The 72,089-nt window shown below is 38.1% G+C and overlaps 1 protein-coding gene across 1 annotated transcript; it reads right to left on the bottom strand.

Moving 5' to 3' along the window:
* Positions 1 to 25,102: 25,102 nt before the first annotated feature.
* MCHR2 (melanin concentrating hormone receptor 2) lies at positions 25,103 to 50,445 on the bottom strand. Its single transcript, XM_014964500.1, has 6 exons — positions 50,369 to 50,445; positions 46,389 to 46,595; positions 38,783 to 38,992; positions 31,706 to 31,900; positions 28,600 to 28,719; positions 25,103 to 27,520 (listed from the first exon to the last, which is right to left on the bottom strand). Exons 2-6 carry the CDS (start codon positions 46,568 to 46,570, stop codon positions 27,196 to 27,198), a joined length of 1,032 nt encoding a protein of 343 aa, XP_014819986.1. The 5' UTR covers positions 46,571 to 46,595; positions 50,369 to 50,445; the 3' UTR covers positions 25,103 to 27,195.
* Positions 50,446 to 72,089: the final 21,644 nt, after the last annotated feature.

Genomic DNA, 72,089 nt, shown 5'->3' with positions numbered 1-72,089 from the left:
AGTGGCCCACTGCTGTGAGTCACACTTATTGCCTTCTCACAATTCCCTGAAGTGCTATCAGCTATGATTAGTGCGTGCAGTCATGTATTCTGTAACCTTGAGCCTTGTCCCATTAACTTTCACTGGTATACGAGACACGAGACTTGCTGAACTGCTGTCCTGGATTTAGGCACCTAAATTCAACCTACTCTCCAAATGAGGCAGTTCAAATCCTGTCCTCCAGTCCCTGAAGTGAAATTTGGGTGAACTCTATGTACCAAAGTCCGAAACTGGGGAAGCATAAAAAAATCCACATCTCCTTTTCAGCTGCTGCCTGTCCCTAGAGCATTGAAACCTACAAAGCCTTCACTTTGTTACTGAAACTACGGTCGCACCTCTGGGTGTAGCCAAACGTCCCAGTGCCTTGTTTAAGTTTATGGCTAATCATAATCCAGGAATTATTAATAAAATTAAGAATTAAATCCGGATTCATCTTCACTTTGGTCCTCTGTTGGGCTTATTTCCAAAACAAACTTCTCACCTGCCACTAGGACAAGCCCCCTGCAAAATGTGATTCCAGCCAGTTCCTTGTAAAGGGCACGTGGAAGAAGAAATAATACCCTGTATTTATACAGGAATCAGACCCCTCTGGCCCAATGAATAGTGATTTTTTAATGTGTAATGACACAGCATCAGTAAGAAGGATGGAGAGTCTTTAACCCAGACATCATAGACTGGCAGTCAGGACACCCTCTTAGCAGATGTCTTGTGTCCCCACAGGCTGTGGGAAGAACTGATTCCAGGTCTCACTTCCTTGAGTGATTGATTGAGCTCTAGACTGGGAAGATGAAACAATTGTGGAAAGACTTTTAGAAAGGAAAAAGGCTGCTGCTCTTGCCTTTCCTTTTATATCTCTAATGGCACCTCCTACAATGGTGACATGTATTTAGAACACAGATGTTGGTTCACACAGAAACTGGAGGGAAAAGAGGTGAGAGAAAAGGAACTAGTGAACAAACTTGTATGTGCACCCAAACCAGCTTGCTCATATTTAACAGCGCTCCAATACCTCGCTTGAAATCCAAAGCAAAATGGGACAAATGTAAAACCAGAAACATACAAAGCACCTACCTCATTGTGACTGAGACTTGCCTTGTATAAATTGCATGTTCAGGCCCTTCAGAAAGCATACAAAGCTAACCACTGTCAGCCCTGCTTTTAACAACGGAATTTGGAGGAAAAGGGTCTGCAGATGTGCGGCAAATGGTATGGTTCTGAGTTCTTGCGTCAGAACTAAACAGACTAAATCTATGGAGAGTCATTGTAAGAGCTCTGAAAATGTTGCATAGTCAAGGAGCAATTAGAATACAAAACTAGAACAATTCCCTTTCAAGTGGGTGGATTTTAGAGGAAGGCAGGCTTATGCCTTTGGTATAAATGTTGCACTCCAGGCAGTAATGAGCCTCCCTGCCTCTAAGTGAAATCTGGGAGGCCTAAAAGGATCTGAGGAGAATCAGCAGATTTACACAGTCCCTCCCACTCACAGTTGATTTTAACTGATCTTCTCTTGCACATGCAAATCTAGATTGATACCACTGAAAACTCTGAACCACGTGCAATGGAGAACATTACCTTGAAACTCCTGTGGAAGCCACCACTCTGTAGGAAAGAGGACAGCTATGGCAATAAGACCATTCATAAAATGAGTTGAAGATAGCAATTTGACTATACATTCATGTACCACAAATAGAAGTAGGGGGAATAAACAGAAGATATTGTCATTTAGAAGTTATGATATACACAAAATTGTTAAGAATGTAACAGAAAGTAAAAATGGTTGTTCTGATACAGATGAAGGTTCACATAGTCCAGTGCTCTACTAATCAGCAGCAGATTTTTAATGACATAATGAAAGAAATAGAGCAACTATACAAATGCTTTTCACAGTATGCAGTTCTGGCTTTTGCTACAGGAAACTAAGGACTTCAGGAAAAATACCCACACTGCTTATAGGGCTGAAAAGAAATAAGAGAATGATTTGAAGTATTAAGAAAGCCCTAAAATAATACAGGAAAATCTAGTTGATTATAAGACTCAAAGGACAGAAGTGCCCAATCACTATTCTCATTCTTTATTTAGAGAGAAGAGGATGATGTACTTATATGATGAGAAGATGATTAAGTCCTTTCTAGTGCTGAACTGTGGAGGAAGTCATAGCAAAGTCAGTCACTATTTGAACAATCTACCAAGAGAAGAGATGAGGAGACCTTCTTCTGAAATGTTCAGATAATTTTTTTTTTCTCAGTAGATGTATGTAATTTTTGGGCTCATATCTTTGACTAGAACACTCTGCCATTGCTATTCCTTTTGGTGTCTCTTAAAATAAGCACAGTCTGATATCTTATGCTCTGGTATAATGACTACCATTTCCAGCTCCTCTGTCCCAATGCCATTACTTCTTGGAAGCAGATATTGGCCCGTATCACACAGTATTTAAATCCTTATCTCTAACAATCTGAAGATGTTTCTGATGTGCAGAAGCAGGTGATGGGAGGTGCATAAACATTTTTGATGATCAAGTCACAAGTGTAAGGAGTCATTGCACGTAGGAAAGAATATGAGAACATCAGTTGTAACTGATGGAAGAACTGAAACAGGGCTTGAAGGGGCAGATACTATAGAACATCTGTTCATCCTGGCTCTATATTCAGTTCAGCCAGCTGATCCCTTACAGCTTTGGTGGCAGCTCTTGAACCCTGTGCAGAACTAGTGACTAGGATGTTTTGGAGGCATCCTATAAAGACAGAAGAACCCATGAACCTAAAGAAATTATGTAACTCCAGCATAGGAATCTACTACCAGGAACTGTTTGTGTTTCGTGGGGAAATTCAGCTCAAGCAATTGCGACTACAAATGTTTCCTTTCTGTTAGACCTTTTATAGTTCCCAGATACATAGACAAAAAAAAACACTAGAAGTTCACCACTGCTGGTGACATTAGTTGTGGGTTTTCAGGGTTTCAGGTTTCAACTTTTTTGTTTGTGTTGAATTTTACTAATTGCACCTTGTCTAACCCCATTAAAAAGTCTTTTTCACCAGCAGTTGAATATTCTGATGGTATCATTTTTTCCTTATTTCCCAATGTAATTACTAAGTCAATAACGCTCAGTGTTTGCCATCCACAAAAGCTTCCTTCCAGTTCTACATTTCCAGTTCCTCAGTCCCAGTTCTACAAAACAGTTTACTGACGTGCTAGAGAGCAACAAGACATCTATATCAGTCAATTATATGGAACCCTATAGCCCCAAACTCAAACCTGCTGTGATTTACATTTAAATTAATACTTTATTTGACAGAGACCTTGCCAAAACAGTCCCTGAAATTAAGCAAGTATTTAATCCCCCAGAAAGATGAACAATCTTTCAATCCCAGGAGTTTGAAAAACCTGAATCTGTAAAACAAACCCAGTGGTAATGTGCAATCCATACGCATGTCAAATCAGTAAGACATTTGAGCCTCTGTGAATGTAAACACATATGCCATTCCCTTCCCCCTTGACCCTGGGACCCTGTACTGAAGAGGGAAGTAGTCTCTAGTTGAGCATGTTGGTTAAAGCATCCCAAAAGTCCAGGTTCATTTCATATAAGAGTGCTTCAGAAATGCACAGAAAGTCTCTTGATTCAGAGACATCATGTTAGGAGGAGGATGGTGTTTGTTTGCATCCAGTGACGTGGAGAAAGGTCTCTCTTGCCTTCAGCTTTTCCAGGCTGGCTTTCTGTTGCCACTGCAAGTATGTGCATTATCTGAATTGTCCCACGTTGTTTAGATTTAGTTACATGGGAAGAAAGGGGAGTTCCCCAAAATAAAGAAGGTTGCCTCTTCCCATCCCTTCCAATGTGACTGTGAGGGAAGAGGGTCTCTGTTTGCATGAGCATAGGAATTGTAATGTCATAAATCTGCCCAGCACTGTATCAAACAGCTTATGATTGTCCAGTGTAAGTGATATCTAAAGGCAGCCTCTGAACAGCAGACCACATGAAGACTATGAACACAATTATTTCAGCCAGAGATCTTCACTTGTTTGATATAATTTTGGAGAGTTAATGACAAGCTAGGTTAATTGTTCCTGTAGTGGCATTTACTCAGTTACATTCTTTGGTTCCTTGCTTCTCATTATCCCTCTCCCATCATATTACTATTAGACACATGTAGAAGACATTTTGCAAAGGCATAGTAGATTTTCAAGCATCAGATTTACCATATGCACGTAGGCTGCCTGCGATGCATAAGTACTAATACTTCTTTGCTGTGTGTGTGTAATTAATCCATTATGACTGGGAAATGCAGCATGTGCTGTATATGTACAGAATTGTTGTGTCATACTTCTGCACTGATCTATTGTTTATGGAAACCACTGGGTCCACTGAGCAGTCACAGTGCATTTTTTTCTCAGCATGCACAATAAATATGGTGGCCTGAGGAATAAGTAGACCCACCACTAGCAATGCCATTTTCTGAAAGACTGTTATCATTTGAGGTATATTTTTTGTTCTCAAAACCCTTGAGGGAACAACTTTGATAATGGCACAGGCAGCCTGCAGCTTGCCAGTTGACTGGTCAAGTTGATGTAATTGTCAGAGACCCACAATTCACCAGTATGGTCCTACCAGAGAAGAAGAGCAAAAAGCTTTTATTTTGGTCTTGGACCTCAGATCTGTACTGTGGGACCATGGGGTTAGGAGAGGCTCTTTATACAGCTCAGTATAAAGTTAATCTCCAGTCCCTCATACCATACTAAAGAAAAAAAGGTGTACGTTAGACAAGATTAGAAGCGGTATGAGAACTCTGGCTTGGAAGACTTGGGAGCCTGTCTCCTTCCAAATTCTGCTATTGATCTGATGCACCCACTATATATGTATATGTACACTGCTTGGGAAGATCAGTGTGCCACTTTCTGTCTCTCACACACAGAGACATATACACGTGTCCCCTATTATCTGTAATGAGGCAGCAATCTTTTCCAGTTTTGCCCGAGCACTCAGGGTGTTTCTCTAACACCAATGTAATGCAATTAGAGCTATTCAAAGAAAGATTCTCATAAAGGATTTAGGTGTTTTGATGTTTTGTTTCATTGTGGTTCTGAGAGCTCTCAACACCCCAGAAGAGCAAGCTGATGAAGGCTGAAATAGGTACATGCCTCTTCCTCTCAACACATGGAGAAGCACAGCACAACTTGTTTTCCTTTGCACTTCCTAGTCTGCAAGACTTACGAAAAAATAATAAATTAATGTCCTTCATAATATATAATATATATAATAATAGCATATTTACAAAATTTATTACTATTATAATGGTGAATATGAATGTTCTTACTCCTCGTGCATCTGTCTGCAGAAGAACATAGATACCTTCACTGCTGTTCCCATAATGGCAAAAGAGTGATTATGTGAAGTTATTAACAGGATGATTCACATCAAGCTTGTGGGCAAAATTACCACCTTCGGCTAAACTCTACCACCTCAGCATGGACATCTGCTAGTAAAACAGTCTCTGATCTGTTTGGCTTATCATGCCAGGCTGTGAGGTCCAGCAGGTCGGGAGGTGCTTCAAAAGTGGATAAGTGTTAGACAGTTGAAGGGAGATGCACAACAGAACGGATTAAATTTGCCAGCTATCCCCCACCTAGAAGTGCATGGAAGCCAAAACAAATTTGATCCCTTCCTTACTGCTTAAATGATACAGAGCATTTATCTCCATTTAAATAGATCAGATTTAAATACCTCATTTAAATAAATCAGATAAAGTCCATTTATTTGATTTTTACAGAAGTTTCAGGTATCTCCATTATGAAAACAGGCTTTAAATGGTAATAATTCAGTTAAAATGACAGATTTATGCTGAAGTACAATTACTGGTCTTTCGTGGAGCAAGCTGTTTCGTAAGGTTTCAGCAGTCAATAGGCACATGATGAGACTGAGAGTCTATTTAAGCAACAGCGCTAAGGGCATAATGAGAGTTGTCTAGCTAATATCAGTGGGATTACTTGTGTTTTTTAAGTGAACAACTAGTGAGGAGTCTGACCCAGAGCCCATTAAAATTCAGAGCAAGTATTTATTGATTTTTTTAATAAGTTCTTTAGTGCTTTGCTAAACAGGAGGGCTCTGTACCTATAACCTTATTTGCAAGTCAGGGATGACTACTCACTGCTGTTAAATTCTTACTTGTCATCATGCTCCACCACTGATAACTCATTGGGAGATCATTATTGACATTCCATATCTATTTTTGATGCACCTTGCTCATGCTTTGCAAAATGTTAATCTAACTCGTGATTTTCCTATTGCATCTGCAGTCCAACTCACTTTATTGAGAAGTGAGCCTTGCCAGAAGCTTGTCTGTACATGAAAAATTGCTTCCATAAAGTCTGAAATAATTGCCAGCTGTGTCTTCTGAAATTCACACAGGCTACTATTCATCATTATTCAAACTGGACTTTGGATTCTTGTGCTTCATGTTTATATACCAAACTTATCTATTTTTCTAAGTCTTTAGAAGTTCAGCTTCTTTTGCAAGCCATTGGATTTTGTGAAAATGATGAAAATCAAATGATCTTTTTGAAGTGAGTTTAATTTCTTTGAGTTTCCCGATCAAAAACTACTGGTCTGGATACATACTTGTGGCATCCAAATTCGTTTAAACTTTTCGTATCCTCAAGTTACAGAACACAGTAGGGAACATTCTTCAATTTTCAACAGAAAACTTCTAATATAAAGTTCTTATTTTTACATATGTATTAAAAGCAATGCAGATTGCATATGAAATGAAGCAAAAATTTTTCAGCCATTCATTTTAGGATAGCTCCTTGCAATTTCTGAATCATGAGTTGATACTCCCTCCCCAGATAGCATGCACTTTCAATCTTTAAAGAACACATTTGATCTAAGTCATTGCACAGTGATTTATTGCCGTAAGTACACGCATATATATATAAAAAAATATATATAACCTCCTCTAGATAACAAGCAGAAAAAAATGTGGAAATAATCAAAAGTTATGAATTGTATAAACATATATTAAAAGTGTATATGTTATACAGAAAATTGATAAGGGAAGTTGCGGAGCTCAGGAAATATGCGTGGTCGGCAGGGTTCTTGAGGGTGCAAGGGTGAGGGATATGAGCTGAAAGGGCCATGGAAGGTGGAACAAAGTTCCACAGTTAATTAGAGGGGATAAGAGACTCTGACTATAGGGTGAAAAACCGTTGCTGAGAGTGCATAAGAGTGGAGATTTCAATTACAGCACATTCATATTTAACTTTGTAGAAAACAAGTCTGTCTAGATTCGCCATTGCCTTTGCAATACAGTTATTCCTGTTTGTTCTTAATGTTAAGCTTAAAATATCTTTAATTTGATCTAGCCCCATGATCCACTGCTCCCAGGGGAGTGAGTCACCAGTCTCTGACACAACTCAGACAAGCAGATACGAAAAGCAGTGCTGATCCACAAGTTCTGTGCAGGCTAGAAGGAGGCTGCCAGGGAAACTGAAGCTAGGTGAGGGCATACTACACGAAGCAGGCATTTGATGTGAAAAAGCTTAAACTATTAATTCGGGGAAGTGTAATTTTATGTCTTCCATGAATTTACAGGGATACTGATAAATGGCTTAAAATAGCTTGTCATCATCATCGCCATCATCTAATAAAAATGTCAAGTATAACAAAAGGGACCCATGGGTAACTCACAGTTTTAAGGGGATGACACAAATTCCATGTGCTTTACTTTTCTCCTCTTCGGATATTTTTGTAAAGATAGAAGGAAAGGAACCGCACGTATTGGGTTTTGATTTTTTTGAGCTATATAATTACACATATATAAAGTGCATTTCAGCCACTAACAACAACAGTATGAAAACCAGAGGGATTATCTTATCTCATAAATAACTTTGGAGTATGGTAAAACAAGAGAATATTCAGCTTTGCATCCTTTTGCTTTTGCTGTGCTCCTTTACCTTTTTCTCTTAACATCTGCTTTTTCCTTTAAAATCTTGACTAGAAACCAATTACCGAGTGACATGCGAAGATTTCCCTACCCCACAGCAGCATTATGGCTATAAGCGCATTAAAAGCGGGGAAGGTGTTCCAGTGCCCTTGGAGTATGGATGTAAGCAAAGATCTAACACGGAAAGCCTTTAGCATGGATCTGAATGTCTGAGATAAGTTTGTCTAGTTAAAAATAACTGAAGATGTAATTAAAGAGGGATGTTTGCAGCAGATGTCCGCATCTCAGATGCCACTGGGGATGCTATGAAAATAGATGGTCAAAACCTTTTTTTTTTGTTTCAAGGGAAACATTGTTAGTTTTTCAGTCAATCTTTTCCAGTTCTCCCCTGGCCCTTTTTTGTTTTCTGTGTATGAAACCAGCTGGGTATTTCTGTCTTTTCTTTTGAAAAGTGAAAATTATTTGAGATTATTTTCTTTAAACTTTAAAAATTACAATAATTTCCCATAGACATTTAGACAAAGATAATTTTAAACTGAAAGATGACTTAACAGAAATGTTTGATCCACTTCTGTATTATAAAAATAACAATAGGACTAGTTTGCAGGTATATGACTAAACCAAGGCAAGAGTAGTTCTCTAGGGGACAGATAACTCTAAAATCCTACCCTTGTTTCCTGCTGTCAGAGAAAACCCTTACTTTGATTTTACTCAGCAACATGCAGAACTGTAGGAAAGAATCACTACCATAAAATTGGCAAGCTTTTTCTCATCTGTATAACAAAGAATACAAGGAATGTTCCACACCTGTAATTTTCAGTCATAGATATTTTAATCATATGAGATTTAATTGTTTGGCTACCAGAAAAAAGAGTTTTCAAATCTACTTACTTAAGGCTGCTATGCAGACTTGTATAATAAATCCTTCGGATTTTCTGCACTGACCCAGGTCAGTGGTTTGTTCTTTGAAGCTGAAGATGTCTTCAATGCAAGTGTTCAAAGAGTTGTTCGTATAGAGATGTCTGTTTTAGAGAAAGCAGGATGCATTGTTACTAGATTTATGTTTTATTGCAATACAGATTTGTCCAAAGGTATGCCACCAATTTTCAACCACATTGGAGGAATTGTAGCAGATCCCAAAATTCCTTCAAGAGGTCTTTTTTTTTTTCTTCTCAGTTTTAACCTTGATTTGCATTTATTTTATTTAGATCACAAATTAATTGCATTTGAAAATTGAAAGGATGCTGTCATATCTCTGTATTGTGCACTGTTTTTACTGGGTGAATAAGGAGGCTTCCAGTAAAACTATCACAATTTGTGGCAGAGTGATTTAAGCAATTATGACTGTCCAGTTTACCTCCCTTTGCAGAGCGAGCAGAAGCAGATATTTACAAATGTTTAATGTTCCATGGGTCTCAACCTGATGATGTGAGTTTAATGAATACCGGGATGTGTGGCAATAGAGGAGTGAACACAGGTCTGGTTTTGTTGATTCTGAGAGGGCTGAGAACCTGTGGCAGAAGAGTAGTAGATATCACTTTGGAGTATCTTCTTTAGTTTGCCTGACTCATCAGTTGGTACTTAAAGTGTTTGATCAGTTTTAGCTGCCAAAGAAAATATCCAAACCCCAGAGTAAATAAAGCCTCAATTGTCGTATGCAGAATCTCTCATTTGCCTACAGAGGTTTGAGACATGGACTTCCCACAGTTTTCATTAAAGTAGTGTTGGTGTCTTCTGTGGGAGGAGAAAAGCTCCCAGAAGTTTATTTTTGGATTTATTTAGGGATTATGCTTTCTCCAGTCAGATCACAATTCTGGATGGATATTATTTTGATATCTTTTGACATTTAGACCTTTACTTTTTTGTTTTTTAATTCTTTAATTGTTTGATTGACTTATGAGAAAAGAAAACAGATATCAACTTGCTAACTTTCACTATTTGTTCTGCACGTGATTCTCATATGTTATCTATCATATTTATATTAATATGTATCAGTCATATAATAAAAGACTATCTCACAGGGTCTGGTAGTTATTCCATGGATTATGAGTTCAACTTCTGATCTCATATGGGTAAGAATCTTCAGACATAATGTTTTACTCTTGGAAAGTGCTGATTCAACGAAACTAAAAAGATCTTGCAGGAACTTAGTGATGGGATAAGCGATATCTCAGAGAAACTTTTTAGACACGCTGTTCCTGTTGGACAGAAATTTCAGCTTTCAGATATTCCCTTCCTGAGCAGAGGCCCTGCTTTTCCTAAGATTATCTATATTTTTTTTTGCAATTTACTTTGGTAAAGTAGCAACAACTTTGTCCTAATTTCAGACCATTAAATGAATTAGCTAAAGCTTAAAACTGAAGCATGTTGAGTCAAAAAAACAGAGACACCAAATTAAGTGGAACAATTTTGAAAATTAAATAATGAGTCTTTCTGTATATAAAAGTGGAGTATGGACTTGGACTTTTAGGAACTATGCAGTTTTGAACACTTACTGCTTTTTTTTGTTGATATTGTTAACCCATTATTTTTTAGATAGCTTAGGAGAAAAAGAAAGATAAACAATTTGGCTTATTTCTTAGATAGTGATGTTTGGTTTTTTAATTGTGCTTGTGTGTGGCTTGTATAAAACATTACATTAAACCTGTGTATCTTAAAGAAGCGAAAACTCTTAATGTTCAGAAGCTAGCTGAAGTCCTACAGGTTCTTAAGTCACTGTTAAAACACTTATTTTTAGATTTAGTATGTTTCTATGCTTTGCACAGGAATGAGTTGTACTGTTGGCAAGCAGGTTTGGAGTGGGTGGAAATTAATTTTGCATTTGGAATCATAATATCATCACGTGAAGAAACATGAGGTATATTAAAATGCAAGTGTAGTATTAATTTTCCCTGAACTTTGCATAGAGAAAATATTTTACCAATTTCTGTTCTCATATTCTTTCAAGAAGGGCAGAACAGTTCAGATAAAAGTATCTTTCTGTTAAAGTCATTGTCAAAACCTTTGTTCCTGTTATGGAGTTGGCTTAAATCCACTTCTGTCTTAAAAACTAATTGTTCTGCTATGCCTTCATCTACCCCCTGATGTTGCTTTTAATCTTTCAGAGACTTTTAGGTATTTAGCACTGGTTTTCATATATAATTTCACTAATCTTGACAAAGGAGCTAAACTGGGCTCTGAAAAAGAAGATTCCCACCCTTCTCTCTAATCATTGCTTTAGAAATAGTTCTTACAGAAGATAAAATACTTGAGGAAAAATGGAATGTATAGTTGTTATTTTGTCCTTTTATCTGCAGAAGATCAGTATGAGGTTTTTCTTTTATTTTAGTTGTTTTAAAACATAATCTATTAAAAACCTCTAGACATTAAAAAAACAATAATTGGGCTTTCAGTTTTGACATTTGGGATTTAAGTTAGGATATTTTCCTCATTCAAGTTTTCAAAATTAAATTGTTTTTCTTTTTGTTAGCTATATTTTTATTATAATACAGAACAGCTAGAATGTATTGTTAAGACAACAGGGTATTAAATGAGTCTGCAACGTAATATGTTTTGGAACGTTTATTGAATTCTAAGATGAACATATTAAGTAATAGGAAACATTTGAGACTAAATTTCTCTGTAAAGTTATTCACGAAGTTACAGTTTTTTTTTTTTTTCCTTATGCAAACAGGAGATAAAGTAAATGTAGCAAAGTCTTTTTGGAAAGGCATGAAGAGAAATGTAATAGCTAAGGTAGGTGAAGCAAAATCTGAAAGAAGTGTTTCATCAATGCCAAAAAGAAAACTGGAAGGACTATTGAAGTTGACCAGAATAAAGACAGTGTGAGTGTGTGAAGACATTGAGTGTAGAAAGTCAACTTCATGGAAAGTTGACATACAACATACTGACATTCCTGGTTGCCTGGGGCCATGTCTAGATGGTTTTTGAATATCTCCAAAGATATTAAAAATGACTCCATACACTATCTGGGCACCTTGTGCCAGTGCTTGCTCACTCTCAGAGTAAAAAAGTACTTCCTGATGTTCAGGTGGAGCCTGCCGTGTTTCAGTTTGTGCCCATCGCCTCTGGTTCTGTCACTGGGCCTCACTCAGTCTTCTTCATACCCTCTTTCAGGTATTTATATACATTGATCAGATACTCCCAATCTTCCCAAGCCTTCATTTCTCTAGGCTAAATGGCCCCAGCTCTCAGTCTTTCCTCATACAAACGATGCTCCAGTCCCTTGATCATCTTCATTGCCCTTCACTGGACTCTCCCCAGTACATCCATATCTCTCTTGTACTGGACAACGTACGCTAGATGTGGCCTCAACAGTGCTGAATAGAAGGGAAGGATCACCTCCCTCAACCTGCTGGCAACACTGATAAAAAAGAGTATAGCAAACATGGTTGATTAAGCCATTTGTGTATGTAGAAAGCACAATTTTATCTTAATAAGAAATCAAGAAAGAGTATTGCAAGACCCATGATAACTTTAACACAAGAGCCATCTGTCACTCTTGGTGGGAATGGTGGCTCTGACAAATTAGGATTGAAGAGTGATGATTTTAAAGATAAGTGCATAAACACCTTGCAGTGTTTCAGCGAACCATGGAATATATATTCATTTTCTGAAAGAAGGTGTTGCTGTCATGAAATCTCAGTCCTGCTCAGTGATCTGCATATTCCAAGAGTATAACCCAAATCCATACTGTATTAATATTACGCTTTAAAAAGCAAGCAGGGAGGTCTGTATCCCTATTCCTCTCCAAGAGGAGGATTCTGGAAAGGAGTTTCATGAAATCCTTTTTGGTTAGCACTTGTCCTGTGGGATCTTCCTTGTAAAGGTGGCATGTTTGTGTCTCTGAAGAGAAATCATATAACTCATCCATAAAGCTGGGTCCCTCTCAAATCCCCACTATGGTGAATGGTCTGTTCCAGAATACAGTATGATAGTGTGATTTACTAATATAAGCATTTCTTACTAATATGCTCACTAGACAGCAATTTTAGAGAAAAGTGATACGATCTAACCAATAAAGGGTATTACATTGATGTTGGCTATCCATATTCAAGTTGGGGAACAGCTGGCTAGGTAGTAGCTCTTCCACAGTGATTTTGATGTTGGCCAAACAGGCATCAGCAACATACGCTGAAAAGGGCTGACATAATTCTCTTGTGTATGAACAAGAGCACAATTTGCAAGGCATCAGAAATAATTCTTTTGTTGCTCTCAGCGCTGGAGACTGCACTCCAAGAAAAATAGGAGCCAAATGGAAAGAGTCCTGAGGAAATCAGAATCAACAGAAGCCTAGAAAATGTAATTTTATGGTGTGCAGCCAAAGAAGAAAAGCCCAAGGGAGAACTTGAGAGCAGTTTTCAATTATGCAACACTGTTGTAAAGATGCAAGGAATAATCTGTTTTCCATGTTCAAGAGGGAGGTGGCAAGAAGTAATGGTTTTAAATTGAAACAAATTAGGTATTAGGAGTATGAACAACAAGAATTACTTATTAGCAGTAAGAATAATGGAGTATAAGTGAGGTTGTTTAAAAAGTTATAGACTCTCTATAATTATCTGGCTTTCAAAAAATGTCTGTCAAGCATGGTATTACCTTATCCTGACAGAGGACGGTGGTTGTGGTCATATCTCAAGAACTATTTTGATATCTATGTGTCTACTATTCTACGAATCTATGAACTTTCTGGAGACACAAGTAAAACATTCTTAGAATTTTTCTCACTTCCATTTCTTTACTTTTGCAGCAATGTTGTATTAATCATCCTCATCTGTACGATGAGGCTAAATGTGTTATATGGGTCTTCCAGAATGCTAGTCAATATTATGCAAGAAACTCTGAGTAAAATACAGAGCAGCTGGCACACCTCAGAGACCTCTAGCTGGTTAGCGAGTAGCTGACTTTCAACGTTCATATTCATGCTGTGGAAGACTCCAAGCAGGACTTTACTCTTGGTTTGTCTTCAGACAAACTGTGTTGGCAGTCAACTTGATGGATCACTGAAGTACTACTCAGTCAAATGAAATGAAATGAAATGAAATGAAATGAAATGAAATGAAATCAGATCTTGGCTGATATAATGCTTGTGTTACTGTAATCACTGGGAAGAGAATCAAGGTTGCCGTGTGCAGTGCCAAGCATCTAAAACTATTATATATAAAGAAGTTTTGCTTGTAAGAAGTCCTGCCAAAATAGTAGATGAGGGCACAGTGTATGGTATGTGTTCCAGCACTGGTGAAGACCTTTGAAACAGAGACATGATTTAACAGATAACGATTTGCACTTTGAGAGTGGTGGCTGTCACCATGCAGAGGTGACTGAATCAGGTTGGGTAACAGCCTACCCAAACCAGATACACTGGTCCCAGCTACAAGACTGGTTATAGCTACTAAAGTCCAAGTGGACTGGGAGGAGTTTGGAAGAGTGCTGGAAAATCGTATCTGTACTCAGTGATGCTGCAAAAGTCCTGGTATGGTAAAGAAGATAAATACTGCACAGTTGCATTGTGTGTACAATGTGTATAACTCCAAGGTTTTATTTTTTTGGAAGCACCAAAACAAATGCAAGAAATTTAAAATTCCATACTGGATTCTAGTGGTGTCAGTCTAGAACATAAAGCTCATGTCATAATTTGCTTATAGATAAACATGGGACAAATACACATATGGCAAAAATAACAAGCTTAAGCTTATTAAAAGGATAGCCACATCACTGCCCTTTGCAGTAGTAGTATGCTCATCTAGCTGCTGTTGGCATGTGGTGGAGACAAAATGATGGTCCAGTTATAGCCATGGAGGAGTTCTGGCACATTTCTGACCATGCTAGTAATGTATAGAGAAATGGTTCTGGTTTTGCAGATTCTGTTCCTGCTTGACTATCAGAAGGTTGGTAGAATCAATCCATGTGCTTATCATAGTGAGCTAGTAAAACCAGAGTAGCATTTAACCACACGATCTGGGTTTAGAAATGTTTCTTGGTCACAGTGTTACAGACACAAATCACAGTTCTTTCTTCCAAGGGTTTTCTCCCCACGCTTGTTTTCATAACTTCTGGAAGCATGTAACTACTCTTATCAGTAGAAAAGAGGAATCTGCTACACTCTTCATCTTCCTATTAAGCTGTCATCAGGAGAAATTGTTCATTCTTTTATAAAATACATTTTCATTTTCAAAACATATTTCCATATCTAAAAAACTGTGAGACTCTTAGTGTTAACACTTTCAGCCCTGGGGGTAGCACTATGAAGTAAATATGTTGTTTTGCTGCAGTTGATTTCAGGGCGGTCATTCTAGGTTATGGCTACTCTGGCACGTAGCCTGATGGATCCTTTCCCTCAGGCTGTGAAAAAACTCCTCTGTAACTTTGTCAAACTAAGCTGGAAGCAAGTAAAAATTGCTTCTTTTGTTTTGCTTTGTTAACATTTTTCATTAAAAAAAAATAATTTCAAGTATTTTTTTAAAAATTGACAAATGCTATTCAGGCAGCTCTTCAGTGCAAAACTCACACTAGCTGAGGTCGTGACATCAAACCTCTTCTTTTAAATATATTTACCACATGTCACAATGTTTTTTTCTCGCACTTGTTCCTCTGAAATGCTGATCTGTTCTGCAGAATAATTTTTCAAAAAATGAGTTATTCCAGAGAAATAAGAAGGAGGAGAAAATGGAGCTTCAAAAGCAGTAAGATCAGAGATAAAGAGAAAAGAAACTCAGGCACTAAATCTGGTGGCTTCAAAACAGCTTAGAGCTGATGTATTTTTAAATCTGTTTAATACATAATACACTGACAGTCCCAGAAAAAGGTGCTGGAATCTAAGGTTCCCCTTCCAATACAGGTCCCTAAACACCTGGCCACACATTCCTCTTTGGCCAAGGGCAGCTTTAACTGTTACATGCAAGTGGAGAATCTCCCATAGGAGTGACGGAATCAGCTGCTTCCTCATCCCCCTTTTTTCACATGGAAGTTTCCAGATGTCTTTTCTGTGCATGTCCAGATATGCTTGATTACTAAGCAAGCTGAGCAGTGCAGAACTTGCCTGGTGCCATGTTACCCCAGGGATGTTTAAGGCACTGTCCTGGAGTGCTGGTGATGACCCATTTATTCCTGTCAATGGAATGTCCTTCAAGGGAAATTCAAAGAAAATTGATTCATCTGGGAACTAAGACACATGCTGAGAAGGGGAAGCAATAGATTGAGTTCCTTCAGAGAGAGAGAATTTGTTTTCCACTTCCTAGCAGGAGAGCACCTCTATGAGTGTGCTAATGAGTAATAGCATCACTATTTTAATGGCAGAGAACGGTCACTGTGCAAAACTCTTTGAATATTTCCAGAATTAGATCCTCACATATGATACACAGAAATAAATCTAAAGGGACTCATGTTGGTTAGACAAGAGCCAAGCTCCTTGCCCTTAAGAATAATCTGGCCCCATGAGTTTAGGGGTGTGGGAAATTAGTGTAAAAAACAGTGGTGTTTATTACAATAGGACATACCCTAGTTCTGATAGAAATGGAGTATGCATCTTCAAGCTGATGCTTTTGAGGGTAAAGGTCTAGATTCTGCCTAAATCCTTCATTAAGTCTCCCTTTACCTCAGTTTGTATTTCTGGTCTCGGCTCCATGTTTTCACAAGAATGTTGAAAAATGGATAAGGAAGACACAGGAAAAAAAGCTGTAAAATGATCAGAATAATGGAGGAAGCACTTGGCAGTGAGAGTGTTGAAAAGCTCTTTTTCTTCAGGTTATTCAAACAGTGTATGAAGAAGTGAGTTTATAAAGTTTGTAAATACCCTCATAGAGAGAAAATACAGTTAGAGAAGGACTCCTATTACTGGTATCAGGAATCAGATACATGCAAATAGTAGATTTGGTACACATTTTTGATGCTGAAGGTCACTATTGATTGCACAATCATTTGACAAAGTGTATTTTCCATCTCTTGATATCTGCATATGAATGTTATTTACCTTTTGGAAGGATATGCATACATTTTGTCAAACACAAGGTACAGAACTAACTGGAATTGATTAAAACAAGGTCTAATGGTTCATTCTAGTGCTAAATTTAGACACACATCTAACACATCTTCTCTGTGTTTTCCTCATTCTGTACTGAAAAACCTCTAAAGACATGCAAGGAAGAGAATTAACAATAGTATTAGCTGCAGGACAGGTGTCCCTTGAAGCTTAAGATACACAGGGAACTCTGAATGAAGTTTTTCTATATATTGCATATTCCACTGCCAAAAATTATTCTTTTCCTTTTAAATATCTTACAGGTTTGTCATAACAATCTGCTCAAATCTAAATGCTCATTTCAAACAGTCATTGAAATCATTACCAGTCTTTTCCAATATTTACTTTCCCATATTTTTTGAGAACTCTGAGGTAAGTCCTCTGATCCTTCACAGTGCAGATTAGCTCTTATTCTGACAACACTTGTTCCATCTGTCACTGAACACAGTTTGGTTTTCATGAGGTCTGAATTAGCATTAGGATTTCTGTTCACTTCACCCGCTTACACTTTTCAACTGGTTGCATATATTAGCACAAATTACGTCTTTAAAGTATCTTTGGGTAATTTGTTTTACCTCATAAATCTGAAATGCTGCACCTCGTTTGCCCCATGGTACAAACAGGTCAGATCTCTTCACGGAAGTCTAGATGCTGTGCCTGACCAGCACCACCTGCCAAAGGAGGGAACCCTGCAGGATCTGTGAGCTCTGGAGCACATTGAGCAGCTCTGCTGAAGTCATATGTGTAACAGTAAGCATATGATTAAAGTCTTTTTTGGAATTGTCCCAGAAAGCTCAGTACTTTGGAAGACCAAGTCCAGAGCACTTCAGTTTACACCACACAAGTGAAGGGGAGCAGCTGTGGGGGAGCAGAATGCACAAGCAGTGCCCGTCTTGGCTCCTGGAGGCACTTTGAGCTTTCTGTAGGGAGCCTGGGTGGAAGAGAAAGGGACGAAGGGAGGGAGGAAGGGCAAGCCCTCTCCTTAACTTGGCTGCCAGGAACACAGAATCAGGGATACTGCTGCCATTGCCACCCCTGCAGTCATGAGAAGAGACCCTAAACTGTGATCTGGCCCTTAAAAGTATACAGACCTTCTAGCCTATGTATAACTAAATTTTTCTTTTTGTTTTTTTTTTTTTTAATAGGTCCTGACCCACCGCAGAATCTCTTAGATGTCATCATAAATAATAACGAATACCAGCATAAATCATCAGCTCTTACAAAGTAATCTATTTGTACTTAGGTACCCACTTTAAAAGTGTCTGCCTATTTCTAGGTGAAAAGGACTGGCTTGCTTTTTCTCCTGTTACACTTCCATGCACCTAACTTCATCCAAGCCTGTAATAATATACTAAATAAAAATTTTTAATATGTTTCTTAAATTTGCATTTCATTCAACCCATTTGTCAACTAAAAACAATTATTTTATGCTAGACAGTACAGGAGTTCATCTGAACCATTGGATTTTGTACTGGGTAGACTCTTCCAAGCTATTTCTTGGTCTTTTTTTTTGTTCATGCTGAAATGCATTTCACAAAGTGGCATGCAATGTTATAAAACCTGTTTTCCCAAGCTTAATTCCAATCCCAGCCTTCAAGGATCAAACATTTCAAGAAGATAAGAAGTCAGTTTTCGTTTGGTTAACTAGATTTTTTCCGGACCCAAAAATTTGCTTAAAAAACAGTTGAATCACCAAAGCCATTGTGTGATGATAATTGCATATTTAGTATAAATTATCTTCTATTGTATTGCATTCTATTCCGCTTTCAGTGCCATCAAGTTAACATTTGAATGCTAGTAGTGCAGTAAATGACATGATATTTAGTACGTATGGGCAGTCTATACATGTTCTACTCATAAGTAGATAAATTAGGTGTGATTCATCTAATCAAATGCTGCATTTGTGATGTATGTATCTAATCTGAACAGGCCCTTAGACTCCTTTTATAATCAGTGGAAGAACAGTAAATTGGTATGATTCATCTCATTCTAATACAGATGTCTATAATAAATCATATGAATGACCCAAGTCATAGATTTTTCCCTCCTTAGCTCTAAAGGTTAGCAGAAGGATGACAAAACCTTATTGCCCATTTCACCACAAATCTTCTACTATAGTATGTTAAATTACATGCTGGTGAGCCATGAAATAACAAATGATGGCTTGGTTCAAAGTGCAGTGCTGCTTTTCTATACTAGTAATAGTGATAGGAGCAAACTTATTTCCCAGTGTTACTGATTTCGGGTAGTAGCTTGAATAGACCTTTTAATATAAATAGGATCATTCATGCAATACAGTATGAATTGACTTATGGCCAGCTATGATATCAGGTTACTCATAAAATATTGTTGAGCTGCAGCTGAGAACAAGCTACATACTTGCACTCATTATTGCTGATTTAGTCACCCTTTTATGGGGACAACAGCCTTGTTCAAGTCTGTTGTGTAATGGTGGTCACAAGCTAAGGATGGCTTTCCCACAAGCCCAGGGGAATCTTAGGCACTAAATTAGAAATTCAGGTCTCCCTGAGGGAAATTGTTTAAAAAGTGTTTAAACCTAGAGAAGCAGACTCCCTTGCTCAATCGCTTGAGCCCATCACAACAGATCTTCTACCTGCTTGAAGACTGGGATTGCACCAAGGTTTTTCGCAGACTGACTGAGTGCTCGTTGCCAGACTGTTCATTGTTGTTGCTTGCAGCTTGCACTCACAGCAAATTTCATTGCAACTTGTTTCTTTTCCAAGAAACAGATGGTATTTTTCAACAGAAAATAATTATAAAAATTTTTGGAACCTGTTCTAGTAAAACAGAAGAGTTCTTCAAGCTACAGGAACTTTCCACTTTATTGGAGTTTTGGTTTGACTCACTGAAAATACTCTAGTTTTTGAAATGTTTTAATTCATGTTGATTTTTGGAGAAAATGCCTGATAACTTGGATTCGGGGGTGCACCATGAACTTTGCCCACATGAAGGTTCCTCCACTGCAGAAGATGAATGCTCAGAAACTTGTGGTAAAGATCTCTCTGAACTCACAACATCTAGATCTGCAAAGAATTTCTACAAATGTATTGGGCAGCTTTTCTATTTATTTAGATGCAGCTCTGATAAGTGGCTAGTTATCTTACTAAAGGTGAATTAATTGTACTGCCACAGTGATTTATTTGAAAAAGCTCATATTTCAGAATTCATTAACTGAATTCACTATTGAAACTTAGAAAAAGTGTTACTAGGACATTTTCATTTGTGCTTCATGCTGGAGGTAGTGGGGTAAAGTCACAAAGTTATCCTATGCTCTAAAAATATAGTGAAGAGGAGGAGTTCCTGCTAGAACAGAAAAGTCATATGAATTTTGCCAATATGCTCTATCAGAGAGCTGGTTCTTAGAGTAGTGCAAAGGGCCAAAAGGCACAGTGAATATGTCTAATGAGCACAGTCTATGCTGCTACAGCTGGACTAGAGCTATAGTCACGTTAGTCTAGTTATCTCTGGTTCTAAGACAAGTCAAAGTATAGGCAAACTCTAGTGAATGTGGTGTTCACAAGGATGTATGAGGAAACGCCAAACAGTGTCTACATTTTTTCAAAAATTTGATTACAATTCAGCAATTAAGTTTTTCTCCTCTAAAATCTAATGGGAAAATCACAAGGCTAAATACTTCACTGATGCAACAGTAGATTCACAAGGGTGAGACATTAAAGTCCAAATCCTTACAGGTTTCTTGTACAGCAGAATCCTGAATGAGATATCATTGGAAAAAAGTAAATGTTTTTCTCTTTCCACTTGTACAGTTTTACTTCTACAGAAGGAATATAACAATTTCAGTAGTTAATTGCGTTTTACATCCACAGAAATCAGAAGGTGCAGAAAACAGTGCTGAAAAAGTTAGACCCTCCCCTCCTCTCATTTTTCTTTGTGCTACTAATGCTTACTGGATTTTTAGGCTATACATATAAACTTTAGAGAAAATAGCTTATATCTGAGGAATGCATTGTTAGCTCTCTCCAGCTAAAAGCAAGGATTTAATTTAAGTTTTTTGGTTGTGAGACTTTACTCCAATTTATTTAAATAGAGCAGATTATGAGACTATTCAAGTTACTTTTGTTTTCTTTTGCTGTTGGTCTAATGAATGGCAGCAGTTAAAAGCGCCACTAATGAAAGAAATGGAAAAAAATCCCCCTCAAGTTTAAATGAATACATTTGTTATTAATTATTTTCTCTCTGTATTTTCCCTCTTCCTTAGTGAAAATGCTTTCAAAAAGACGGTGTTCTGATTCTTCAAATACTGAAGAATTGCATTTTCCCCCTTACTTTGTCTTATCTGCTCTCTCCTGTCCTCAGCCATGGTTTCTGAATCACAGAAAGGGAGAGAGAAATGAATTTTGGGGACTAAAACTAGAAAGGAAAGGGCTGAACTGGATGAGAAGGCATTTCTCTGCTCCCTACCCAGAGCCCAGGGAATGGCTGCTGGGCTTCCTTCCCTGCCCAGCACTGCCAAATGACAGCCCAGCCCAGAAACTCTTCATCACCCTTCGGTGGCTGGAAGGTGTTCTGCCTGAAAGACCTAATATTGCTAATTCTCACTTGTGCTCTTCTCCCTACAACTCAGTGACATTGTTTTCAGCTGCTTGACAATGGGCCCTATTTAAAAATGAGCTTTCTCTGAGGTGTTTGTACACGAAGGAATGAGGAAATCCAGTCTCACAAGCAAGACTTCCGTTTTGATCCCACACCTGAAGTCACACAAACAGCTTGAAATCTGGCCAGGTGCGCCTTTGCTCAAATGGCAGCTCCAACCAACTAATTTGCTGAAGTGTCGGGTGCAGGTTTAAGTGTCCTAATTCTTCCCACTTATCTTGTGGCTCCAGAGCTGGTGAAAGCCCCTCCAAATCTCAAACCACGGTGGAGACAAAGCAGTATATAGTACCCCAAAGCAAAGATAAAATATCATTGTCCTCAAGGGGTGATTTACAAAAATGTAAGGCAATAGCTCTGATATTTTCATATCTCTACAGGAGACCAGAAGATAGGCCTATCGAAGTATTTAAACATATTCCTAAATCCAGATGAATTAAATAGTCAGAAGCAGGTGCATAAGTATTCTGCTCAATCAGAGCTGCAACTACAGTATATTTAGAACAGACAATATTTGCAATACACAAAGATCTATTTTTCTAAAATGGCTGTGTCCACAGAAAGGTAAAGGACATCTGTTCCCAGTCTGTAACATGATTTATTAACCACTGAGCATATCCCCCAGCAGCGTTTGTTGCACTGCTCAAGAAAACAAGGAAGTGCAGAGACATTGTTACACAAATCCCATGTGGAAAGAATTCTCTAAAAATGAAAACTCATTAAACCATAATGTCAGAAATACTTATGATAAAAGGAAGCAACCATTACTTTTGTCTCAAAGACCGTATTAAAAATACTTTTACTAAGGCTTTTAGTATTTTTTACTTTTCGCTACAAATGCCCTAAGCAAAACACTAGCTACCCTTTCTATCCCTCCTGTTACGTGGAGTATTGTATGAAAAAGACTTATAGATGAAGACTAAAGCTTGAGCTGAGACTGAAAATATTGGCCCAAATGGTTCATATAGCTATGGTGTACTTTCAGAGGTGCTTCTATTCAATTTGTATTCTAGGACACCCCATTGAGAAATATGTTTTATTTTCTCATGTCTAACCAAACAGAGAAAAAAGTTATTATGTTATTGGGCATCAGGAACAGGCCTGCGTCATTGTTAGCAATTTGATAAAGATTCAGCAGAATGAAGTCATTCTGCAAAAGGACAAAACTAGAGCTTCCTTCAGTATCAGAGGTCTTTCTGGTGTACATCCTACAGCTCTTGGTGATTAATTCCAATGAAATCCTTTGAAATGGGAAAGTAGAATGGTAACTAATGGGTCTCAACTTTATCACCCTCCCTAGAGCAAGGGAGAAAGTCGCCACCTATGACAGTATGGTATGGTCCATGTTAGAAGGCATCCTCTATCTATTTATCTATCTGGTGAGACAGTTCATACTTGGACACAGTCCATCCTCTTTCACAGAGTGTGTGCAAACAACTCATGGCACAGCAGTGTGTACAGTGGCACACAGCATGTGAACAAAATGAGGACTGGCCAATTCCTCCTGGGTGGGAAGGCAAGAAAGTACTGATAATTTGGAAAAAAAAGGAACAAAACTCACAAAATAATAGTTATTTTATGAAACTCATGGACTCTTTGGAATGAGCAAACAGTTTTAGAAACTCGTGCAGTGTGTTAGTTCCTTCAATTTTTCCAGTTTTTCCATTGATGCCATTGAAACTAATTTTCTGTTCCACACAGTGCTGCAAAACTGAGAGTGAAAGATTAAAAATCCAACAAGTTTTCATAACAGAAACGAGAAACAGAAGTATACATTAGCAGAAGTTGCTCTGAAGTAGTGTGGTCCCAAGCTCTGTCTGTCAAGCAGCTCCCAAGTCCAGTGTTTAAAATTATAATAATGTATGTGCAACACTGATTAAATGACTGTGGAGATTATAATTCCTATTGGATTACTGAGATTACTGTTGATTTAGGTGGTGCGATTTCCCAGAGCCACACAGGTGATGCTGATTTTCTTTCAAGGCAGGAGGGAGCTGACAGACAGCACAAAGGACAGAACACACTACTGCTCTACAGCAGCATGGCTGCGATAGGAGATCCTGGCCCAAATACATACATGGGTATAAACTCAGCCCTTTGAAGTCCAGATCCAGGAAATGTTTCTGAAGACAAGACTAGTCTTCCTTTTGGAATCCTCAGCCGGATCACCTATGGAATGTTAATGATGTCTGCAATTATTTCCAAACACTTACCTGCTAGGAACTGTACACTGACATCTCCTTTCTCTCTTCTCCCTCTGCTCTTTAGGTTGACTATGCCCTGTAAATTCATCTCCAGATGGTAGTGGCATTTAGACAGAAGGTTTGGGCCCCAGTATGGCAAATCACATGCCTACACTGACTTCTGTGAGACTATCTACATGCTTAAAATGCAATAAGTCTGTTAAGTGTTTTTACTGGATAGGGAATGCTGCATATATCATACCATTGCCAACTCCTAAACTATCCAATTTCACTTAGGCATCCAGTTTGCTCATGCAGGCAGTGTCGTAGGCTGGATGATGGGATTACAGTAGTCATCACAATCTATGTAACAGGTGATACATTACTAAATCCCAAAGGATTGACATTTAATTTTCTGGAAGCAGTTTCAGCTCCGCAGTGCCCTGGACTACAGTCAGGGTTGGCTTCCTGATGGTTTGGAAACTCTCAGCTGGAACGGTCTAATTTAATGACTGAATATTTTTCCCCTCAAGCTATTACTGTAAGTTCAAATACAATAAAAGCTTGAAATGATGAACTGGATGGTGGTTGCAGCACGATGTTAATAGTCCTGATCAAAAATCCTGCATTTTAAGCAAGTGTTACTTGCAAAATAAATAATTAAAAAAATTACCTGAAGGTATGAGTGTACCCCTTTTCTGTACACAGATACTACTCACCAGATTTCAAATAAGTAAAGAAGCTTTTTGAAATTATAGTTTTTGTGTAGCTTAGAGTTACGTGTGATGATGCAGTGGCAAAATGACACAGAAAATACATATCACCAGAAGGAAATGGACTCAATGTTCCAGTTTGATTCCAGCTGTACTTTACCTTTACATGGCCTTCTATGGTTTTTCCTTAGACCCATAATAGCATTCTTCCTTTATATCCTGATTTTTTTCATCAGTATTATTTTGACTGGTAGACATAGTAACTCACTCACTTCAAAGCTTTTAGGGCTATTTAAAATTCAATAGGATTGCAATATATTCCTTTCCCCCCCTAGATCTATAAGCTCATTTTATTTTCCAAGGAACTGCTTATTCTCACTGTGTGGGAAACAACTAGATCAGATGCTCCAAATGGTTAAAGAAAATGAGTTATTTCTATTATATTCCTTTATGAACTTTTATTAACATAGAGAATTTAGTAACTAGTAAATAAAATTTTTGAATACTTACACAAATTTCTTTGGAATACATCCATTTTATTTTCAGATACAGAGAATTAAAGCAATATGGAGAAGGTGAAAAAAAAGGCCGAACTCTGAACTATTTTAGTAATGCCTCATGCAAGAAGATATTCAATGCCCTGTTGAGCTTGCTGTTGTTAGAAAAATTTCATGAAATTGTGCTGCTGTGGTTCTGTTTCACTGCTATGACCTCATAGCACAGAAAGTTTAAAAGTGGAGGTGTGACAGGTGAAAGAGAAAAACACAAAGGCTATTAAAAAAGACTATTTTACCATTGTTGTAAGTGTTCAATATCGTATCCTGAATTACCAAGTAGCTGGGGTGACTCACTGAACAGGTAAACAAGGTGACACATGCAGGCACAGACTGGAACAGTGAGTTAACAAGCTTGCACTTAGCAGGGCTTTTCCTAATGCTTGATAAGCTGCCTTGTGTGCAGGCTGTTAATTAATTAATTACCTAATTTTTAATTACAAGGCATATAGTTAGAGACAAAACTTTTAATAGACTAATTCATACAGCTCAAAAAAGTAGACAACCTTTCCAGATCTGAAAAAATGAATCTGTTGAAATCTTATCATTTTGCAGCTGTCCTGAAGGGTTTAATGATGGCGTTTCCTCCACTTGTTTATGTTGAGTATTCCCTTAGTCTACTTTGGTTATAATAATACCATCACAAAAGTTTTATGCTGCATTTTCTATGTAAAGCTTTGGCTTTACACTACGAATAGTGATTTTGAATCCCTTAAACTCCTTTTTCTGTAGGTTTGAGACCCTATGGGATTGGCAGATGCTGTGTGATGGCAAAAGTCAGGGCAGTACCTCAATCCACAGTTTGGGAATGTGCAGACCAGTCTTTCCCTGGCATAAGATGCTTTTTTCTCTCCTGTTTTATGAGTCCTGCAGTGGGTTGGTAGATCATGGAGTGGGATCACAAAATGTGACCCCCACAGCGCTGCAAAGAAATGAATAAAAGGTCCATTTGGGATGAGACAAGACGGGAGCAAACTGCAAACCTGAAGAGGTGGATCCTAAGCGTTTCAGATTCATCAGGTCTCTGAATAACAAGAAAACTGTATCCATAAACCTCAGGTCCTAGTGAAATGTTATCTTCACCAATTAAAGTGGTAAGTGAAGTCCTGAGATAAGAGAAAGTGGTCTGAGAAAAGAACATGGTTCCGATAAACCCACAGTGTGGTGAACACCAAAGTTATGAACATCTGTCAAGAACATTAGATTTTTCAATAGAACTCTTTTTTCACCAATTTTCTGTATTAGCTTTGAAGGTGCTAAAAATATTGTTTGATTACATCCTACTACTAGAAACCTTGGGGATTAACTGTTGACAGCAAGTAGGCGCTCTTCTACCCATCTTGAAATGAGTAAGAGTGCATCCTGGGCAAGCACCAAGTTCCTCTCTGCACTTGTAGTGAGATTAACATCGAGCTATTTCAGCCACCTTCTCAGGGCTGTCCTGGAAGCAGGGATTTTGAGAAAAGAAAAACAAAGGTATCTCTGAAACAGAGTTCTTTTCAAAATTTAGGTTTAATAATTTCCAATGACACACACTATGAATTCACTTCTTTCTTTGCAAAGACATGGGGAAAGGTTAACTCAAAAGTAGTTTTCCTCCAAAAGTGTCTTTTATGTGTCTCCCCTGCCTTTAATAGCTGCAGAAGCAAGTGTCAGATGAGACAGCTGTAGATAAGACAAAAATCAATAGTTACTCCCTTCTGAGTCATCAGTAACTAAGTATCTTTTGGTCATTAACTTGCAGTTTCCATGACTCCACAGAGTGTCAGACCCCAAATGCCTGCCACAGTCACTCTGTCTTACTACCAGAGGACCACAGTTTTTTTAAAATCCACTTTTATCTCTGGACATTTGGTTCGTCTATGTACAAATCACCATAAAAAAAATGCAAACATGACAAAGTAATGCAGAATATTTTTGCAGAGAATTCCTCCTCTAGGAGCTCTAATCTTTCAAACAGTGGTGCAGATCCTCTTCTCACATCAGCTTGACACTGGTGCAATTCCAGCAACAAAACCACTTCTGAGTTACACTTTTGTAAAGGAAGTGAAATCAGGCCCATCTATTGCAACCGATAAAATGTACACATGGATAACGCATTTTTCTTGGGACAAGACCCTCCTTTCAAAAACTTGACTTGAGGGTGTTTTCAATGACGTTGACATCCCGTTCTGCCATCCTGACTTCCATGTTTGTGGATTGCTGGAGACGTTTCTGGAAGTTCCCACTAAGCAGGATGTAGAGAAAGGGGTTAATGCTGCTGCTGGCATAGCTGAAGCAGATGGAGACGTAGTAGCTCACGTAGAAGGTCAGGGTTGGCTGAGAAACCTGAATATTCATCAGCTGAATCACATGGAAGGGTGCAGCGCTTACCACAAACACGCTGACCAGAGCAAGCACCATCTTAGTGAGCCTCATGGCTCTCTGCCTGGGGATACTGGTGGTGTAACTGCAAAACAAGGAAGGATCCCAAGGTGAGAAAATGATGGCATGGATTGAGTGTGTTAATGAATGGCAGTTATTTGAGGCCAAATTCACTTTCAGTGCAAGCAAAATCCAACTCTCAACAACTTCATTTTGTTGTTGTTTGCACTTTATTATTTCTTCTGCTTAGGCTGAGTTTGATCCTAGACTACACACATAAGGGACCCCCTGAGCATTGTTTATGTATATTTGATGAAATACTGACAATTATTTTCATTAAAAATGCTTACTCTTTTTCAACATGGGAGCTATATAGCTTTGCATCCCTTTACATATATGACTACATTTTTTTGCTTACAACTGGAACAGAAATATCCAGTTAAAACCTGACTATCATGAGCTTAAGGAAGACTCAGAGAAAAGAAGTAAATGATTCTCCCCTCTGAGGAATGAAAAATTGCACCAAAATGGAAATCAATTTCCTTTTTCATAGAAATTTGGTTCAAGTTGAAATCCAAAGCACATAGTCCTAGAACTAAAACTTGCTGACTAGGAGCTGCTCTCATGGAAACTGGGAAACTATTTCAAGTTTCATGTGTCAATTTTCTTTTATTGCCTAGAATTCCCTGGGCTGTGAACAGTGGCTTTTGGGGCCTGGAGTCCCCTTCCTACAGGATGGGTAATGCAACCTGGAAGCACCCGACCTGTAGATCCCTGGGACACTGCAGGTGGCACCAGACCTGGCACCCACCTTCTCCCAGGGTTTCCTAATCTTGGAGCCATGAGACCTGCATGGCCAGGTGCCCTCACACAGCCAGAAGTGCAGTGTTCGGTTGTACATTTTTGTTGTCCTCAGATAAGCTGAGGACTTCAGCCACAGCTTTCTTCACAGTGTTTCCTTCTAACTGGGTTATCTTGCTCCCTCCCCAGAATCCCATCCTTAATCTGTTTCCTGGGAACCTAATGCAGCCTGAAGCAATGAAAGTTACATGGTGCAGTGCCTAAATGTTGTTCTAGGACTGTTCCTTTTGGCTTGTTACATATAAAACCTTTGGAGTCTGAGTAGAGCATGTGAAATAGGAAGAAGCATGAATAATACTTTACCTTCCCGCTTTCTTGTTTTGCTGATACATATCCCATGTGTAACATAAAATTAAAATATAGCAAATAAATATCAATGGTAAAGGAAAAAAGAAAGTCGTCATAGTAAGATAAAGCGTATACCTGTAAAGCAAAATGAAAAAAGAACAAACAAGGCAATTACACAAAGACCAACTCATAAATGTAAAAAAAAAAATATAAATGACATTTTTCATAAAGTGGTCTCTGATTTGTGATTCTTGATTAGAGATACATGGAGCCTGTTTTATGTAGCAGCAATTACCTAGTACTCCAAGTACTTCAAGGATTAAAATCTGTGTTCAGCACTTCCAGGAATACCGTTGATCACAAATTACACCACTTCACTTTCTAAGTTCTTCATGTGTGCACTTTTTCCAGTACCCATATAATTAGTGAAAATTCTTGCGAACATTTATGCTGCACACTATCAGCTTAATCCTCTGATATTTCACTAGTCTGATAGTAGACCAGTGATGACCATCTTCTGAGCACAGTTTTTTCTTGGATTTTAACTCTAATAAAATCTACACCAGCTTTTCAAGTTGGTTTGCTGGTATTTTGTTACAATTCATGTTATTTTGTTTCTATTTATCCTTTGTCAACTGAAGAACACCATCAAGGAAGGAAATTTGATTGTTATGATTTGTTCCTGATGAATAGGCATAGACTATTTCTTATCACCTTGAAGATTGACATCTTTAAATTTGTTAAACTTTCTGGTTATTGAAGGTCATTGTTTTTTACCCTATCAGAGTCTCCTTTTACTTGTCTTCATACTTTTCTGTGTGAAAGCTGCTAATGTGGAAATAAACAAGCCTCTGAGAATTGGTCATGCCATCTGAGAAAGGATGGACTAGGCTGAATTCCCCAAATCCTTTCAACTTTGTTTTTCTCCTATTTTCTCTGATTTCTTTCAGGTTATTGGGAGTGTCACGTCCTTCAAAAGTTCTTGAAAATAATCAGGGGTTGTTTTTATTAATATCTTAAGTCTTCAGCAGAGAAAGTCATCAAACTTTGCTGACATTCAAAGATTTAACTTCTGTACTGTTACACATTTTTTTCTCTTTTTCTGGTGCTCCAGAGTTAGAATTCATTCCATTAAAAATCTGGTTAAAATTCAATTGCTGGGAGGGTAGAAGGGAGGAGGGGGGAAAGGGACTGGAACAAAAAGTGCTCAAACACACTCTTTTAGGCTTTGTCTACAATAACAAATAATGTAATGAACAGCATAATGTAAATGATTAGTATAACTCTGTATTGTGAAGTACTTGATGCTTAGGACGTGACACATTATACTCATGTTCAGGGGTTTAACTTTGAATTTTCTCTAACTGGATCCTGTGGATTGAGGCCTGAGTGCACAACAGTGATTGAATTTCATTCACTGAGTTCCCAGAGCACTTTTTCCAGCCTGATTTCACCCAAAAAGAATACAGATCATGTGCTCTGAGACTACTGAATAATGTGAATTTAAGTAATTAGAGACAATTCGGACACTCACTCCAAACATGCCTTCCTCATCCAAATTAACACAGTAACATAAAAGCACCTAGAATCAGTCTAAATTTGCTATCTGTTAGATAAGGTTTTTAAAATTTTCTTCTATGTCCCTTGCTAGTCAGCTTGAATTTAACAAATTGGCAGGAATCTGCTTGGCCATGAGGTACTGGAAAGTCAAGTGGAGTGTTTAATCTCTTCTGTGATCTATATCTTCCAAACATGACAGAATACCAGGTCAGAAAGGGCAATGACATCCCATTTGTGAACAACAGTTCCCTAAACGCAGCAAGAGAAGATAAGGAGAAAGAGAAATCTTTCAATTAGATTTGCTGTGTGGGAGCTGTCTTGCTGAACTTGATCGTTCTGGGGCTGCCTCTTTATTACCAATACATCTGAGATACAGTGACTTGAATGGGACAAGGCTCAGCTTCAGCTTTAATCCTGTTCCATCCGTTCATCCATGCAAGGGGTTGTTTTTATTAATATCTTAAGTCTTCAGCAGAGAAAGTCATCAAACTTTGCTGACATTCAAAGATTTAACTTCTGTACTGTTACACATTTTTTTCTCTTTTTCTGGTGCTCCAGAGTTAGAATTCATTCCATTAAAAATCTGGTTAAAATTCAATTGCTGGGAGGGTAGAAGGGAGGAGGGGGGAAAGGGACTGGAACAAAAAGTGCTCAAACACACTCTTTTAGGCTTTGTCTACAATAACAAATAATGTAATGAACAGCATAATGTAAATGATTAGTATAACTCTGTATTGTGAAGTACTTGATGCTTAGGACGTGACACATTATACTCATGTTCAGGGGTTTAACTTTGAATTTTCTCTAACTGGATCCTGTGGATTGAGGCCTGAGTGCACAACAGTGATTGAATTTCATTCACTGAGTTCCCAGAGCACTTTTTCCAGCCTGATTTCACCCAAAAAGAATACAGATCATGTGCTCTGAGACTACTGAATAATGTGAATTTAAGTAATTAGAGACAATTCGGACACTCACTCCAAACATGCCTTCCTCATCCAAATTAACACAGTAACATAAAAGCACCTAGAATCAGTCTAAATTTGCTATCTGTTAGATAAGGTTTTTAAAATTTTCTTCTATGTCCCTTGCTAGTCAGCTTGAATTTAACAAATTGGCAGGAATCTGCTTGGCCATGAGGTACTGGAAAGTCAAGTGGAGTGTTTAATCTCTTCTGTGATCTATATCTTCCAAACATGACAGAATACCAGGTCAGAAAGGGCAATGACATCCCATTTGTGAACAACAGTTCCCTAAACGCAGCAAGAGAAGATAAGGAGAAAGAGAAATCTTTCAATTAGATTTGCTGTGTGGGAGCTGTCTTGCTGAACTTGATCGTTCTGGGGCTGCCTCTTTATTACCAATACATCTGAGATACAGTGACTTGAATGGGACAAGGCTCAGCTTCAGCTTTAATCCTGTTCCATCCGTTCATCCATGCAACCGTCCATCCATCCATCCATCCATCCATCTGCACATCCATCCATCTATATGCCTGCCTGCCTGTCAGCCAGACAGAAGACCAGCAGAAGACATGATCCCTCAAGCTTTGAAAGCTTACCAGAGAACATCATCACGTGAGGTTAGATCAAAAGCACAACTTTCCAAACCGTCTTTGAACTTTATTACTTTTGAGTAGACCCACACAGGGAACATCAGAATAAACGATGTCACCCATAAACATAAGTTGACTCGAATTGTCTTGGATCTTGTTCTGAGGTGGGTTAGGCGAAATGGCCGGACAAGAGCGAGGTACCTGTAAAAGCAGAAAACAGCAATATAACAGAACAACAATAAAATATTTAGTCTAACAACCAGAAATACCATTAACCGGATAGCAGTAACTTTCAATACCTGTCATTCCTTTGTTGTGTTTCTGTATCTGTATTAATATGTAGCCGTACTTGTACATTCAACAGGATGTAAATATCTGATTCAAACCAGAAGATCCTTATCTATAGGTGCTGGCAACATGTTGCCTGCCAGACCTTGGACTATTGCTTGAGATCCTGTATTTGTTTTTCACAGATCAGGTTTACCAGCCTGTCAGAACATGGTGCCTGCGGCACTTCAGTTGCTTGGTATTATTGCCCTTGGGCCAATGAAGATCAGGAACCAGGGCATAAGACCAAGAAAGATTCATATTTCATGTGATAATAAATTATTTTTGGTCTTGCTTGAATATGAGTACGAAAGAGATTTCTTTAATTATTCAAGCTTTGCAACAACCAAGTTCTTTTCACTAAAAAAAGGTTAAAGTAATGGCCATTATTGCTAGAATCACAAAAGGCTTTTCTGGCATACGATATCTTAAAAAGCTATGTCTAATTTCATGCAGTTATTCTCAATCTTCATGATGGTGACAGAAAGAACAGAAATCCTCTACATTTGCAATGGTAGAACTGCTTTGTACCATTCTCAGTTCAGCTACATCTCCTATTTCACTGGCCGCTTCATGGAAATAGCCTCTGACACTGATATTGCTTACAGGATCACTGTAATTGAGAGTAATTTACAAGCTTCTCAAGTTGTTAAAACTTGTGATTGCTCCTGCTTTACAAAAAATGTGACCTCTTAGTTTCTGTGTAAACATACTAGTTTCTGTGTAAGCATACTATGTATGCTTTGAGCTTGCTTTCATTTTTCAAGTGGTGCAAACAACATCTCCATGCAAAGTAAAGGAGGAATAGTGCAACTCTTTTTTAAATCAGCAGCAGAGATGAACACTGAAGAAAGCTACAGTTGACATTGCAAAAAACCACAAAAAACCAGAATCAGAAATAAACTGTGAATTAAAGGAAATATTTGTGAGAAAATGAAAGTGTGTAAGATGAAAATAGGGTGTGTTGGGGAAGCATAGAAAAGTGACATTAGTAGCTGTATAGACATTATATGGAGTAAGAATACACTTAACCGAGCATCCCTCTCCCCACAGGCTGTAAGGAAAGCAACAGGACATAATTTTCCATCCTTTGTCGTGCTCTCCATAGACCCTGTGAGTCACCTCTTAGACACATGCCTGCTGCCTGCTGTTAGTGAGAGACTGAACTTTATCTCGTGCCTACAGTTGGATGATATGAAAACTCCTTAATGCTTTCATATGAGGTTTTGGTGAGCTCTCCCTTTTGTTTCAAGCTGGTTAAGCTCACAATGTACCCAACCACAAAAACAGCAGTTATTTTTTATTAGATCTTTCATTAAAAACTGTGTATTGCATGAAGGTTTTTAAGAAAATGCATAGAGATTTTTTACCAGGGTCTGTAGCTGATGGCGTATAGCAACTTTAACAGAAAAATCAAAGTGAAAATAGAGAGTGTGGAAAGGTAAAGCTGTCCCGAGTGGCCAGCTGGGAAGAGAAGCAATAGGGGAGTCTCCAGACAAGCACCCACCTCTGGGCCTCTTCTCCAGTGCCATACGTGGTCCTCCCTGTAATGCTATTTCCACAGTATCAACATAGTTTTCATCAGGACTCACTTCTTACCAGTTGCTCCTGCCTATGATGCCGTTGGTGCTGCTGAGAGCACGCTTTGCTGAGGCTGCACGCTGACTTGCTGTTAAGTTGGGGGCATGCATGTTTTTTGGGTCCACTAATTTCAACCAGAAGTTTTGACCACAGGGTAGGAAAAGGGAGGGGAAGAAGGGGGGATTCCCACGCCGGTGGCAGTCACTTCCCACGAGAACCCACCATAGCAACGCGGTTGGGCTTGCAGGTGCAGGGCTGGAGGATAACAGGGAGAGATCCACAGCGTGGGAACAAGGGGAAAGTGCTGCCCCAGAGGCTCTGGGAAAGGCTGCTGAGGCAGCTTGGGTGACCGGGCGCAGGGCTGCCAGCAGAAAGCCAGCTACAGAGCTTCAGAGAGAGGGCTGTTAGCGATGCGAAAGGCTGAGGCTCTTAAGGCACCGTGTGACGTGTGGCTTAATGGATGGTATTGCCTCTGCTCAAAGGACCAGAGCCCAGTGTAGCTCAAAACTTATCAACAGTGAACTTAACGTTTTGATAGCAGCTGCAGTCTAGCTGTTATCAGACTAATGTGGTTTGTAATAAAACTATCTGCTTTAATGGGTGTTGGACATCATTAAGGGAACGAATGGCATGTCTAAATGAACCCTTTAGCCTGGGATGGGTACTGAATCCACATCTTCCAGCTCCAGAGATGCCCATCACTGCCCACTTACCTGAAACAAATAATAGTGGGAGTGTCTGAGCTGCGTCTCTGACACAGAGAGATAGAGAAGAAGGTAGTGATGGAGCCTGCAGAGCTCTCCAAAAGCACAAAGGTATGTGGTGCCTGTTACCCATGCCTATTACAGTATTTCTTTTTTGTCTTTCTGCCAAATTTGCTGTTACATTGATGCCTGGAGGAACATCTGTGAGACCAGCCGTCACCAAGTACATGGTATGATCATGAAAGCCAAAGTGACACTTTGGAAGAGAAAACATTTCATGGGAGCATGCGCTCCTAGTTGATGTTGTAGCTAATTGCATGTCATGTCTGATTTCTGACAAAGCCATAAACATGTGGTCATACTTCGTCATACACATAGGACAAGGAGAGGGGAAATGCAGCTTAGAGCTTGGATTTTTCCTCACTTTTTTTTCTTCCTGCCCGTGGACATATCTTAACCTATCATATTTGACATCCTACGGTCTAACATTATTGCTAAGTATTGCATATTTATAGAATACAGGAACTATTATTATTATTGCTATAACTAATTAGTATAAATTATCTGCTAATGTTAATTATTAATATATTAGCTGAATTGGCTTAAAATATACTGCTGTTAGGATTGCCCCAAGAGGTAGCAAAGGGTACTACTCCTAAAGGCAAATGAAGGGCTGCTCATTTGCTTTTACCTTTTCCTCTGGCTGGGGTGTTTATGAACTGCATGTGAAGTGAAGCAAGGAGCGACAGAAAAAGGAGTGTGAAGAATGGGTAAATGGATTAGTCCATGACAAATCGAGTGGTTCCGGTTTTAAATGACTGAAAGCCCGTGGCTTTCATAGAGATATGGCCCCACCCTACCAGTGATACTGCCTTGGTAAATATTTCTTAGAGCAACATTACAGCAACAGGCAAACCGGGAACATATTTTCTCACGCCTGTCAGTCTTGGCTGCTGCAAACACCCGCCTGTTTCTTCTCAGCAGTCACAGAGCTACTTACTCCAGATTTATCTTCCCAGCTTCATCTCTCCATTGATATGCCTGAAGCCTTAAGTGGACAGGCTAAATAAATGTTTATGTAGCCCTCAAAATTGACTGGTACCCTATGTAACTCTCAGACTTCAAGAACTTGCTAAGGGAATTTTTCCCATGCACAGAGACACTTTGCAAACAGGATCTTCACCAAAAGCAATTATTTATTGGTTATTACAGCAAATAACAGACAGCTAGGGCTTACCACCCATGTATGACACTCTTTCTGACACTCTTGAGTCTTTGCTGGACAGCTGTCTATGGGAGTAAAGGGGCATCTTCAGACTCCCTGATTTTTGTTAGTATTTTATACCTCTTTGTGACTGTGTCTCTCTTGAACCTTTCAGCTGCTGTCTCCACCTCAACAATCTTGTCTCTGGCTGCAATCTATCTTACCTTTCTTAGCACACATATTTCTACTCTAGGTACTTAAGCAAAGCTTAGCATTTAGCAACTTTCTCAGGAGGCTGCAACAGGATTATATAGCTGTGCCATACCAAAAGTACGCCTTGGATCACAGCAACTGAACCCCCATCAAGAGGATTACACCTTTTCATACAGCCAAAGTTTGCAGAAGTAGCCAGAAGCAGGTGCACTCTGTAAGAAGGGGCCTAAACAGTGGCATTTTCCTCTGAGATGCTCCAGTGGATTCATGTGACAGGAAATGAGATGTACCTCACAGTCTCCTGTCATAGGAATAAACTCCAACATAGGCTCACCACCTGCATCTTGTGTACCACGAAGGAATAAGGCATGATGTGACTCCTGAGTCTGGATCGGTTACCTTGAATGTGTAAGTCTTGGATCTTTTTTTAAAATGTCATAGGCCAAAGTGGTCCTTTGCCATTTTAAAGAAGTCACTGTCATTGCCAATTGCAATGTTAATCTTCATTTAAGTCAAGCGACTTACTGGAATGTTCCAAGTAACAATATTAGTGTAGGACATGATACTGGACCTTCTTTTCACCCACCTCACCATCTCTCCTGTCTCACCAGGGACTGCAACATAATATTGGCCTTGAGGAGACACTGTCTGCAGCGTACACAGTTCTGATTTCACTTAGGCCAGATTTGCACAGTGATATTTTCATTGAACAGTCAGATTTACTTTTCATGTACACGGGGGTGAATTATATTAGGATAGTTTTCTATGTGTGCCTATGTGCATCCATGTCCAAAGAACAGGGGCTGTGAGTTGCTTCTTATGAAAGTTCTTTTAACCAATAGGCAAAAGTTCTGCTAGTGAAGTTTCATCCAGGTATAATTTATGTAATGCCTGCCTGTGGCACAAACATGAATCTGTATGAAAAAAATGTGTTTGATGTCAGTTTAGGAAACTTTCTCATAAATTTTAATAGGCATACTCAACTTGCATAGTTTTTGCAGTTTTCCTTATATGTTTTTTATTTCATATTAAAGTGAGTAATGAAAAACAAACTTTTATACATTGTACCCCTCATAAATTGACCTCTAAAGCTCCATGGAGAGAACAGCTGGTTTTGCCACTTCTTAAGATCTTATAAAGAAATTTGATTTGCAAAAAGAAATGCTGAAATACTAAAGTCTCTGTTGGACCATTGTCTGATATAGTTCACTCCTATTTTATGAAGTAGAGGATTTATGGGAATAAAAACATTATCCAGCAATATGACAGGTATTAATTTGCATGTGATAGTCATTTTATTCAGCTCAGGCTTCTTCAGGAAGTGCCTTCCCAGGTCTGACCTAGTCTTATCTTCCTTTAGAAGTGCTTTTATTTTTGAGAAATGTGAAAGAGAACATGAAGCTGTCTGATACTGCATTAACCATAGCATTTACTAAGGTATAATTATGTTTCTTGCTTTTATTGTGAATTTGGGATGATTTTACAGTCAAGCAAAATCTCATAAATTCTGCTGATTTGTTTTTGCAAAATAGCTGACTTAATCTTTTCACTTAACGAAAGCTCCTGGGTGGATTCAGAGGTGCTTTACTGAAACTATCAAGCACTAAACAGTTTGGGAGCTTGTTATCTGAAAAAAACCTTTGTCTCTCTTGGCTATAGTGTCACAATTGGTAACAGCAGTGATAAAACAAATGGGACAGAAGCAATTTGAAGAGCTCTCCCTAGGCACGTGTATTTGAAATGGAAAAGCTTGCCTCAGAATAGAAAAGAAATCACAGGATTACCCTGTAATTTGGAAAAAAACCCAAATGTCTATTTTAAGACATGGCTTTACTTGGGACTTAAACTGGTTTTTATACCAGGTTTTGATATTCTGTCTTTCCCTATTAGATGTCATGTCTTTTACTTGCCTTAATATTAACTGTCTTTGCATATTTTTTTTTCTAAACCACAAGATTAAAAATATTGTTAATGTGTAAATTCTTCAGGAATATAGTAAAAGTCTGTCATTTGTCACATCACTCATAGGTAAATATAAGAACAGAGCTTTTAAAATTAAACTTCTTGGCTCTTTTTTAAACTGCATGTCAACCAAATAAGACTTCTAATATCGTGCATTAGTGTAGCCTCCTTATGAAAACCATTCTTCATTTCAAAATTATTTTGAACTTTCAATTTTCTACTTTCTGATTTCTGATAATTTTTCTCTCCCTCTCTATAGTGTCTACATTCTTATTCCATGGAAGTATGCTGTCTGGTATGCTACAAGTTCAATAGCAACCATCCTTCTCATTGGCTCTGTTTATCCTAGCTCATAAGTTCAAAGTTGTCTCTTGAGTGTCTTAATGATTGACTAAGGCCTTGTGCTATGCAGGGAAGTTTGTCTTCATGTATTTTTCCTTCTCTGACACATGAAAGAAGACCTCTTTGGTTCAAAGCAGACTTTTCTTTCCTGAATTTGGTCACTTTTTCCTTAGGATCAAGAATACATAGAAGCTGGTTTTGAAATCTTTAGTCACAGTAAAAGCTAAAATTCCTGTTGTACTCTTACTGTATTTTAATAAAGGTTTTAAAAAATAACAGGTTTCTGCAGTCTGCCTGGAAGCCAGTTTTTTGTCTTAAACAAGAATGGTTAAAACAAATCTTCTTTTAGTGACATTAAGCCTTTACACATTAACTGACATTAAGCTGTACCTCTAAAGATAAACCCCAGAATACTAATACTGCTGGTGACTAGCATCACTTAAGACCACGTTCACAGCATGATGCTGTAGCGAGACTTAAAATACTTCTATCACCTCCACAAATATCAGAAAAGGATCCCTGCAGTTTTCAAAATCATTAACCATAACTGATGGCATTTCTCATTCTTGATTTAATGCAGCTTTGCATAAACACAATCAGGCATTCACAGAATCACAGAATCACCATGGTTGGAAGGGACCTCTGACATCATCGAGTCCAACCTTATAAAAAAACAACAACAACAAAAAAAAACAACCAAAAAAGGTATTATTGTGCTTGGGTACAGAATTAAAATCTGAAACCACATACCTGTCCAAACTCATTGCAGTCATAATGGCGCTGCATGTAAACTGGTTGCATGTGTCCAGGGAGGTAATGATGGTGCAAAGAGGGCTGCCAAAAACCCACTCACCTCCACGTGCCCACTGGTGAATAAGAAAGGGCATGCCAATGATATGGACCAAATCTGCTATAGCCAGATTGCAGATGTAGATATCTGGGATAGTTTTCTTCTGAGTTCTGAAATAAATTTGAAGGCGTGAAGATGATTACTTGACATAGTTACTGTGTTGTTTTTCAAGTATGCCATTGATAGAGCAGGCCTCAAAACTGAATGGCACACAAATAAATACACTGTCAGAATGACTATTTTATAGTCAGGGGAAGTTTGTCCACCCAAAGATATTTTAAACTAAACATTTTAGGCTCAACAGAAATATATTTGTCATAATTTTGCTCAGCAGTGAGTTTGAATGAGCTATTTGATTTATTAACATCAGCACAATTATCCATATTCTCCTTTGAAAACTATAAAGTGTTCAAAATAAACACAGGTCTCTTGGGCATAGGAACTCTAGAAATATCAGCCTAGTATTAATAGGAGTAGACATCAGAGCCTTCCTGTGATGTAGTGACCTTGGGCTGAGTCTTGCTTAAAGATGCAAACTGAAGGTTTTCAAGTGCTCAAGGTAAAAACGGAAACCGGTGAAAGAGGAAAGATCCTCTGGGAAAAAAAAAAATAACATGCAATCAAATATTTAAAGATGTTATCCTGAAGTTTATACATACACAGGGAACACAACTGAGTTAAAACCACATGCAGTCTTTATATAAGTACTCTAGATTTGGCTTTTCCAGTTTCATAACGTCTATATTGCATGGCTTTTGTGTCATATATATGCTTCCCTAGGTTCCTTTACCAAAATGTAATCTTTATCTTAGTACACCCCCTGATTTAGGCCTGGATGAATGTTATACATGCAGTTGAAAGAATTCCTGACTTTAAATTGTCTTATTCTATATAAATCAACAAAAGAAGCACAAAGCATCTTTGAGAAGCACTGATATTTATAAAATATTTTTTAGTTACAGGACTATCTAAAAAAGGTTCCTATCTACAATGTCCATATAGAAATCACCTTACCTAAATTGACTTACAAATTAGATATCTAGTCTGAGTATTTATCTAGGTTCCCTCTCAGTATGCCTAACCAAATTTTTTTCCACTTTCTACTGCAAAGCACCAGTTTATATGTCATTCTTACTGGAAGACACAGAAGAACCTGCATCTGAGAGAAATCCACCTGGCTGCCCACAAACCACATTCAGAACTCCACCTCTATGACCATCATTTCCTAGAATGACCTGCATGAGAATAGTTTCTAATTTCATATTTTTCATGGTGCCTTCACTGCATGCTACAAACTATGAAGTAACTATGTTTCCAAAGAAACAAATTTAAGCGAGAGGGAATGAGCCAGACAAAAGCATTTTTTTCAAACATTTTAATAAATTATGAAGTATGATTCACTGTCATCTGGTTATGATGCTGAAACCAAAGCCAGACATCTATAAAGTATATCTTCTGGCACTAATGACCGGAGCTTGTGGAGAGAATGATGCATATGTGATCTTTTTCCTCTAGTGCCTTTAGTTTTGTGAACATTGAAGGATGCAAAATCTCCAGGAAAAGAAAAGCCCCAAACTGTGTTTCCTGCAAGACATCAAATGGTACCATTATGCTCAAACACACAGGTTTCAAAGCGTCTGAAAACTGCCTGCACATGTCATTTTATGAAAAACTTAAAATGGCCTTTTTCTGCTTTATTTCATTCACATTAACAGGATAAATCATACTAAACTAGAAATTACTCTTGGACACAGAATAAGCAACTCAAATTCTCAACTCTCACACTTTATGCTAAACTTAGTCAACAAAGAATGTACAGTGAACAGTTGTCCCATAGTTGATGTAAAGGGAAGTATTGTAATATCCACTGTCTCATGCTTTACACTGAGGGTAAGAAAACTATGCCTTTTTAGATCAGCATCCAGAGGCCAGGACACCTGTTTTCATACAGATATTTGTATAGTTTCCTGTGGTGGCTCAGAGCTACAATATTTAAATAGTATCTTGTGCAGTAAATTTTATGATCTCAAATAATTTTGGCCACATTTTATAGTTATAACTTTCTTATCTTTTATTAAGGTGGTGGTGCTTGCCTTCAACAACAACAAACAAATAAATCCAGGAAAATAATAGTGATAGCCTCAATTTCAAACTCCTTTCTTTTAATCTTTTCAGTGATTTCTACCTTCTTGCCACAGATTTGAAAGCTTCTCATCAATTTCTCAATCCACAGATATTAGCTGGTCAGTTCATCCTTCCACATATGCCAGGTTAGTTTCTCTGTCTGAAGTACCTTATGAAAAACGTACAAAAGGGCAACTGCTGTTCTGCAAAACCTGTGAATACGTCAAAACTGTGGTTAGTCCTACCTTCTCTTCAATTCTACTTCTGCAGATTAAACTTATTAAAATGGATTTGAATGATCCCAATCCTTTAAAAAAAGAGGTGTTGAGCATACACAACAATGTGATAATCCATATACTGGCTGTCACTCCAGTAACAACTTGAAGGAACATGACAAGTGCATTATGTGTTGTCATCAGTCACTATTTATCCCCTCTGACTGCATTACGTGCTGTCATCAGTATTTATTTATACCCTCTTGGACAGAGAGTCTTCATTAACTAGAAGCTTAAGTGTTAATTTGGAAGTGATCTTTCAGGTCAAAGACAAGATGATTTATAAGTACTACACATTTAAAAACTTAAGCACATACTCTTTCTTCAAATAGGAAAGGTGAAAATGGCATCCCTTATGGACTAGGTCTGCAATGGCAGGTAGCACAAGCTTTAAAGTTGTCCTCCTGCCCAGGCCTGTTCTCTCCTACAAAATCTAACCATTCCCAGCCAACCACCTTGACTTAGAAGAAGCTTTTTTAAATTTCCAGCTCCGTTGGTAACCACAGTCCACTTCCCTTCTGCTCACACTTGGAATTTACCTAGATCCTTGGTCCCTGAGAAGAACAGGCCCAACAGCAGCACTCCTACACCTACTTAACACTGTCTTGTAGCCCTTTTTTGCTGGCCAGCACGCACGGTGCTCCCTCTTGGGTCATTTCTGTACGTATTATTTTCCACTAGTTGCTGAAAAAATTCTCAATATTTATCAGGAAAGATTTATAGTATCTTTTCTCCTTTTAATTGAGGATGGAATTCTGCTAAGCTAATTTTATGTTTGAAATTTAGACCTCTGATGTCTCCAAATGATTTTGACTCCTATAATCACTGCAGAGGAACAGAACTCTGGGAGAAACTCAGTCTATTTTAGATAGGTATATCACAAAGATGATTTGTGTTACTCTCAGTAGTGCTTCTCCATGGAGAGACTCAGATGACTCTACTATTGGATAAGGCCTATAAAATCTTGTGGGACTGAATCTTGCTCATTGCTTTTCACCATTATGAAAAACTGCACAAAGAAGTTTCTGTTCTATATTTCTGCCTCAGTGACTTTCCTTATTTAACCATATCTAGTGATGAATTCCAAGTAATTCAACTATCTAAGTTGTTATTGGATAACAATTTTGTCTAATGTTTAGCATTAGATTAGCAATAGATGCAGAAGTTTGTCCAAGATATTCTGGTCCAAAAAAATATTAGTTTAACTAAATCTTGCAGTCAAGCCAGATAACATCACACAGGGACATGTATCTGTTGCTGTGCCAAATGTCATCATGGGAAGTCCCACACTTCTAACATTAGCTTGCTTTTTATTTCTGACACAAATCTAAAACAGAATCATAGAAATCAGAGTAAACTGACAGCATGTCAGTGCAGAGAGACTTAGCTTTCCCATCTCAGCAAGGAATAAAGAGCAGAACAGCTGACATAAGTTGTAGGGCACTGGGTACGTTGTACAATGTTTAGGGTTTTTTTGCTGGATTTAGGAAAAGCAGGAGCCTAAAACTGGGAGATACCCCTTGTTACAGAACAGAGTCATTGGCTGTCACAGGTAACATGACCAGAAAAGATCTCCTCATAACTGACCAGCTTCATCTCAGAAATGCTGATTTTACTTCCACTACTCTTACTGAAGGCTTTCACAGGACATCACTGTTCTAGAAGGTAAAAATTATAATAACCTTCCAGTTATTAGTCTTTAATACCTCCTGACTGGGGACTACCCAATTGTTCTTGTACCAGTTTTGAACAGTCCTTTACCCTTTCTGCTGTATTTGATTCTGATTTATAGAGAGCAAGCACAGACATCTGAGCCTTTTTTAAAACAAATTTAGGTGAATTTTCATAGTTCTCCATTCTTCTGGTTCTAGTAATTGCTCTTTTCTGTTCTTATTCCAGTCTGAATTTCTTATCTTTCCTGTAAACAGCTGGTGAGAGTTGTATTTCAGGCCTTGTTATGAGCCTGGAGAATGGCATTAGGGTTTCCCTCTTTCCCCCGGAAAGGCAGACCCTTACACGTATTACAGCTGTGTGTGCTTCTCACGCAGCTTTAGCCCATTGACAGCCCACAGCAATCCCAGGAGTTTTTTTTTTTTTTTTTTTTTTTTTTTTTTCCTAACTGACAGCAGTCCTTCCTATTTATAAAAGAATACTACTGCAAAAAAATTCTATGTCTTCATGCTATTAAATATTACTGCTTTTCTATTGCTCTAGTCCTTCTATTCTTTATCTGGTTCTTTCTGTGTGACAGTAATACTCCTTCACATCAGCCACAACTCCCCAGCATATATCATTAAGAGTACTATTGACACACTCCTACACTTTGCCTCAAGTCTCTGGGGCAAAGTATGAAATCTGGCTGGCCCCATGATCAGTCCCTGAAGGTTCCACGTTAACTTATTTCTCCTGAAAACCTTCTCTGGAAACTTGTTTCTTATCAACATCGCCTAATACCATCCACACTTTAGCTGTTTTTTCCTCATGTTATAATTCTTGAACTCATTAGATTGTCCTTTAGCGGAGTTAATAACTTCCAACATGATGACATATAAAATCTGATAACATAAAATCTCTGATCTGGCTAGGTTACCTGTGTGTACCGGTTTCAAAAATTTTCTGTTAGTGACTATATCCAGTTGCAAATACACCTCCAGCTGAAGACTCAGAATGCAAGCAATAAGTTTTGTGACACTTATCTGCAATCTCCCATTTTAGGAAATACTATTTTACCACTTACAATTAGTTATCTTATTAAAAATCAAGTTAATCTGGAAAGCCATACTTGCAAGATAATTGAAATTGTATTTCATTCTCTTTTCTCTTCTGTGACATATTCTTCCTTAAAAATACAAAGTCAGACTAATGCAGTTAATTGGGGTTGTCTGAATGACATTTTTCCCCTCCACATAAAAACACAGCCATTCTCCCACCAGCTGGTTCACCGAAGTCAGTAGGTTTACATAAAATGCTTGCTAATAGAGCTGCAGTTTTGGGGACCAGTTTTTGTAGGTTGCTGGGATGAAGATTATTGGGTACTTCTGGCTGACACTGAACTCTTGCGGCATTTTCTCCACCATTTTCTTTTTCATTAAATAGCATCATATCTCAGATCCCTCTGTTATTCCCTAGGGACGAAATTAATTCCCACAAGGAGTGCCAGCCAAAAGTCATTGAGATATGAATTTTTAAACCTGAATCTCAGTGCGTAGACTTACATTTCATTAGGACTTCTAGTTATCTTCTCCCAATAAGTTGCCAATAATATAGTTTTAATTCATGCTTTAAAATGTTTACCCTTAGCTGGCAGACCTGTAAATAAAACTGGGGAGCTGAAATTCCAAGGTTCTTTCTTTACCATATTCTACCATGAGTAAAGCATTTGTTACTGAAAAGTAAATAACTTACTAGTCAATTAGAGAGTCAATCTAGCTTCTTTCTCTCTTAAAATAATTGACTTTGTAATGCTAACAAAATTAAAATGCATGCATGAGAAAATGTGCTCAATACAGAGTGAAGACACAACTCAGAAGCCGAGCCATTGAGTAGAATCTGATCTACTTAGTGAAAGGTGAGAATTTGACATGGTTATTTTTTGAAATGTAACTACATTTTAAATGTACATTCATCTATAGAGCCCGAGGTTTGTGGCTGTCTTTTTTAGTGCTGGTAACTACAATATTAAATTTTTAACATACTACTTTCAAATTATTTTCCTATGTATAAATGTCCATGCCCATAAATTTGAAAGCAAATATGGTTTAAATTATATTCTTTTTTTCCAAGTCATTGTCTGTGTCTATTCCTTCTGTCTCTCACATTTTTATTTAAGCTAGACAAAGGCTTTTCACCAGGAAGGAAAAAAAAAAATCTTTGTTCCTTCTCAATTTCCTTCCATTTTATTATTTTAGAGACTCTACAATTAATTTTTAGAAACTCAATGTTTTCTTTTTTTCCTTTCTGTTCATTCATACATTTAAAAAGTCATATTGCCATTATGTTCACTTCAGACATACTGCTTCCACATTTCTTCTCTTCTGCATTCAGATTATGAGCTACAAGCTTCTTGAGTGTACCAGAAATTTGATTTCTGCTAGTTTCAAGGAAGTTTACTAAAGCTCCAGGTCTAAAAAACAATTAGTTCTAGATAGGCCTTTGGAAATCTTTCCTGTAACAGCACAGCATGTAGTGGTGGAGTCCATCTTAATTAGGACATTAATCCTTGTGGAGTGTGACATATATTATTTTATGCTGTCATAATTATTGGTGTTAGATTTGCTCTGAAGATAAAAGCCATTTTTTCAAGATAGATGCTTATGGATTTTGAGTTTGTGGTAACATCAGCCACTTGACAGCAAATTATTATATAGAAAAAGTATTATCTTGTTAAAATGAAGAGATTAGAAAGTATTTTCTTGCATAAAGGACGCCTGGGTCAGATTTTACGACCCAAAGAACTTTAGCAACTTCAGCAATTTTACCTTCTGAGAATACAACAAAAATACCTTGAGCTATTAATTCCTGTCATGTGAGAATCCTTGAATGGCACTAAGACCCTTGTTTCCAGAAGTAAGGTGATGCTCAAAAGAAGCAATGAGTCCTAGGAAGCTGCTATAAATGGACAAAAGTTAGATAGAGTTTTGTTAATAAAATAATCTGAGCTAGAAGTCCAGTTTTCAAAGGAGAAAAAGACTATATTTCAACTGATCTTAAAAACATTTTGTAAAACATTATAATGCCTGGCTAGTACCATATCTCCAGTTTAAAGCTCAGTCTATGTTTTACATGGGCCAGCAGGAACATTGCTGCCAACTGTAACAGAAGCCAGGGAAGAAGGCATTTTGGTTTCCTCGAATATGTTTGACATCAATCATTCATTTAAGTGCTTTCTCACAAAAGAAAAGGCTACTGCAGGCATACATTACCACTCTCTGTAGTCATGATCTAATTTTTTTTTTTTTTTAAATGAGAAGTAAATGTCAATTACTAAACAAAACATGGAAAACTTCCTATCCTTTTCTTTGCTGGGCAATTCACTTCCTCAGTGTAGTCATCTTTTTTTTTTTTTTTCAGCAATAAATCTTATTGCAAACTGTATTCAATTCCATACCTTATTATTGTGAACACAATGAGGATATTTCCAACTAAGCCTGTTGAACAGATTATTCCAATCAGAGAGGGAAGGATGATTGTCTCTGCAGCAGTTATCACCTGGTAATGGTGCCATCCACTCCAAGATTTGTTAAACAAACCTGGTGTACCGTTCTGACAGGAAGGCTGAAATTCACTCATTCTTCAGTGACCTTAGGAGTTAGTTCTATAGTAGCAAGAGAAAATAATTTATTTGTGGACTAATCATTTGAATATCATTGGTTAAGTGTATCTAAGTGTATATTACTGTTTAGTGACGATCTGAATTTCATAAAATCCTTTCACTGAAACATTTTGTACATTCAGAATGGGACATAAAAGAACTGAATGTACAAAATGTAAAAGCTGAAATATACTCTCTGGAACTTCAAATTTTTAATGCATCTGTTATGTGTCCACATTTCCTCTGACAAGCTATTACAATATAAAAATGGAGGGCTGAGTCAGTAAGGAAAGTACTTAGCTAACCTAAGTTCAGTTATAAAAGTGAAACCCATATAGTCAACATTGTGGAAATAAACACAAGGATATCTTCTCACTGGCCCTAATGATGTAGTAGCATAATTCTTTATTGTACCTCATTTCCTATAAACTCTAGTAGGGAAAAAACTCTTGCAAGTGTAGCAAGACACAAGTATCTGCATTTTGCAGATGGACTAGCTGAGCAGCAAAGGATAACAAACATGCCTCAGGCCATTGCATTGAATCAGTGGCAGAAGCAAGAATTAAATCCACATCTTCTGTTTTTTCTGAGCACAGTCTAACCTGGTCATCTTCCACCTAAATAAAACTGTTGCCTTGTATCATAAATCATTTTAATTGGGTATGCTAGGACTGATGACGCTGGGACACTGCTATGTTAGCAAGAGTGCCGTGACCATGTTTTCCTTGGAAAATTTGCAGTCTGTTCACTGTGAGCAGTGTGCCATATGTTACATGGCAAGGTTTTATTGTTTAAGCAAAGTGAATGGCAGCTGTGGAATGAGTCCATTTAATTTGCTGACACAAGTGTGAGAGAAATACCAGTTTACCTGTGTGTCAACCATGCCCTTCTTTCAAATGATACAACTCTGTTTCTTATTTTTAGGAAGGAATAAAATAAAATAAAATAAAATAAAATAAAATAAAATAAAATAAAATAAATTATGTATGAGATTGTTCGTAGACAGGGCTGGGTTGTACTAAAAATTGGGTGAGGGTAGATGTATTCAAATGAAGAGTAAAGGAGAGGGGAAGTAATTAAGCAGAGATCTACCTACTTGGCCTAAGAACTGAAGAAGAAATTTGGACCACAAAATATCTACCTCAGTTCTGTAAAGCATTGCTAAGACAGGTCCTTCCACCATCATGCAACAAGCCCGTCTGCACCATGATGACAAGACCAGTGCTGGAAATGCAAGGTAAATGTTACTGCTTAGATTATCCATTTATATCCACAGAGGTTGAAGACCTTGAAGCAGCACATATATTTAAACAGTTTACATGGATTTTTATAAGAGTGGATATAGGATACTTTCCATTACTAGGACGTAGTACTAAGTTTCAGAATGAGCAATGAACTGGACACCAAATCAAATAAGATTGCAGAAATGTTAATGTCTGGTTTGGGGTCTGTCCTGCTATTTTAACTCACTGGGATGTTATCACAGAACTGGGACAATTACTGCTTCTGCTTCTTCTGTATCCCCCTGTTTCACTATGCCTACAGCTCCATTGTACCTTTGCTCCCACATAACCTACCTGATGGACAAAAATTCAAGACCAGGTTGTTGCTAAGTGATATCACATATCCTTGTCAATATGATTTTCCTTGGTCTTTATGTGTGGTGTAATGCCTACCACAAGGAGAGAGAAGAAACCTTCTGGATGTTCCTTCCTTACTGTCTTTGCCTTGGCTTCCCATGCAGTCTACTGCCCACACGGTTGTATCAGAGATAACTGCAAGTAATCTGGGTTTACGCTTTTCACAAATACTCACCTAAGAGAACAGCTGTAACTTTCCAAACCAACATTAAATTTCCAAAATAATAACCCTGGATTAACAAACCACTATGGTGTAGAAAAACATCTACCCCTTTGATAGATCTTTTTTTTTTTTTTTTTTTTTTTTTTTTTTTTTTTTTGGTGCAGGGGGAGAGAGGGAAGGGGAAAGGGAAGGAATGTAACAACAGAAATCTAGAAAATACTGAAAACGTGGCTCAGAATATGACATTTTTGTTGAGTCATAGAATTTTAATGACATTGTAGCAGAAGCTCTGCTTGGAGATTTCTATGTAAGGCCAATATAAATTCAATAAAAGAACTGCTTCATCTGAGTTTTTAAGTAAATCACCAGCTACTCTTTAGCTAGCATTACAAAGCAGATGTTTATTTCTGTAATTCTGATGAGTGAACATGAATTACACTGTTAAGGGAAGGTATTATTCTTCACATAGTATGACTTGCTTCACATGATACCAAAATCCAAGCAAAAAAGGGAGTGTCAGTAGAAAGGCTATTTAAATTCAATAGTCCCATCTGATTTTTAACCCTGATTTTAATATTTGAAGGTTATTCTGCACAATAGCCTTGAGAAAACCCCTGTATGTTTCGGTTTTGACTCAATTTCTGCTGCAAGTGAAAGATATGTGTGTCTTCTCCAATAAACATGAAGCAATGAATGATCAACAGAAACGGTCATTTTGACTCATTCCAATGAGTAGGAAAGACTGGAAAACCAGAATTCTTTCAAAGAGTTGAACTGCTGACTTAAAACATAGCCGTCATATCACACAAATATTTTCTTAGCCTTCCTATTTTCTTCTTTATAAAACCACCAGCCGAAGCACTTTGCCTTAAATAATGCCACTGGGATCTTTCTCTGCAAGAGAGGCTTGGAGAGATCCTGACCCTCAGCGTTGTCCCGGGCAACTCACCTTCTGCAACACTTACTGGAGACAGACAGACACCTTTCCACTAGAGACAAGCATCAATCCCAAAGTGGAATTTAAAAAAAAAAAAATTAAAAAAAATTAGAAAAACAAAAGGGACAAAGAAAGAATAATGCCACTGGGATCTTTCTCTCCAAGAGAGGCTTGGAGAGGTCCTGACCCTCAGCGTTGTCCCATGCAACATGCATGTCCCTTCTGCAACATTTACTGGAGACAGACAGACGGACACCTTTCCACTAAAGACAAGCATCAATCCCAAAGTGGAATTAAAAAAAAAATAATTAAAAAATTAGAAAAACAAAAGGGACAAAGAAAGAATAATGCCACTGGGATCTTTCTCTCCAAGAGAGGCTTGGAGAGGTCCTGACCCTCAGCGTTGTCCCATGCAACATGCATGTCCCTTCTGCAACATTTACTGGAGACAGACAGACGGACACCTTTCCACTAAAGACAAGCATCAATCCCAAAGTGGAATTAAAAAAAAAATAATTAAAAAATTAGAAAAACAAAAGGGACAAAGAAAGAAATCCCTCAGGGCTGGCAGCACACAGAGCACAAAAGTTTAGAAAATTGCAGCATCCAGCTCCCGCAGCGCCCCCGCCGCCCCGCTCCCGCGGAGCCCCCGCCGCCCGGGCGCCGTCGAGGAGCCGCCGCCGAGGTGTCCCGGGCGCCCCGGTCTCTCGCCACTCCTCCCGGAGGGATCATCCCGCTGAAAGGGGAGCGGGGAAGCGCTGCCCCCCCCCGACCCCCGGGACAGAGCTCACCTGCAGCCGATCCCCGCTCCTGAACCCGCACCCGCCGCTTCGTCACGCCGCGCTCGGCGGAACATCGAGGGAACAGCGCGTTACAGCCGACACACCGCCGGCGGCTGCGCCCAGCTCCGAACGCTTACACAAATGCTAAATATATGTAAAAAACCCCCAACCTAGCACGATAGTTACCCTGGAGGAAACAAACAAACAAAACCCCTCTCTGAGAGGAGTTTAAAGACCACAGGAAAATGTGATACCTGTTTTAGTGCCCACTCCGAGTTCCGCAGCGCTGACATCTTCACGGTTTTAAACCTCCCTGACATTTCAGGAATCCTGAGGAAATAGGAAGCAAAAACAGAGGGAAGTGGCCATCACGTCATAATAATTGTCCAAGGACCCTGACTGTTGCTGAGCTGCATTAAAACAGAGCGATTCTAAAAAAGCTTTTCCTTTCAAAAGGATAGCTAAAACCTCCAGAAAATTGCACCAAGGTAAAATTAAGATCTGTCAGTCTGTAAATGTAGTAAACACCCTTTTTATCATTTACTGTGATAAAGCTCAAAATCTGGCAGCTTATTTTTGGCTCTGAAAGCTTTTATTTGCTTGTCTTAACCATTATGTGCCCATACATTACTTCATTTCTTTCTATTCTTAATCTTTGATAGGGACAATTGACAGTTGGTTTTGGTCCATAACAACTTGACTCAAATTAGGTAACAGTTAATGAATTTTTAACTGATCTGATGTCCACACAAAACATATCTGGTTTGGGACAAGTAATGAAAGAACAAGAATGATTGTCAAGTGATTTGGGGGATGTTTACCTGGAACAGAGGAATAAGAGGAGTAAGTATTTTGAATTAAGATTTAACTGGAGCAGGGACTGGTACTCTGGACTCTCTGCTTACTCATTCTTTCTCTTGCTCTCCTTTTGGTATAGTGAATTTTAATTGCTTCATGAGAACTGGAAGGGCATGAGGAGAAGACGGCAGAATTCCCAGCTCAGAGTTCCCATGTGGTTAAGGCCACAATCACCACAAACTCCCTTGATCAACACAGGTTAATTTATTCCAAGTCAACCAAATCCAGGAGAGTTATCCCGTGTCTCTGTTATAAAAGTAACTTGATGACCATCACCTCTGCTTTCCAAGATAGGCAATTAAGCCAGAAATTATTGTGGAGGTGGGGTGGAGAGAGAGAAAGGGATGGTACCTGGAATATGCTTCATGGATGGAGGGTGCTGCCTCCTTCCCACAGGTGTCAGGAATCTCATTCCCACAGAGAAGCAGGTGATAAGCCCATCTCTTTAGCTTTTCTGGCTTCTGTAGGTTCTGGTTTTGGCACAGAGCTTTCCTCACACGGCACGTGGCAATCTTACAGGATTGTCAGTGAGGGAAATTGTGACCTTTTTGTGAATAATCCATTTTTTGTGAATACATTAGCTCAAGAAATAGCTAAGACGAAAGCTAATTTAAAAAAAAAAAAAGAAAAAGAAAAAAGCATTTGACTTAAAATTTTCCACATGGCTGACTTTAAGCTAAAGGCTTCCACTTTTTCTAAGGTTATCTCAGAAAAGAAGAGACTCATATTAATTTGGGTTTATTGTTATAAGCTTCTCTGCCCCCCTTCTCCCTCCCCCCCCTGCCCCAGGCCCATTTGAAGTATTTTCCCTTGAAACAACCTTTCTTTGAAAGAAAAATGAGTTTATATGGAGAATTTTTGGTTTTGTTCCTAGTCTTTAACTCTCACTTACTAGCGTTTTAGAAGCCAACAGCACACGTTATGTATAATTCACAGGAATTTATCTTGCTTATTTTTTTCTCCCGAAGTGCTGAAAGACTCCAGATTTTACTTCTCTGAAAACATTGTACCCTCCTTGGCCAGGATTTTTTTATATCAGGTTGGAGAAACGCAGTCAGGATGCTTCACAGGGCTACGACAAATAACTATAAAAAGTCAGTGCCAGCAGGTGGTGCTGCTAAACACAGTTTTCCACATCCTTTTCAACCCTGTGCAAAGCGAAGTAGTCTAAGGGTTTACCCAATAGCTGCCTTGAGCTTGCTCAGTTTTACAAAGAACCCCTTGTCTTTGGGGAGGAGAAAGCACAGAATGTCATCTCTGCATGAGAAGAATCCGTACCTGAGCCAAACTTCGCCATAAGGGAGCATTTTTGAAAGACAGAAAGTGCACCCGCATTTTAACCACCTCTCTCCCAAAGTAAACTCATTTCACTAATTATTTCTGCCAAACCAGGGTCCAGCCATTACCTTCTCTTTGACAGTGAGGAGCAGTAAAGAGTTTGAATGCTGAATTTAGAAAAAGGGTTAATAAAACAAAATATTTGTTAATAACTTCCCCCCACGCAGATAGCAGTGTTCCAGGTAGATAAGATTTAAAGGGAAAACTGGAAGAACCGCAAGTAAAGACAATAGTTGCCACCTCTAGAGAAAATGCAGATAGCACTTTTTTGACTTTGCATTCTTGCATGATTCCTTTACATACTCCTACTGCTCCAATGTGCCGCAGAGTGAAAAAGCAATACAATCCCAGTGTTACAAAAATCTCCGTTTTATTCCCCAAGCTCTTTCTATCTGCAAAATATCTAATTGGAGAGAGCTATTATTAATTCTGAAGTGTACACTAGTATCGTATGAGATGAGAAATATTTATTGAAAATACAGTACCAAATGTTAATAAATTCCTCTGTGCACTTACCTTTTTTTTTCATTATTAATGAATTGGTACTTCAGAATGTCTTGGCTCATTTGTACATTTCTTGAGGTAATGTTTTTACAACAAGCAATTCCTTATTGCTTGAGCCTGTATTTTTCATATTACCATTGGCTAGAGGCAAGGGCACATTATGTAAAAAAATAAATCTTTTTCTAGTGATCTTTTCTTAGAGCAAAGGTTCCAAAGACATTAAGAGAGATATTTTTATACCATTCTTAATATTTTGAGAGAAATATAAAAGGTCATTCAGGTATTTATTATCCTGTTTGGGGATTTTTTCTCCTTCAAGCTGACTTTTCTTATTTATGCCTCAAATCATTTATGATCTTATAGCCAAAGAACTTGCAAGAATGTGCATGAAAAGTCATGATTTGAGACTTGATGAGGCCGTTTTCCTTGCTGACATGAAGTCAAAGATATATCCTCAGCATTTATTTACATACTTTCCTGCACAGCAGCAGCCATATATAACATAACTTCACAGCCAAGCACTCTGGTGTTGTGCACAAGAGACATCTCCCCGTTGCCACTTTTCTTTCTGGAGGCATAAGTTTTTTTAGTTATGTCTCTATCTGGCAGCTTCAGGGAAGTTTCTTCCCAGAAGTTCTTGATTTCTTTTTCTTTTTTTTTTTTTTTTAGATGTTGATTTCTATTTAAATTGGCAGCATGCTTCATGTTAGGCAAATCAGAGCATAGCTGGAAAACAAACAAGGCTCATGGAAAACAGGTCTGTACCTTCTAAGAGAACCCCCTAGAGTCAGAACCCACTTTATTTAACCATCTGTTCACCTGTTCACGCAGTTTATGATCTTGGCATCAGGGTACAATCTCTTTCTTGCCAGCTGGATATACGCTGTGGTGGCAAGCTACCATCTTCAGGTGAGCACACACAAATAATGTACAAGCACGTTCTACCTCTTCACAAGCCTAACGAAACCCCAACATGCAGTCATGACAGTGTTGCCTGGTGGTGAGAAGGTCTGATGAACAGTGCCAGTGTCGGTGCCAATGACCAAATTCCTTATGGTCAATTTTATGATTTTTTAAATCTTAATTTCAACCTTTCGCAGCATCAGGACATCTGTGGAGCAGGTTTCAGGTGCTCTGTGCAGTCAGCCCTTGTCAATGGAAACCAGTGCGACAACTGGTCTGTGCACGTGAACAAGGTTAAAGATGCATTTTTATGGGGGCTGTTACTTGACTAGGCAAAACAGACACGAAGTTAAGCCTTTTTAATAAAAATAAAAGAAAGTATTTCGCTTCAAAACCCTTAGATATACCCCTGATCACATTATAAAGGAACTATGTTTTGCAGTCACAGGGTCTTGACTATGCTGCAGGTAAGTTCTTATCAGGTCCTGTGACTGTTACAACAATCACCAACACAGCAGAACTCGTATAGGCTACAAATTCAAAATGGGAAAGCTTTTAATTTGAACCAGTAGAGAGGCTAGAAAGATATGCCAATTCAATCTTTTTCTGCTGCATTTGTCTGGCTGAAACAATAAACTCCAGTGTGTATCTAGATCCTCCTTCTAGTGTATGCACCTGATATATTTAGAGATGTATATTATTAAACACCAGTTCCTAGCTACAAATGTATCCTTTTAATTGTCCTGCACTTAGCTTTATGAATCTCTTTCACCTTCACATTGATCTGCCTTAATGATTTTTTTAATGTTGAGAGATCTGAGGAATGTGAAATTTTCCATCTTGATAAGGGATCTACACATTTCCACTTTTGCCAGCAGAGGTGCCTGCATGACTGAGACCTGATGCCACCTCTGCAGGTTTGTTCTCTTCCCAAACAGAGGAATAAAGTAAGAATCAGAATTACCCAGAGATAGCGTGACAACAAGGATAAAAAGCTAACTCAAAATGAGGTGATAATGCAGGTATCACTCAGAAGGCAAGAGTCCACAACAAAGTGTGCTTTTCTGCCTTATGCTGCAGTATGAGATGTGAAAGTTGTATACACAGAATGATGTTATGTACAAATATATATGGAGTTTGAATTAGCCAGGCACTTCGTGAAATTTTTTTCTGCACTGAAAATGCAGGGAGATTGTTTCTCTGATATTTTTTTCTTTCTAGACCATTGTTTTCTTCAATGCTTTAAGTTAGTCTCTAATGGAAGCGAGTTGTATCTGCCTACAATGAATGACAGCATGAGAACACTCACATGACCTCATGGCACTGCATGGATGTTACGGCTTAAGAAAAACCCATAACAATTTAATGTTGTTTAGACAATTATTCTATCACCTGATGACCCCTGCCCACCCGGAAAGGGGAACTGGGGAACACAAGGAAACATGAGGGTTGAAATAGAAATAGATTTAATAGGATAAGACTAAATAATTAATAAAAATATTAAAGAACCAGTATTAATCCAGAAACTAATATACAAGAATTGTACTCAGCCAATTATATCAGTAGGAAGACCTGAACTCCCTGTAGAGGACAAGAAATGTTGGACAGTGTGAGTGCAATGGCTTTGTGAAGAAGGGAAGGCTGCAGGGGTCCAGCAATGGGGCACGGAGTTGCCATGAAGGGAGAGAGAAACTCCTCAGCAAAATTTCTAATTTATATTGAATGGGACGTTCATGGTACGAAATAAACCTGTTGGTCAGCTTGGGTCAAATGCCCAGGCCTTGCTCCTCCTCATCCCTGCACCTGGCAAGGCTTGAAAACACTGAGACCTTAAATCCCAAATATTCTAGCTGGCTATAAAGTAAATATTTTCACAAATCCAAACACCAGAGTCTTCTAAATGTGTAGTTTTCCCCAGCATTAGAAGAGAAGTTAGTCCTGTGTCGCTCAATCCATGGAGCAGGAGGGGACCACTACGGACAATGGGAAAAAAAATATACTGTGCATAGTATACTATTTGCAGCAATACTAGGGAGACTGTATTTCAACTCTAAAACAATCCACGATTTTATCAATTCTACACATTTTACTTGCAAACTAGTTCAAAATAAACTAGAGCACTTTTTTCTAAAATTAAATGCTCCAGTGTTGTCAACTAAGTGAGATACAACTGTTCTGCTCTAATCCAAAGAAATATTTAATTTCCAAAGTGAATTATATTAAACTGAAGAGGTCCACTTGAGGACAGTGTACACATGAAGTTAGACAGAGTTAATTGCAAACAGTTTCCTATTTGGATAAGCTAACGGGGTTTTTTTTTTTACTGTGATGCATGATGTCAAATAATTGACTGACCTCTGATTGTCAGGAGACACTGTAAGAAACGAAGGGTTGCTAGGATCAGACTGCTAGAAGCAACCCCTGGCTATTTTCCCTTGGAGATATACACATGTTCCTTTGGTAACTGGTTTGACTGGGTAGGACACCAGCACTACAGTAATGGCTGCTTCGTACTCGAGGGATTCTCCTATAACGAATGTAATTTGGTCCAGTTGAAAAGTAGTGATACTAACATAATTCTTCCATGGGTGACTTTCACAGTGTGCGCTTTCATTTCTGGTTCTGATTTAAAAGCAAAAAAAGAAGGTTGTTGGCACATTTTCTGGGGATTTGGAGCCTGTCAGTGTATTAAACATCCTCAGTAAATAATTACAAGATGAGGTGTCTCCAGAAACTTAGTCAGAGGATTAGCTAGCTTTTTGGAGCTTGAGCCATGGCTGAGCTTGGCCACGAGCTCTTAGACATGTCAAAACTGTGTAGTTTCTGAGCATATCAGAGTCACAAAGCAAGAGGCTTTAGAAGTTCAAGTGGTGCCAAATTTCAAAAGCATTGATGAGGGAGGATTTTCAGGACTCTGGTTTTACCTTCAGTAGTCTAGATTCTAGTAGTACTCTGAATGTCATTCCTAGAACCTGGCCCTTACATGTATGTTTCAGCAATGTAAAGAAAAAAAACTGTGAGAATTAAAGGGTATTAATAAGTAGTTGTTAATTTAATCTAGTGTCCTGACTTCAGCAATGGCTTAGAACAAGATGACATTTTGAAAGCTATAGTACTCAACCTCTGTAAAGACGTAATCATTTGTTCAGTGCTGTGAATAAACAGGGGAATCCCTCCAGTGGTCATTGAATGAGCTGAAGTATGAGCCTGATGTCTTTTATTAGCTAGAGATAATGGAGTAAACCTTGTTTCTCTCTTAATTTTAGATCATCAAAGCTCCAACTGCTTACTACCTTGCTTAATTCAAACTATATGTAGTGGTCACTGATGTGTTTTGTTTGAATGACCTATAATAGCCAAGTTTTGTATAAAACAATATGTTCTCTGGAAGGGAAGGCCAGAGGGTTTAAGAAAAATGGTGAAATGAATTGTTACACAACAGACATCAGCCCTAGAAAGCATTTTTCAAAACCACCAAGTTTTCTTATTGAATACTGAAATGTGTTTATAGGCAGGCTAGTGCAGCCTGGCCATAACTTACTGCAGTAAATTAATGTGTTTCGTGACACTAGCTAATTATCCAAACCTTGTGACCTTCTCATAATTAGGAATTGCAAAAAGTTCAGTGGTTTATGAACCACTAAACATAGTTACAGAAATCAGGAAAGAGAATCTATTATAAACCTGCCGTTTGATACATTACAACTTGATGAAGCTTTTAATTGGTGTATTCTAATTTCAGTTGCAAAGCTTAGTGTAATTGTGGTAGCAGAAACTACAATCAATTAGTTGCAGCCAGGGCATTGAACATGCTTCAGAAGATACACTTGCCATTTTAGGTCAAATAAAGCTAGACAGGCAAAATAACAAGATAATTACTGAAAACAGTGTGATGGTTTTTTAATTATCTTAAAAAAATCACAAATGAAAATATCTAATTTTTGAACAACACCACATGTACTATACTATTCATTTAGAAAATGTGTGACAATGTGATGTTTTGTCCTACATTAATTTGATTTATAGTGTAACTTAAAGTATTGTGGCTTTACACGGTCCAAGAAGAATTTGAATATAAGAACAGATGTCATAAATAGAAATGACAAGAGTACAGTGTATTCACATAAGAACTTCATATGTAGATGATGAGAAGGGACATTCTGATCTTTTTGTTTAGTCTTCTGCAGAACATAGAAGGAGGGGAGCAGGTCTAGGGGAACAGTTTCTCTGCCATGATTGTGCAGACTCCTTTAAAGACGTGCAGCCTCCCCATTCAGCACAGAGACAAATGTCTCTTTGACAGGCCAGATGCAGATAAGGGCTACTTTTCACGTATTTTCCAGTGATGCTTTACTGCATAAGTATCTCAGCTCATAGTGATGGGATGTTTCACCCTTTGTACAAGGGCATTAACTAAAACAATTGTCCAGGAAGAGGAAACCTGGGTGCTGATCATATGTTAAACTTAGCAAGTATATGCCCACATTGCCAGGAAATTGTGCTGGTCATCAGTGTGCAGATATGTGGTGTGCCCGGTAGGTATAATAAAAACCTCTTTCATCTCTTCAATGAACTCTATCCTTTCCTTTTACCCCAGAGTTATGTATATGAAAGGTAGATTCATTCCTGTCACATAATAGATGCTGTGTGTGGTAAGCGTTTTGCATAGCTTGGTTTTCTACTGTTAGGTCAAAAGGAAAAAGACTGTAAAGAATAGGATTTATAACATGGTTATTTGACAGCTCAGTCCAAAGACTACTAAAACTCTTGAGGGTTTTCCCATCAACATATTTGGAATTGAGCCACCAATGACTGGGAGGAGGGGAATTTTGAACCTAAGCCTGTTTAGTTGAATTCTATTTGAATCTAAGTAATGTTAGATGCAGATTAGTACTCACTGGTATGTCTGGCACTGCTGCAATAAGACTTTTTGCCAGGGCAATTTTTTCTATCAAGCGTCCAGTGTACAAAAGGAATGGAGCGTACAGAATATAGCTACAAGTATCTAGTGGGTTAAGGACAGAGAAATGTGACAGATGCGTTTAGGGAGAATACGCGTGCAGGGAAAGGTATGGAATGTCTTTTGATTTCTTCCATAAATTTGACCAAATTAAAACAAAATAAGAAATCCCATGTCTGTATACCATTTTCCTTGAGAAAGTGCTCTGTGGTCTTTAAAAGGAGTAATATGCTTACATTTAAATCATAACATAACATAAAACTAAACATAGGGCTGCATTTCAATAAGGGTGTGTCTGCGTGTTAGGAGATTCTCTTTTTTCATTCCCATTTTACTAACCACGTAGGGCTCTTAAAGAACTTTCTTCTTACACACTGGCTACATTTCAGAAATGAATTTTGACTGATCATTTGTTCATTTACTTTCTAATTTATGCCATTAAATTTTGTCATTCTTTAGCAGTGAAAAGCACAAAAAGAGAAGAGTGATAATTTTTAACAATGAGTAGAACCTACCACACCCATCTGTAATTATTGTAAAAGTATAAGATGGTATCTGAACACTTTTTAGGGCTTGAATTTTGTACCCAGCCAGTAGAATCTGTATACCAAGTACACTGATGACATAAGGAAGGGAATTCTGAAGGACCATATGAAATCACAGAGTTGTCATTATCTTATATTTTTTAAAATTTTTAACTTTTCTCTATCAAAATTAACTTGTTGGGATTTTCTGTTCCTTTGTTTGTTTTTCTGGTAGGAAAGTTTTCAGGGCAATGATTTCTATAATAAGTGAATACTTTCAATCCTAACAGTAAGTTTGAGACCAATACTCAGCCCAACACTGATTATAGAGTTTTGGTCCAGAGATTAATGAAAGGGTCACTATCTTATATTAGTTTTTAACAGTATGGAGATTAGTGTGCTGATAGAACCTGGACTAAATTCACTCTGTTCAGAAGATATGAAAAGCGATGAACACAATTGAAGGTTATTCTGTGGCAGAAACTTTAAGATATACAGACAAAAGTTACTGCGTGTACAAGGTAGAAAAAAATCCCCGCGTGAAAATTGCGTTCTAATTGCTTATGGAAATCTCTCTCTCTTCACCAGGTTTTTGACTACCCACCACAGAAAAAGAGAAGCAACCTATCTGAGAGACAAGCACATACTGTTGTTGCATCAGCTATACACTCAAGATAAAGCATTCTTGGGCCCGAGGAAGAGGAGAGGTATGCAAACAGTCTGTGACAATCTGGTCACTGGAGTGCAGAGTACGACAATGCACCCAGATTTACTACAACCAGCACATAATTCATCCATTAAACCCCATCAGCTGATGAGCCTCCTGCCTACGCTGCCGTAAATTTGGATTGCTTTCTGGGAACTCCAGATGATTATAAAAGGTAATGTTCTCTCTAGTCACCTGAAAAAAATAGATTCCAGATTTTCTACTTAATCATTTTATTACTTGGCAGTAAATGCTATTTCTGCCGTGCAGGCTATTGCAGAAACACCTAATTGATTCACCACCATCAGTGTGTTACATCATACTCAGCAATAAACAGCTTGGTTCCAATCCAAACCAGCCTTTGTAGCCAGTATACCAGAAAAACTTCTGTGAAACCATCTGTGACTGTCAGACCTAATGGGTTAGAGGCATGCACTGCTAAAGTGAGCAGGAGTCATCATAAGCAAAGGCTGGGAAACTGCATAGTTAAATGCCAGAGCAGATAAATTCTTGCAATTCTCTTAGCCCAGCAGGTGACTTTATCCAATGGGTTGCATCCTCTGTATCTTTACAGCAAACTTTGCCTACGGGGACCACTATTAGTAGTAAGCTAATGTTGTTTTGTTAATATTGACTGAAAAGGACACTTGAAATTCTCCTTTGCGTCCATTATCGATCTTTGTGATTAACTTTAAAAAATGCACAACTAAAATGGAACTTCTGGCCCTGAAATTCGTGCATTCTTTCTGATATCTTCTGTGATACATACAGTCAAATGTTATGATGTTCTTCTGGCCACACCACTTTGGCTCCAGTTCAGAATAAGAACACCCCTATGTAAAGAATATTCTTCACCAAGTCAGTTAATATTACTTATTAATTCTGTTGGGGTTTTTTTCTGACCAGATCTGAAATTGTATTTGAATAGTAACTTTTTCGAGTGACTACTTTTTCAAAGGTAGGAAATGCCAAACAATTTGTGCATAAGCACCATAATGAATGCTACACATTTTGAATAGTCATGTTATTGGATAAACATTATAAGCACTTATTTAATGAAACATGCATTATGAATATGCACGTTGCATTTTTTTCAGATGTGTATTGTCAATTATATTTTCAGGAGTCACTGAATTTTGCTACCAGACTGTAAGAATAGAGGTGAGAACAGAGAGTTCAGGAGATGATCTCTTCAATTCTCACAGGTGAGATTCAAGGAAAATGAATGCTGCGAGGTGGTGACACCAACAAGCTTTTGGCTTTCCAAAACAAGTGGTAATACTGTGTTGACCAAGGGTATATTCAGCCTCGTGAGAAATGAGAGAAATAACTTTGCGTGCCTGTCTGCTAATCTAGTGAGTAATGCTTATTAAACTAGGAGCAGAGAGCAGCATCTGAAAGTCCGCACAACAGCTTGAAGGACATAAGGTCTAAAACTAGGGGAGGTTGATCCACTGTCCTCTTTTTTAAGCTTTCTCCCGTTGCTCTATCATGATCAGTTTGGGCAACAGTGATGATGAATACAGTAGGAGTTTGTGATCACAAAAACTGCCAAAAGGAAGAACAGGATTTCAAGAATTAAGGAAACTCAGAATGGGTAACAAGATCTGCTGAAACTACAGTCGCTCTTAGCTTGATGTCTCCCAATACTATTCCCAGAAAAAGTAGCAGTACACCAATTGGAGCTTCTGTTTTGAGAGGAGACTTATGAACTAACACTTTTCCTTAAGGTTGCTCCTTAAAAAATAAAGTTCTTTGAGGTACGCTGTCTTTAAGGGCCTTAGTACCAATGCATTTTGCAAGCTACCCTCTTGTTTATACATCCCAGTGCGACCTTTGGATTTCATTTCCTTTTTTGCAGCCCAGCAGCATAACATTGCAAACATATGTTCAGCTTGTGAACCACTATAATCTGCATATTCTTTCCTAAGTAATGTCTTGGCAGTTCCCACCTTCCTCTTTCTATTTAGGTGATTATTATGTCCATACGTGATACTTGATGTAGCACAGGGCAAAAAATAGATGCTGAAAAGGGAGAAAAATGAACTTTCTTAGTAGAAACTCCATCTAGAGATAGAACTCTTCTTCAAGCCATGTTTCATGTTTTTACTGCAAGATGGAGATGAGCTCATCAATGAACATGTACTGATAGGCTGAGACTCAGTTTGGTCAGCAAGGATGGCAAGCATCCTCTCGGAACTGTATGTATCCTCTTGGAAATGACAATGTTGTAGGGGGGACAAATTTCACAATATGATTTATGTTGTATATTCTCTCTTGGGCTTTCTACCAATAGTGGAACATTGATCATGAATCTTTCCATATTTTAAGTGGAATTAGTTTTCATTCGCAATTCAGCAGAGTGGTTGACAGAAATTATTTCTGTTTGCAAAGTGTGTTTTTTTGGCTAAAAGAGAAGTTTAAGCTGGGGTCACTGGACAGTCCCCAAATAATAAATTAAGATTCTAGACTACAAGGAAGGGGGAATGGAGAATAAGTCTTCTTAGCTTGTGGTAGAACATGTCTGGAAATAATTTCCAAGACAGCCAGCAAAATGGGTAAATTATCTTTGTTATAAGGACTTTTGCCCAGATTCTAATTGAATGACATCATGTTTTTTTACACTGTGTCTATTTTACATAAGATACACTCTTCCTTCTTTCCAGAGGAACATACTCGCCAGTTGTGTGTGAAACTAAGTTTTCTACTACGACAGCATCTCCAAGTGACTACTAATTGCATGACTAGCAGAGACAACCTGCAGTTCCAACCTTTTAAGCCACATCCTTCACTTAGCCACAGACTCACCTCCAGGGAGTCTGCTACAATGTGTGGGCACTTTTAGATTAGAGTTTTTGCCCTCCCCTTGCCTCATTTGTGTCTTTCCCAGGAAACAGAGAGCAAGAGAATATTCATCGCAGGCATTAGCTGTTATATCACCAACTCCATTATGAGTGTTTAAAGAATGTATGCTGACAGAATAGCAGGAGCTTTTAGAGAGTGTTGGAGCACACTTTTGCATATGGAGTTCCTGAGAAATGTTAACTCTAAGCATTTAGTGGTGGAACCTGAGAAATCTATGTATTTTGGAAAACACACGCTCAAGGGAGAGCCAGTTATTTGGTCCTGGTGAACACGGTCTGGACACAAGTAGCGGGAAGTGGGATGTAGAACAAGACATAAATCTCTAGAAAACATAACTATGTACACTGCCTGGGCAGTAAAGTATAACAAAGTAACTTGCATCACGTTTAGACATTGATCTCACATTTACAACTCAAGCGTATATTCTGATAAGGTTCTTTTTATTATTTTAAAAGTTTGTGTTAAGCAGGAACGCAGTCTTAAAAACCATTTAGTTCTTTGCATCAAAATTTTAAGAGCCATTACTATACGGCGGAATAGTTATATGAAGAAAAAAAATTTTCCTGGGACACATTTCATTGAAAATGACCCTACAGGTGCAGCATATATAAAATAATAGGAGAAGAAAAAGTTAGGATAATATGACTACTTAATATAATTACCCCAAAGATTTATATCAAGGATTTGTAGCAAATTATATTTTGCTCACATTCATGGTTATTGGATAAATCGATATAAATGGACTAATTCCTCCATTTCACAATTACAAAAAAAAAAAAATTAAAAAAAATAATACTTTATCATGATGGACATCTTGGCAACTGTTAACCTGTAAGGAATATTCGCAAAGTGCATTTTTAAAAATGTGAGCAGTATTAAATGAATTCCCAGCTCCACCATTACAGAGATTCACTTAGTGTTGTACCTTTACTGACAATTCTATTGTATCCTTTTGCTCCAAAGATTTTATGAGTGAGGCTCCACTCTTGCCATGATCTCACATAGAGAGATCCCGCTGTAGGACCAGAGCTGCAAATCTTAACTTCCACTTCTCTTGCTTATGTCGGTTTATCTGTTTAAAGAAATTTTGTTTCTGCGAGAACTGCAGGAAATCAGATATATATCAGCTGCCTCAAAAAGAGTTCTTTTTTATTTTCTGTCATTCTGTAGGACTTGATTGATGACCAAAAATCTTGGAATTCCAGCTACCTGGGGAAAATAAGTACTCAGTGGAGGATATATAATAAAGAGCAGCTAAAAATAAAGTGACAGCAATCACTGTAAAGCCTGATAACTGAATCTCTAGTGTCCAACATAAATACTGTTTTTAGGTGCTTTTTATGCATTTTACAGCAAGAGCCAGATGCTTGATATCTAGTACGTGAGTTTATATAAATTAGTTCCTTACTTGGCCAACTTTATGACATCAGTTCATCTTGAATTTATACTTTTACTTTAAAAGGTCACAATTACAAAAAAACCTGCAAACAAAATATTGAGACCTAGCCTTCCTGTTCCTGGCAGTTTTAAATGTATGTCCTGTAAACATTTTGAACTACATACTTGCAGATTTTATGAAATGCTGTAATCTTACTACTGTGTATTATATCAAATCTATAGAATACGCCTATGTGGCAACGAGTAGCTGAATATTTCCATATGTGTATAAAGGTGCACCTGAATAAGTTCTTTTCTCTCTCCAGATAGCTACAACTTTATTTCATCAGAAATGTGCGGTATAGGCACCTGTTTATTTCATCTAACGAAATCCTGATGAAGTACACTCTTCAAGTATACTTATGATTTGGGACAACCCAAAACCCAATTGACATACTATAGGTAGGAGCTGAGACAGCATTACAAGAAGTTAGGTTTGTATTATGCTGAAGAAGAAAGTATAGTGCCCTTTGGCCAAGGTGGCTACAATGTGCAAAGTTGACTATGATTTGATAGGCAGCAGAACCTATAGGTCAACTGGGTGTGCCATGGTTTAGTGATGCTCCACTGTTCTACTGTCATCCTCTATCTTCTCCTGTTTTTTATTTATACATTCTAAGATGTGTATGGATATTTGTAGGATTCCAGCAGTAGAAAAAAATATTAAAAGTAACTAATAGGTGATTTTTTATGCTAGGAAAGGCAGCCTTTTAGCCTTAAAATGGTGTGTGGTCTGGGACTATATGAAGGACGAGGCCTTACGGCATATAGAGTAATGAGAGCTACCACATTGACAAAGAAATGTATTGTAACAGTAAAATCCCTGCTGAAGTCAGTGGGAATTCTGCCACTGACTTTAATGGGGCCAAGATGTCACCCCACAAATTGGACTCTTTCTGTCACTAAGTTCTAGGACACGTCTTCACGCAGAGCTGGGTTACAGTCGTGTGAGAATTTACTGTTCTGTGCCTGCATTTGGGTCATAACACTGTAAGAATGGAGAGGTCAGGATTTATATTCTCCTGCTAAAATACCAATTTGGAATTGCTGCAACCAATAAGCAGGCTGGCTGAATAGACACCACACTTAAAATTAATGGCCTTCTACAATATATTATAAATTTCTTATAATGGAAGTTGGCTTGAAAAAGAAAGTGTTATAGAAATCTGACACTAGTATGAAACTTTGGGAGTTAGTAATTGCTATAGGCTATAAAATAGCTTGAGATGTTTTACTGACCTGATCGTGCGCTTAATGTAATGGTATCAGTCTAAATTACAAAAAGAGGCTGAACATTAAAATGCTCAAATTGCATTGGGAGTGGGGAGATAAACAACAGAACTGTCATAGCTCATTAGTTTTCTGTAAAGTTGGAGAAAAAGGCAGCAATCAGTAACAAAGAAGTTTTCTACCTGCTGTCTACTCATCTAGCCAATATTGCCCTATGTTACCATTTAAAAAATAAGATAAAATTTGAACTTCTTTATAATTGCAAGTAATTGCTCATGAAGAATATTTATTTACTATTAGCATGACAATTTGTTTACACTTAACATGTAATTTAATGTTAATAATTATTAATATTTTAATAAAATTAACATTTTATTAAAATGTTAATAACATTTAACATATTAATTTGTTATTTAACATTTTCTTGCTACTAACATGAAGTGCAGGCTGTAGAATATCATGGCACTGCGCTGGCTAACATTCAGAGAGAGCTGCCATATCTCTAGTTTTCAAGACAGAATTTGAGGACTCCTGGATAACTATTGAGGATTCTGACTGTGGGGTTGCTGTCTCAGTCTCTGTCAGTCTGTACAATATTCACAAACCACAGGTATGTTCCCTCCACTGATGAAGTTCCATAGTCAGCAATAGAGATGCAACACAGTACATGCAGCACTTTCCAGGTGGGTATGTGTATCTTGACAGCAAGCACATACTCAAGGACTTAAATTGGCTCAAGATGTTTTGGACTTCGTATCTGAACAGTCTCTGTTGCCACCATATCTATGGCTTCCTAAAGATACAGCAACTCTATACTCAGTGAGTATCTCAGCAGCAGTGAATGCATGACAGAGATTGGCAAAGATAGTTGAAATGCTCAAGCAGAAAAAAAAAAAAATTGCTTTTGCTTCCTCCACGGGTTTTAAGGGCAGATTTTGAAGTCTCGGAATACTTATGTTCCTTGTGCCATAGCACGTTTGTTTAACTCTGGAACGCAGGCTTTATTAACAATGACTTGCAGTTTTGTAAGCTTTTCTAGAGCTTTTGACTACTCTTTTCTGGAAAATAGAACAGAGACAACAGAAACTTCACTCATTCAACCATGGATTTTTACAGACATTTGGACGCTGTATAAAAGTCACTAGTGATTTTTTTTTTTCAACTGTCTTGATCTGGCTTAAGTATGTCCCTTGCAAATCTAAAGCTGATTCTTAACACCTCACAAGAAGAGCAAGGAATTCTTTGCCACCTTCCAGGCTTCTGGTGTAAATGATGTTTTAATTAAATCTTCCTAACAGCTTAGAAGTCTGGTTTCAGCACCTCCAAGAATCTTGGCTAAGTGTTATTTGGGATTGTAGAAAAAGTTAAATTCTTAGACTTCTCAAATCACTTTGGACTTTGTTTATTCAAGGTAACTGGTTTTGAAGGTGTCTCACAAGAACTAGGTGCTGTTCCCATTGCTGTTCCCATTGCAAGTCAGGTTACTGGAATGGGCTCTTTCACAAAGCTTTTGAAATTTATTTTGCCAGAGTCTGTATCAGGTAGAAGGATGCTGCAATTATACGTCTGACTGCAAGATGTGAATGCATACCACAAAGAAGATTTAACTGCACCAAATAACAGGTGACATGATGGATCACAGACTTCAGCACACCCTAGCTAAAGTAAATTACTTTGTCCAGGTAGACTGGCTGTCGCCTTGCCTAATTCTCACCGAGTGAAAATCAGAGATCTAGTTGAAGCTGATTATCCACATAAAACTTGTCTGGAAGCACCTGTCTTAGATACTAGTTTTATGATTGGATGAGTTATGATTTTTTATTATTAGATTACAGGGAAGCTCCCCTCATGTCCCTGTCTCTCTCTGACCATAGCGAGAGCTGAACCTCCCTAGACAAGATAACTGACTTCGCAATGGCTTGTGTCTTAATAACACCTTCTCTGCCATCTGCTCTTCACTGGTGCAGTGACACAAACCATCTAGATGATGGCCAACTTAATAATGTCTGGCATGCCAAGGTCACAGCTCCTGACTGCAGACTGGAATGATCACAGTAATAGTCAGCAATCTCATACCTACCGTCCTTGGAGCAGAGAACATTTTTGTTGCTTGTTCTTCCCATATGGCAGGAGGTGGGCCAAACAGAGTTACCATAAAATAAGTAACGTTTTTCTTAGTAATGACAAGGACACATATTATGTGGTACCTTCAATTGCCAAGATTTGTTTTGCAGAGGTATACGTCACGATCTAAAGATCATGAACTTGAATTAAAAAGATCTATTATTTTAGCTTGTTTTTTGTTCTGTTATGGTTTCAGTTGGTAGAAACCAACAACAGCAGCAACAAGAAGGAACCTGGGAATTCTTTTGTATAACTCTATAAGCTCATACTTAATGATATGACATATATCCGACATATCTTTCATAGGAATTGTCAGGAATGTGTATGTTACACCAATTTCCAGGAAGAACAATAGTGTGTATATGGATTAAATTTCAGAGACTTCTTGCTTTGTTTTGTAAGCATTTTTCTTTAAACACAACAAAATAACTTCTTTCACCCTCTCTCCTCAGTTTGGATAAGCAATTCTCTCATGCTTCCAGCCACCTCCTTGTGTTGCGTGAGCTCCTCCTCTTATTTCTACTTCCATCTATCAAGTTCTTTTTGGCATTTTTTTGAACAGATGCTCTATTTTGTTTCACTAGGAGAGGAATACGGGAGGCAGAAGATGAAAAGCAACTGAAAAACACTTTGTCTTGGGATAAATGAATAGACTTTTACCAACCATTCTCACAAACACACACTCCAAATCTTGGGACTGACAATAAGCATTGGAAATTTCATCCAAATGGTATTTTTCATCTGGTAGTACTAAGCCTCTGAAAATGGGGTTTTACGACACTGCAGCTCAGTCATACCTCTTTCTTCTAAAAGATTTAGGTTGAAATTGCTTGATGGCTTTGCATTACATGCTGTCTGAATAAAACATACTTGATTCCTTGTGCACACTGGATGACCAGGTAAGCTGCACATTAGCTGTTTGGTCCCTTCTGAATTACTTTGTTTTTGCAGCTCAAAGTGACTGACAGCAACACGAGGGCTAAGTGTTCCAGAAGAGCACAGACTGCATTTATAAATTGCTGACTACTGCATCAGTAGGAAAAGAAAAGCCTCCCAGTGAAGCAATAATTACTCTGAAAGAAGAGGGTATTTCCAAGTCTTTGATACTAAAGACAAAAGAATAGGCAATATGGAAAATGTTTCTGTAGACTGAATGTCTCCACATACATTTCCAAATAAATTTTTCTGTGTATATAGGATGTGTTTTATAAACAGTACTTTTCCTAGATTTGTTTTTTCTTTCTTTTTAAAATACCTTTTCTTCATGTCATTCTGCATCAGGAAATTAATTCAGAAAACAGTAAGTTGACAAAGTACCAGCACCTAGATTTCAGATATATATGACTTCATGCCTAATTCTTGAGAAAGTGGTTAAATGGTATTGCTTGCAAAAAATTCCTTTTGTCTTGCTATTTCCTTGAAGGATGCTAATCATCATTGCTGTGCTTACAACACTAACATCTTATAGTAAGTTTAGAAATTGACTAACTTTTTTACTCAGAAGGATAAATTTGCTTTTAATTATTAACTTAAGTCTGGCATTCCATTATCTACAATTCTTCCTTAGCAGCTCAGACTAGTTCCTTTAGGTATTCTGTAACTGATCACATTTTTGTGTATTTTACTACAGGTAAGAGTTTGCTGAAAAATCATAGTTTTAATATAAAGACACCATTTTAATGGTAAGCTGAATTAGATTCCACTCAAACCAAAAGATTTCCATCAGAACCATGATTAAGATGGAAAAGATTCCACCTGAATTCATATTCATGTGATCATCATAAAAGTTATCAGATACTATACTGGAACTAGCAACATTACCACTTCCATAGAGAGATGGATTTTTCTGAATACCATAAAAGCAAACGGAAGAAAAATTTTAACTCTCTTTTCCTCCTAAAAAAAGTCAGAACTAAGACTACCCAAGTAGAAATAAAGAATGTGAGTTACACTTATAGCTAATGTTCTCCTGGAAGAAGAGAACTGTCCTGTCAAGATGAAATATTGCAACTCCCAAAAACCTATAGAGTTTCGCTGGCTTTAGGATTAGGCTGTAGAGTTTTCAAGATCATGGTCTGGGCTGAGGCACTACTGTTTGCTTAGATCTTACTTTACTTTCCTAGAGGATTTTTTTGAAATGGTCTTAAAGTTTGAATACCTTTACATGATGTGATGTGTATGTGAGAAAGAAGCATCTGGGATCAATTTATGCAACTGGAATTCTAAAGAAAATACATTTTTTTCTCTTGAATTGCCATTTTTGCTCTGCCTGACTGAATGGGAAGTTGTAGAATAATCCCAAATCAATACATCTTGATCTCTTAAGAAGAAATAGACAAGCTGTGATCAATATTCATGTGCTTTTTTCTCTCGTAAGCTCATGTTATGACAGCAAGAGATTTGTTGTCTTTTGTCATGACCTAAGAGAAAAATCTCCCATGCTTATGGCTTCTTTTTATTAGTTACCTTACTTAGGTATTAGTTTTATTAGCTATTTATTTTTTTCTTTTACATTACAATAGTATCTCACAGGCCAAATTCAGATCATGGTTCTGACATAAGAAATATAATACACAGATTTAGTGAGATGGTTAAACCACTCAAGAAGTATACTCTTTACTGGAAAATTCAAGAAACAAAGGAAGAAAGCACAGATGCAGAGATGTGAGTTAAATTGCTCAAGTTCAGATTGAAATGGTAATAGAGGTTAGAATAGGTCCATTGTCTCCCAGTTTGTAGTTCAGTGTCACTGGGAAACTTATTCTCATATCTGGCCATGGTTTTTGATATATTTCTGCCAATTCAAGTCAAGGTTTCTATATACAAGGTGAAAACACTTACTACTTTTGACTCCCAGTATTACCTCTGAAATAATGAATTAAGAGAATCGATGACAGTAAAACTTCTTTACACCACAGTAATGTTGCAGGCAAAACAGTGTTGACTCAGGGAATTCCACTTTGTTTAATTTATTGTCAAGTAAAAAAAATCGTTAGTTACTTATTTGGGCACTGAGAAAAGAAAAGAGAGTAAATAAAGCAAACACTTAGGGAAAAGTCCTTTCTTTTCCCCTCCCCAGGCTCAAGTTCAGTCCAGGCACCTCTCCTCCCTGTTCCTCACCTTCACTCCCCTTCTTTGCAACACAGTTTGGCATCAGGCCCCTCGATGAGGCAACAGGCCGTGCGGGAGGCTGGGGGCAGCATCTGGTGGCTTCTTTCTGCTGCTTCTTCCTTCTTACTCCCCTGTGCCTCCCTTGCTTATTTTGTCTGCTCTGCCATGACTTTCTCCATGGGCTGCAGTTCCTCAGGGTGTCCCTGTCCTAGTGTGGGTCACCCATAGGCACAGACCCTTGGGGTGTCCCTGTTCTGGCATGAGTTGCTCACGGTCACAATCCCTTGGAGGTGTACCTCCTCCAGCATGGAGTTCCTGTTTACAATAACGTCTTCTGCCATGCCCCCAGCAACATTCTCTCCATCATGCCTCCTCCCATATTTTCCTGTGTGTGTCCTCACATGGTATCCCCCATGTCTCCATTTGTGTGTCCTCCTATGCCTCTTGCTCCCAGTGGCTATTGCTCTTTTTCTTCAGTACGTTTGAGCAGAAGGGGCACCTGCTCTTCTGATAGGTTGAAGTCTGGCAGATGGTAGGCTACATTATTGGTGACTGTGACCAGCACAGGGAGGTTCCAGCTGCCTCTCCCTGTGGCCCCTACTACTGAAACCCTGTCTGGTATCCCCAGTATGAATAGGTATGCTTTATATAGCTAAGATTAAGAAGCCATTCTTTGGGAGAAAAAAATATTCATTTTATATTTTGTGGCAACCAGAGAACTTTTTAATAATAAAACTTTTAATGAGAAAATGACGTGTGAAAAATCTTTGTAAATTACCACAGCTGTAGTGGATTCTAAATAATCATAGTTCCTTGTAGCATTGAATTACATGCTACGGTCATAAGTAATTATTATTATATTCCAGATTAAGAATTCTGAGTCATGAGTTTTCAATGCTGGGCAACTGGGCTGGGGTTTCTGATGCTTCCCAAACTGCAGCAGAGGGTTTCAGAGATCAGGGATAAATGCATTCACCTGATACACCCACTGACTTGCCACTTTCTGCTTCTCCACCACCATGCACCAACCTGTCAGGCACTCGCATGTTCCCTCCTGACCCCAACGCACAAGTCTGGTAGATGTCCTGACATGCAAATTTGTCATTTTCCCCCAGCAACTAAGGGTTAGTAATCTCTTCTCTTCTTCTTTTTTTTTTTTTTGTTATTGTTGTTTCTTTTTATTTTAAATTACTCTGAAATGCTGAAATACTGCTTTACATGAGATTTTGTGTAGCACTAGGGCCTCATTGTAGGATTTGCAAGAGAAATCCTTTGTTTAGAGGCCTCTGTCTTCTTGCTTTAAGAAGAACATATTTCTTATATTTCTGTCTTGGAGCAAAGTACATTATATCCAGACAGATAGATACATGGAAAAAGAATTGATTTTATTTCTATGTTGCATTGATTATTCCCAC

The sequence above is a fragment of the Calidris pugnax genome, unplaced genomic scaffold (genome assembly GCF_001431845.1).
Source record: "Calidris pugnax isolate Ruff unplaced genomic scaffold, ASM143184v1 scaffold219, whole genome shotgun sequence".
In the NCBI taxonomy this organism is placed as follows: Eukaryota; Metazoa; Chordata; class Aves; order Charadriiformes; family Scolopacidae; genus Calidris; species Calidris pugnax.
This window is presented reverse-complemented; position numbering and strand designations above follow the sequence as displayed.

What these genes read in the sequence shown, in the direction of transcription:
- MCHR2 (XM_014964500.1), bottom strand. Translation starts at nt 46,570, where the DNA reads ATGAGTGAATTTCAGCCTTCCTGTCAGAACGGTACACCAGGTTTGTTT. An exon ending in ACTGCAATGAGTTTGGACAG is followed by an intron (nt 31,901 to 38,782) that starts GTATGTGGTTTC and finishes CTGCTTTTACAG; the next exon opens with GTACCTCGCTCTTGTCCGGC. An exon ending in CAAAACAAGAAAGCGGGAAG is followed by an intron (nt 27,521 to 28,599) that starts GTAAAGTATTAT and finishes CTTGTTTTGCAG; the next exon opens with TTACACCACCAGTATCCCCA.